The sequence below is a fragment of the Marmota flaviventris genome, chromosome 6 (genome assembly GCF_047511675.1).
Source record: "Marmota flaviventris isolate mMarFla1 chromosome 6, mMarFla1.hap1, whole genome shotgun sequence".
NCBI classification, from domain to species: Eukaryota; Metazoa; Chordata; class Mammalia; order Rodentia; family Sciuridae; genus Marmota; species Marmota flaviventris.
Window position 1 is genome coordinate 97,490,111 of NC_092503.1, and position 59,231 is coordinate 97,549,341.

At 35.3% G+C, this 59,231-nt stretch overlaps 1 protein-coding gene across 1 annotated transcript; it reads right to left on the minus strand.

Moving 5' to 3' along the window:
- Positions 1–4,189: 4,189 nt before the first annotated feature.
- Positions 4,190–40,467, minus strand: Bend6 (BEN domain containing 6). The gene is made up of 6 exons (XM_027938192.2): positions 40,348–40,467; positions 28,670–28,847; positions 13,012–13,232; positions 11,440–11,632; positions 10,138–10,274; positions 4,190–4,289 (listed from the first exon to the last, which is right to left on the minus strand). The coding sequence occupies exons 1-5, from the start codon at positions 40,465–40,467 to the stop codon at positions 10,147–10,149; spliced, it is 840 nt and encodes a 279-aa protein (XP_027793993.1). The 3' UTR covers positions 4,190–4,289; positions 10,138–10,146.
- Between the last annotated feature and the right edge of the window lie 18,764 nt (positions 40,468–59,231).

Sequence of the window (59,231 nt, forward strand, 5' to 3'; positions counted from 1 at the left end):
TTTGGGGTTTTGTTTGTTTGTTTTTACAATGCTGGCAATTAAACCAAGGGCCTTGAACATTCTAGGTAAGCCTCTACCACTGAGCTATGTACCATGAGCCCCGAATTTTTACTTCAACCATCAAAACTTTCATTTCTAAGAATTATTTATTATTATCTGCTTTTTTTCCATAAAAATACATCCAGACCATAGCAATAGTACCTGCATATACAAGCATGTAGAGAAATATATTATAAATAAAATAACAAAAGTTAAAATGACATTAGGCTTAATAACACAGCCAGATTTGGTAAATAAAGATATAGGACATGTATTAGCTTTCTGTTGCTATGACAAAATAACTGAGAAAATCAACTTAAAGAAGGAACTATTTGTTTTGGCTCACAGTTTCAGTGTTTTAAATTCCTGGTCACCTCGATCCATTGTTTCTGAGCTTGTGATGAAGCAGAACATCATGGTGGGGAGTGTGTGGTGGAGCAAAGTTGCTCACCTAATGGCAGCTGAGAAGCAAAGAAGCAGGACAGAGAGAGGCCAGGAAAAAAAAATATCCTTCAAGGACAAACCCCAGTGACCTATTTCCTGTAACTAAGCCCTACCCTTAAAGTCTCCACTACCACCTTCCAATGCCCATTAAGATCTGATGCAGTCATCTCCCAAAAGGCCCCACCTCTGAACACAGGCACTGGGGACCAAGTCTTCCACATATGAGCTTGTAGGGGACATTTCAGATCCAAATTATTTGGATAAAAATTATATAAAAATATATAATTATAGTTGTCTTGAGTCATGCTATGCAAGAGATATAGATAATGTCCAAAATTTAATATTTTCATTGAAAAAAAGATGATCTTACTAAACATATAGTATTTCTTTAAAAAAAAAAAAGCCTACTTGATAATATATTGCCTACTAAAGGTAAAAATTACATTAAAAATCCAATTGAATTTGAATTTCAGGTGCCTGAATAATTGTTTAGTATATGTATATCCCAAATTTATGGTATTTATAGTTCATCTGATTCAAATCACATCAGGTGTTCCATATTTATTCAGCAATTCTACAGTAGTGACATTGAAAATAACTCTCCAGTAGGAATATGCTAGGAGGGCTGGGGTTGTGGCTCAATGGTAAAGCGTTCACCTAGAACATGCAAGGCCCCAGGTTCGATCCTCAGCACCACATATAAATAAATAAATAGATAGATAAAAGGTATTGTGTCCAACTACAACTAAAAAGTAAATATTAAAAAAAATTTTAAAAAGGAATATGCTAGTAGATTACTTACCTTTTCCATCCTCTAAGAGATGTTAATTTAATTTTATTTATTTACTTATTTTTAATATATTTTTAGTTGTAGATGGACACACAATGTCTTTATTTATGGTGCTGAGGATCGAACCCAGTGCCTCACACATTCGAGGCAAGCCCTTTGCCACTGAGCTACAGTCCCTGCCCAGAAATGTTAATTTTAAAAAGCACCTCAGAGAAATAAAAACAGAAGAATAACAAAACACATGTACTCTATTTTTAGCAATGTAAGTGACAGAAAATCTCAAAATCCATACTGAACTAAATTACATTGAACTAAAAAGACTGAACTAAATTACATTGGGCAGCAAATGCAAGGAGAATATCAAGTTGTCTCCTAAGTAGTGGATCTCAGAAAGCATAAGCAAAAAATATATTCTGAAAAGAAAGCACTCAGAAATGGAAAATTTATAACCTATAAATCTAATAACTGAGTGCAAGCCTGCTGTAAGCCAGACTTCAACTGCTGATTTTTCTTTGGTCTTTTCATGGCACTAGCCTTGGAATGAGAATGTGCTTCCCATTCAGAGAACACAAATATGGAAAATGGAATATGAAATACATATGGAATCATAGAAGATGGTTTGAAGTACGAATATGACATTTTTTTTCATTTATTGAGTAAACCTTTCTTTCCCTACTTATTAAAGTTCTACTGTGTTCTAAATTCTTATAAATGTGAAAACACATATATACACATACATATGTATACATGACTTTCTGAGATTCTGCTTTGGTTTTATGATTTTCAAATTCTTTAAGGACCAATGTACAAAGCTGAATTTAAAAAATACATTTATTCTCTTATCTCTAAAGACATCAATATATATCAAAATAAAGACCATACAAATTATGTTTGAATAATATGGTTATGTTTTGCAAAGGCAATTTTATTTACCTTTAGTAGACAATACTTCTATTATTGTGGGAGACCAACCTCCCATGTGACTAAATTAATTCTCCTGCTGGGTGATGTGGAGTCAGGCACCCATGCTGCTAGACTGCCCCATTCTTCTAGGGTTCCATGATGTGTGTCTTCCTACAGCCCCATATGGGTGAAACTACGCTCACCTGTTCCTTTGTAATATAACCTCTTGCCCTGTTTAGGGTAGAATCTTCCATGGAAGTGCCTTGTGTGTGTCCCCTTCTCTTACTGTGCCCTTGGGTGTGATCTACCCAGATGTCAGTCAGCCTGCTGACAGTGGACATCATGAAGATAGACTCAGCCTCCTGAAACCTGACCCCTTGCCTCATGTGAATAGCTTCTCAATAAAAGGGGTCAGCACGTGCGGTGCTCTCTCTCTCTCTTCCTGTGGACCCTTAAGGTCAGAGGAGCCGTCACAGCGACGCCAAAGAAAAAGGTATTTGTGTCTCTTGTGTGATTATTTTGTGCAGCCCAATTAGCCCAGTTCAACTGGAGTGACCCCTGAGCCTTTTAGTCGCGAGAACAGAAACCCGGCATATTATCAAGTAGGCTTTTTAAAAGAAGAAATAGTATAAGATTAGTAAGATTACCATTTTTTCAATGAAAATATTAAATATATTTACCCTCTTGGACATTATCTATATCTCCTGTGTAGTGTGACTCAAGACAAACAAACCATAACCAGAGAGTCAAATTATAAAGGTAATACCTCAGTGAAGAGGCCATATGCCTAGAAAAAGAAATTTCTCTGAATTTTATACATTAGTAAAGAAATAAGAAAATGTCATTTCTCTTTTCAATAGGATTTATTTATGTTTAATTAAAAGTAGCAAATGTTATGTAAGTCATTTTCTTAAGAACTTTATTTTGTACAACCATATGGTTATCAAGCAACATTTATGGAATGTTCCCTGGGTCCATGATACAGAACTTTGTAACTACTGTAGCATCCTCTTTTCCAAGTTTAAACATGACTATGTACACTGAAGAAGCACAGCTGTACCTTGCAGAGTGGTCATCTGTGACAACCTGACATCAAGTGAGAAGCCTCATGAAGAATGTTGTCTTTTGTTGATTTTTTTACAGAATGGCACTTGTCTTTTTTGTGTGATTATCAAACCCATATTGATTTTTTTCAATTCATTTTTCCTTTGCTACCATGAAAACAAACCAGTTAAAACTAAGCAGTGTAGCAATATAACGAATCAAACACATATGATGTTATATCTTATATAGGATGTTTTAGGTGGTATGGATGTTTTATATTAGACATCTGTACTTAGCTTATTTTGGACAATAAAAAGAAGCATATCAGCTAAGCAAACTCAAAGATTATATTGGAGATTGATACACTGTTTTCACACACACACACACACACACACACACACACAAATCTTGGGCTCATTTGTTTTTCAGGAGTTTGGTAGAATAGTTTACTGTTAAAAAGGTTTTGCTGTTTGCTGTTTTCCCCAGATTCCTTTTTTATGCATTTTTAGATAACAGAATAATATTGTTTCTGAAACATTATTACTTGGTTTGACGGGCTACAAGAGTGCAGGCTCACTTTGCCATTCTCCTCTTTGTGAACATTGATTATTTCTGTTTACTTTTCCAAACATGTGCTTATGCTAAAGATCCAAAACCTATGATGGGGAGTCACTGGTAATTATAAATATACAATGTTTTGTTAGGACAACGACTGATCTGAGGGATTGAAGTTTTGTTGCTAATGTAAGAGCTCTGACTATCCTGCTCAGCTGTACAGAGAAGTATTTGGGAATAGGGAAATGCATATTTCCAAAGAAACCATACTGCATGCTTATTTGACTGGTAGAATTTCTCTGGTTTGATGCATCACTGGTATTCAGGGTGGAATCAACATGCAGCTTCTTCAGCAAGCTTCTTACTCCATCAGGAGAGTCCAGCGATGTTACAGATGACTTATAGCCTGTCACTGCACATATCTCTCTATGCTCACTGCCAGGGAGGTTGCAAATTCTCTAGTCCAATGTTAGTCTTAAAACTGAAGGTGCTTTGCTTCAGATACCTGTCATACCTATAAAAAAGAAAATTTCAAAAAAAGAAAAAGAGGGAAAATTTGTATTACAGGTTTTATAATACTTTAAGAATTGTGTGAATTATTTATTTTTATATCTATTACAAATTTGTGTTTAAAATACAAATTGTTGGACTGGGGCTGGGGCTCAGTGGTAGAGAGCTTGCCTAGCACATGTGAGTCACTGGATTCATTCCCTAGCAGCACACAAAAACACTAAATAACAAAGGTATTGTGTTATCTACAACTAAAAATATTTTTAAAAATACAAATTGTTGATAAGAACCATTACTAGTAAAGTGTATCAGTGATTATTTTATTTTGTGCAATGAAATTTCAGCACAGAAAATGGTTAAAGTATTTCACATTAATTTTTATCTGAAGTGACTTTTTTTAAAGACTTTTTTTTTTTTTTTTGGTGGTGGTGGTGCTGAGGATTGAACCCTGGGCCTTGTGCATGCGAAGCAAGCACTCTAACCAACTAAGCCATATCCCCAGCCCTGAAGTGACTTTTAAAAAACTTTTTATTAAGTAAATTTTAAAAGACCCCAAAATAGGTAAATTTCAAAAATTACCCCCTATATGCAAAGTGATCAACCATCTTAAAGTATTATTCACAATTCTGTTATTGTTCAATAATGCTTATTTACTGCTTATTAAGTGTCTGGTAGTTTTCCAGACCTGCTTTACCTCATTCAAAACACAGAAGAATCAAATGAGCAAGGTTAGAGGCAGAATTACTATGATGCTTAGAAAGCTTACTTGCCTGGGTACCTTCAAAAAAAGAGGCCCTATCAGTATCTTTATGTGTTTATATACAGTCACACTGTCACTTAAGAACTGGACGTGTTCTGAGAAATGCATAGTTAGACATTTTTGTCATACTCACACAAACCTAGATGGTGGAGCCTATGCACATAGGCTGTATAGTGTAAAAGTGGTATAGCCTATTGCCCCAAGGGCCAGGATGAACAAAGCAACACTAGACTACATCTAGCACAAGAGAAATCAATCCAATCAAGGGAGTGAATGAGACTACTGCTGTCATAACATTGTATACTGTTTTATGATAAACTTTTTTTTTTATAAGTAGAAAGAGTGCCATCTAATTATAAAAACTATAATATTGTAAAGAAATCGATAACAGTTACTTATTACCAAGCATTATACACTGTGCATAATTATATGTATCTTGCTTTTATATAACTGGCAACCAAATAGGTTTGTTTAAACTGACATCACCACAAAGACATTGGTAATGTGTTATGATAGCCAAAACATCACTATGAAATTTTCAGCTCCATTATAATCTTAAGGGACCACTGTTGTATATTCAGTCCATCGTTGACCAGAAACAACATTACCTGACGCATGACTGTATTTTGTTAAGTTTGCAAAAATAAGATATTTCAACCACAACCAGTTTAGACAGCTGGCTCTTTCCATTTCAACTGTCTCTTAGTGATAATTTGTCCTCTTATTGTAACTATGGAGCAGCAGTAACCATTTCTATGATCTTAATAAAATAAATGACCATTAATAAAGGGTTGACCAGTATGTATTTTATGTGTTTTGCAATGTCATCCACGTATAGTTACATTTTTCTTGGTCATCTCAGTTTGGTATGTCTTCTAGGAATATTCTGAATATGGTTAATTCAGAGAACATTTAAGAGCAGGCATTCAGAGAAGACCCGAAAAGACCTGACATCTTCTGATTTAGATATGAAAGAGATTCAATAGAGGTTCCCCCATTTTTTTTAACCCAGGGGCACTTAACCACTGAGCCACATCTCCCCATTTATTTGGAGACAGGGTCTCACTAAGTTACTTAGGGCCTCATTAAGTTGCTGGGGCTGGCTTTGAACTTGCAGTCCTCCTGGCTCAGCCTCTTAAGTCACTGGGGTAAGAGATGTGTGCCACCATGCCTGGAAAAGTTTCTCCAAATTTTACAACAATCCTAAAAATTACATATTACTAACAAAGAATTGACAATGTAAAAGAAACCTCAGTAAAAGAAAATTGTCAAAGAGAAAAATAGAAAGCAAATTTCCATAAAATATTTAGAGAATAGTCTAAATAATTTTTTCTATTCCTCCTACAGAAAATGCCATTACAAGATTCTCATCAAATGCAGAGACAATAAAAGAATAGGCAGGGCTTATTATCAGTGGCAGAGTGCTTGCCTAGCTCGTGGAGGCAGCACCACATAAAAATAAACATAAAATAAAGGCATGCTATCTAATTACAACTATAAAAAAATTTTAAAAAAGAAGAGGCAATCAGTGTGTACACAACTAAATAAAGTAGAATATTGTACAGCTGTTAATATGATGTCATTTTCTCTACATTATATATATATATGTGATATCTGAGAAATTTGTTAACACCTAACAATGTAGTTTTCATGATTTATTTTTCTTCTAAATTAATATATGGAGCTGGAACCAATTATATATTCATACTTTGCATTCCTTCCCTTAAAGAGGACTCTGCAAATTCAATTCAGATTCAGGTTCCAGAAGTCCTGGATCTGAGATATATGGTACTGTTATCCCTGTTTTAATTGAAGTTCAGAGAAGTCATGTGATTTTACAAAGTTCACCATTATTAAAAGGTGCAGCAGCCTTTCAAACCTGACTTTCCTTCCCAACACATTAGTAATGATGGTTAATTTCATGTGTCAACCATGGTGTAAATTGTCTGGTCAAATGGCAGCCTAGATGTTGCTTTGAAGATATTTTTAGATGAGATTAACATATCAGTCATTTGAACAAAACAGATTGCCTTCCCTACTCTTAAGAGGGGCTTAAGAGAAACCACCAAAGTCCCATGAGGAAGAAAGAATTTTGCCTCCAAACTGCCTTTGGACCCAAGATGGCAAAATCGACTTTTCCTGACTTCTGTTCACCAGATGCCAGTAGTACCACCCAGTTGTGACAACCAGAATTAATCTTCAAGACACTTCCAAATATCCCCTGATGAGAGAAAGGAAAGGGGCAAAATAGCCTGCCTACCTGCTATGTGAGCGCCACTATGTTAGATTAGCTCTAAGCAATTATATATGCATATGTGATAGTATGTTGAGATGATCAACATTGAGGTAGCTTTGGACATTTCAGGAGAAGGCTGTTGATCACTTCGTAGGTTGAGTTAAGAGATAGTAGCCTAGGGTTGGGGTTGTGCCTCAGTGGCAGAACGCTTGCCTCGCACATGTGAGGCACTGAGTTCCATCCTCAGCATCACATAAAAATAAATAAACAAATATATTGTGACCATGTATAACTAAAAAAATATTTTTTAAAAACAGGTGGTAGGGCTGGGGTTGTGGATCAGTGGTAGAGTGCTCACCTAGCATGGGCAGGACCCAGGTTCGATCCTCAGCACCACATAAAAATAAAATGCATTGTGTTGTGTCCATCTACACCAAAAAATAAATATTAAAAAAAGTCATTGTTTATTAAAAAAAACAGGTGGTAGCCTAATATTCTGTAATTCTTATAAATAATTTTTTTCAGTTCTTATAAGAAAGAAGTAAAAAAATAGAGAAAGGTCAGAAAGATTGATAACTTCAAGCTCTTGGCAAGTGAGAGCTGAGGCAAATTGAGGGCAATCACAGGAATAGGAGAATAGACTTTTTTAAATTAAGAGGGACAGAACTTAGCTCTTACTCCAACTGAAATGAACCTTATCTAGAAAATGACTTTCAATTCATAAATCACCAACAACCAGGCTGGGATTGTGGCTCAACGGTAGAGTGCTCCCCTAGCACGGGTGGGACCCGGGTTCGATTCTCAGCACCACATAAAAATAAAGGTATTGTGTTGTGTCCATCTACAACAAAAAAGATTCTTTCTCTCTCTCTAAAAATAAATAAATAAATAAGTCACCAACAAGGACCTGAGCTTAGTCCTGGGACATGGACACAGTCTACCATAGGAACCATGGTGGGGACCCTAGGCTTCTTGATGCACAGGAATTTGTAGACATTTGCATGATTTTTCAGTACCTCTTGCCTTGCTAATACCAATACTAGGAAAATAATTTTCCCAGGGAATATTTTTTTGGTGGCAGGACAGAGTGGGAGTACGTTTATCTGAATGAATGTAGTCATGTTTATGTTCCTGTGGGTTCAATGACCCAAGGAAAAAAAAATACAGCAGTAGTCCAGTAGATGGTGCTGTATCTGCCTAATTCATCAAGCACTTACAAATTAAGGTTGTATGTGACCATGTCTTTCCCAGTAGAATATTTTCTTCAGTCCTTTGGATATAAGTTGAATTTAGCTATACTTTAAGTTAAAGATATCTGCCAAATTAAACAGAATTTGCATTTATGTTAATTTTCACTTCTGATTCAAAACATGCATTCCTAATCAAGGTAACCTGGCAGTCAGTACAAAGCAAGGCTTAGGCCCAGAGGCACAAGAACATATTGTGTTCAAAACAAAAGGTTTTTCCTTTGTTTCAATTTTCATTAATGCCATAGTCAGGAGGCTTAATAACACTACTACTGGCACGCATAAGCAAAACTGATATACAAATCTTTTAATGTTCATTTCTTCAATATCCTGCTGGCTGATAAAGTCAGATGTGTGTTTTGTTACTATCCTTGGTAGTCTAAGATATTAAAAAAGACAGAGCTTAGGATATTAAAATGACTTATGGAATTCAGAAATATAATAATGTGCTCCAAAAGATAGCTTCATGAGTTGGAGTTCTAGTTTCATAGCATTCAGAAAGGTCAAATTTCTGAATATTACCCTGAATATATTCAGGATATCTGGCTTGTCTCATGTCAAAATGAGAAGTTCTAGGGCACATTTACACAATTATAATTGGAAAGTTATGAGATTCATAATCTACTGAAATTTATAATCCCATGGGGAGAAAAAGGATCCAAATATCCTTATCTTTTATAACTCGTGAAGTCAGTCTCCAATATGTGTGAGCCAAGAGGAAGGATCTCACTGCAATTATTGTAAGTAGTATTTTTTTTTTTTAAGAAAGAGAGACTCTTGTTGGCTCTCATTGGAGCTGGACTTACTTGTATAACAAAACAGATGAAGGACCCTTGAGGAGGATGGTAGTGACAGCAATGGGTAGAGGGTGGAGGAAGTTGCTACTCTACATATATAACTCCATGTTCCACTTAAAACATGGTCAGAAAAAATGAAGACAAATAAAATAGTGTTGATGGTGACTCCAGTTAGGCAGAAAACAGACAAAACAGAAGTCAAAGAGAAGTAAAGAAAGTAGGGAGAGGGCTGGGGCTGTGGCTCAGTGGTAGCATGCGTGAGGCACTGGGTCGGATCCCCAGCACCACATTAAAAAACAAACAAACAAACAAACAAAAAAACCCTGAATAAACAAAATAAAGGTGTTGTGTCCATCTATAACTGAAAATATTTTCAAAAATGGGGGTGGGGGGGCAGGGAGAAGGGATATCTTCCAAACGTGTGAACCTTACTCTTGTGTGTTACCTACATGTACCTCAATGAAGCTATTAATAACATGATCATACATATTTCCCATCAAAATAATGGAGAGCATGTTAGTTAGTTTTCTATTATTACAACAAATATCCAAGATAATCAGTTTATGAAAAGAATAGCTTTATTTTGGCTCCCATTTTTGGGGGTCTCAGTCCATGATGTTTTGGTCTGGTTGCCTTTGGGCTTGTGGTGAGGGTGCATGGCGGAGCAAGCTCTTACCTCATGGTGTGAAAGCAAAAAAGAGAAGGAGGAAAAGAGTACTCTGCAGTGGAGTATTTGGAAAATGCTGTTTCAGAGATAAAAATAGCACATTTTGCTGTCACATTGAAAGGATTGTGAAGATGTAAAAACTTACCAAAAGGATCTACTTAATATCCTGAGAGTTAAGATTTTTGCTTAAACTTGGCTTCTTGGTACAGTTGTTTAGTTTTTGCCCTATCATTCTCCTAATTGAAACATCATCCGTATTGGGAAATAACTGTTTTGTTACTCCTGTAAAAGACAACAATAACACCCCAAAACACTTCATGAGACTTTTGAATCTTAAAGCACAAACTGAGGCAAAACATTAAACATCCTACATTGTAATTTTGTCTCCATTTTACAAAAGTACCCCAAATTCCCAAGAGGTATTTAAATGATTTTGTTTTCAAAATAAAACAAGAGATAACAGAGGGTCCATATTGTCTGTTTTTTTTTAATTATACATGGATACAAATATCTTTATTTATATTTTTATGTGGTGCTGAGGATAGAACCCAGTGCCTCACATGTGCGAGGCAAGCACTCTGCCACTGAGCCACAACCCCAGCCCCAGAAGGTCCATATTGTAAAAGCAGAATATACTTTTGTCTTCCTATGGCACCATTCAACTATAACCCTGCTCCTTACTTCCAACCTGAAATCTTTTTGCTCCATAATGTTAGGTATTTATTTTTATCCATTCCTAACATCAGTTGAAACTACTAGATTCCAAATTATCTTTTTCCAGGTAAGAAATGACATACATAGAACCCGGATTCAGAGACTCTCTAAATTTGTTGGATGATTGCAAAAAAAAAAAAATCTTTTTTTTAAATAATCTAGATGATTATATGTAAGAAGGTTTATTAATTTAAAAACTACAAATAGTATAGTCAAGTTAACCTTCATCTTTCTAGAATAAAAGACGAAGGATATAACCAAGAAAGAGAAAAATGGAAATTGTTATTGAAATTTTATTTTAAATTTTTTTATTTTTGAAAACCACAAATGTTATTAATTCAAACTTGTTGGTCATATGACCTTCAGTTTTATTTTATTTTATTTTTTTTTTTAATATTTATTTTTTAGTTTTCATGGACACAACATCTTTATTTTATTTTTATGTGGTGCTGAGGATCGAACCCAGTGCCTTGTGCATGCCAGGCGAGCACGCTACCACTTGAGCCACATCCCCAGCCCATGACCTTCAGTTTTATTTTAAAAACCATTTTAATGAAAAGTTTTCAATAAATTTTCCCATGTTTAATGGAAGCATTATACTATTCTAAAATTTTTCTTTCATAGAACAATAAATTTGAAAAAAAAATAAAAAGGACCATGAAAGAATAACTTGACCTTGAATGGTAACACAATTTCAAATTTGTGTGACAATATAATGAAATGATATTATCACCTATGATTTCTTGAACTTCATTCTGATTCATAGCTGGTTTTACGGCTTTGTCCCTTGAAGTAGAGGATTTTGCCCCTGTCAGGCTATGTGTGGCCATGTATTCGTTTGTGTAAAGTACTTGCATTAAATCATTAATAAACTTCTGAGGCTTGCTCTTATTACAACGGGCAATCTGCCATTTTTCAATCTTGAACTAAAAAAGTAAGAAATAATAGTCGAAGTTAGAAAAAGAAAAATGGTATCTGGAGAAATATATTACTAATTAAGATGTGCCAGCAAACAATATCAACATTATTTAAGGTGACATATTATACTTTAGTATATGCTTTACACTTCAAGGGTTAGAGTTTAATGTTATCTTTGAGATAATTCTCAGTATTTATGAGATATTTGTTCCAGGGTTCATGTAAATTCTTGTCATGTAATCTGGATTTGGTGCTTCAAGGATCAATCCTATCCTCAGCACTGCATACCAAGTGTGGTAAGCAGAATAATGGTCTCTGAAGATCACAGCCTAATCCCTGTACTGTGACTATATTACCTCACAGTACAAAAGCAATTTTGTAAGATGTGATTAAAGGTAAGTACTTTGAGATGGGAAATTATCCTGGATTGCTCGTGTGAGCTTAATCTACTCATACAAGTACTTAAAAACAGAAGAGGGAGGCAGAAGAGTGGGTCAGAAAAGAGAGACACAAAAAAGAGGAAAGATTCAGAAAGAGAGACTTATGTGTCATGGCTGGCTCTGTAGGTAGGAGAAGTGGGCCATGACCCCAAGGGGTGTGATTGCCTCTAGCTGTGGGAATGGCCTTTAGTTTAGAGCCAGCAAGAAAATGGGAAATTCAGTTCTACATACAAGAAACTAAGTCCTGCAACACAAATGAACAGGAAACAGATTCTCCTTTACAGTCTTCAGGAATGTTCCTGCTGACCTCTGATTTTAGTTCAGTGAAGCCTGTTCCAGATTTTGGACCTACAAAAATATGAGATACTAAATTTATGTTATTTGAAGTCACTAAATTGTGGTAATCTGTTAATAGCAATAGGAAATTGGTATACTATGACTCAAATATTCTGAATGTTAGATTGTTAATATTTCATTATCCCCTTTGAAGGCATAATTTCCAAGGCTGATCTGTGATTTTAACAAAACCTTATCTTTTTGGGTTTCTGATTTTTGATTAAGAGAAACTGCAAAAAAAAAAAAAATAAATAAAAAAGGAATTGTGATCCTCCAGTGCACAGAGACTGAAATTTATCTTCTCTCAATTATATAAAATTTTATAACTGTTGATGCCTAAGTATCCTCCTGTTATTGGTTTTAGAATGTAATAGCTTAAAAACTTGATCATTTTTCTACAATTTGACTTTAGTTTTTTATACTGGGTATTTGCTCTCAGAAATTAATTTTCATTGCATAGATAAAATAGTTCAATATAATAAGAATATTAAGGTTATGTCCTAAACTTACCTAAAAACTTATCTGATACAACAATGATCATTTCTGCCTTTATTTTAATTTTTGCATTTAACTATTTTCCAGAGAACGACAGGGCAAGTATTCCAACTGACCTGCTTCTCTTCAGGATGATGCTCCTCCTCAGCCTTCAAGGAAACTGGTGAACTAGAATTAGAATTGGAATTACTGCCTGTTGAGGCAAATGAATCTGGTGAGGAATTATTTGTTGCTCTCCAGAGAGTGGACGCAGATGTGGACATGGTCCCTCCACCCTTAAGCAAGGTTTCCGCCATGCTAACCAATTCTTCAAACTGGGTGACTGCTTGTGGTAACACTGGAATGGCAAGAGAAAGTAGCATTTTACAAACATGTTCATAAGGGTGCATATTTACATATTTTTATTCTGTATATGTGCACAGAACTATGAGGAATAAATTGTTAATATTTTCTACCTTTGGTAAATAAACATAGTGGAGAGGGTGAAACATTGATTTTTTTATTATTAAATAACTTAATAATTGTTTAATAATAATAAATCAATTTTAAAACAATTTGGTCATTGTATTTAAGTGTATATGTATTACTTTGAAGCTAAAAAGTTGATACTTAAAATGTTGATTCTTTTTTTCTATATTTGAAGGTGTTGAATCTGTCATTTGGAGACGTTTCTGATTCTATTATCAATCACCTTCTGGAAGTTCACACTAGGCCAGTTTAAATGCCAAGATAAAATCAACAAATTCTTACAGATTCAAATAAATTTTCCACAACCTTTGTGTATGGTCCACCACCACAGTCAAATTCTATCAAATTAATAAAAATACACTGCTGCAATTCAAATCTATGTTGTCATGTATTAAAGATGAATTTTGCTAATCAACTGAATATTCACTTTGTCCCTTTTTGTTTGTATTGGAAACTTACACATTCAAAGTTTTCATGCTTCCATGTAAAATGGTCTTCTCTGTTGTTATATCTAGTTTGTTTCCTAAGGACAAATAACATGTTGTTGGAGTTGGAAGAGATCTTGAACCCTGTCTAATTATATTCCTCAATCAAATGTCAAGGGCACTGCTTGCTGGAGAAGTGAAAGAGACTCTGAAACAAACTGAAATAATCTTTCTCTCTTCTCTCTTCTCTCTCTCTCTCTCTCTCTCTCCTTTCTTAGGTATTTTTCTTAAGCATATTATTGAGCTATACTCTTTAGAATAATTTATGACAAATCAAAATTAATACATCTTGTACTATATTAATAGGCAACTCTACTAAAGAAGAATTTATAGTTTCTTATTCTTTCAATAAATATTCACTAAGCATCTCTTATGGTGCCAGACACTTATTCAATCAGTGATTATTTATTGAGCATTTAATAATATTAAATATTTATCTAACTTTTTCTCTGTGCCACAAACTATTCTGAGAATTCCTGTGATGTTCACTCAATCAATCCTCATTGCAGAAGAGGTCAATTAAAGGATAAGTAACTTGTCCAGAAGAGCCAGATTCAGACTGTCAGTACCCACATCCATGTTTTACAGACTCTCAATATTTGCCAACCACTATGTGAAGTGCTAGGGGAAAAAACTGGGAGCAAAACCAGATGTGACCCTTGCCCTTTTGGAGCTCAGAGTATGGTAGATAATCTTTCTCTCTTCTCTCTTTCTCTCTCTCTTTCTCATGTATTTTTTCTTAAGCATATTATTGAGCTATACTCTTTAGAATAATTTATGACAAATCAAAATTAATACATCTTGTACTATATTAATAGGCAACTCTACTAAATATGGTGGAGTGGGGTGAAGGGGAGGACATTATTCACATAGCCATGCAGTACAGTAAGAATTTTGTCTTGCTCAAAGAGGGTCTGGCCTTTGTGCCAACTCCTAGATGGTAACTTCTAAACCCTTTGGGGTTTCCCGAAGGATAGATTTATCTTTGTTAATCATGGTGAGCACCTGGGACCACACCTGGTAGTTTATGCTAATAAGGTAATTCAGAGTAAAGTCTTTTGTACCCAATATCCAGAGGGTAGAAGCTGACCACAACTAGAAATCTAGAAAGATCTACCATATAATTTAGAGACTGAATTCAAGCATGTGGACAATCAACCAGTCATGCCCATATGAAGCCTCATTCAAAACTTTGGATATCAGAATTCCAATGAGCTTCCTGAAGGAGCATTACTGTCTGCATATGGTCACACATAGATCCAGGAGGGTAAGACTTCCTGAGGACAACAGAACTCCATATTTAAAAAACCTCCTAGATTCTACCCTCCTCATATTCTAATTTGTGTCCTTTACTTTGTAATACAATCATGACTTTAAATAGGCTTCAGTGAGCTCTATGAATTTTTCTATCAAATTATTAAATGTGAGGGTGGTATTAGGAAATCCCCAAGTTTGTACTTGGTGACAGAAGTCTTGGGCAGATTTGGCAGTCTGGAGGACAGTGCCCTTGACCTTGCAATTGGACTAACTTGTACATGCAAAGAAATAAAAATTATAATTCTGAAGTTACACAAAGAGGCATTGATCTGAGAGCTAAAGACCCAATAGGAATTAAAGAGCTGAAGAGAATGAGGGGAGGTCATTATAGGCACAGAAAATGCATGATCTGTATTTGAAGAACTGAAAGAAGGCTAAAGCTATAATGTCAAGACAAAAAGGGAATTTGGTTTAATATTTGAAGATTTATTTTGGTTGTTGTATGAATAAGCAATTAATTCCTTTTTGTCAATGACTATATTCCATTACTTCACAATTAATACTCTGCAACAAATGCATCTAATCATCTATTGATTAATTATTTACCATTGATACATAATTTTAATTGTTCCCTAATAGTCTAAGATATTGATGTTATATAATTTACTTAAATGCTCCATTTTTGCTTCTTGGAGATTAGGTTACTTCCAATTTTTCTTTATTACAAATAAAACTCTGACCAGCCTTCTAGCACATACATCTTCATGTGCATCTCTGATCATGTCAATTCTAGACATTTCTCAAAGCATTATATTAGGGTCAAGAGGTATAAATAAATGTTTTCAAGATTCATTTAGTTACCAAATTCTCTTCAGAAAGACTTTTTCTGATTTACATTTCCATTAAAAATGTAAGACATTGGCCATTTCACTGTACCACTAACAACAGGCTTTAGTCATTAACAATAATCTTCACTTTTTGAGAGGTTAAAGTCTTAGTACAATTTAAGTTGTAATTATTTAATTATTGTTAAGTTAAATATGTATTTATTTGGTTTTTTTTGAGTGTTTGAATTTCTTTTAAGAATTACCTATGATACTATTGGCACCAGTACGTTTTTGTATTTTTTGAAAACTTACTTGGCCTATGTAAAATGCTTACAAGACTGCCTGCTGTACAATGTATAAGTTATTGCTGTTAACTCCTTTGTATATTAGCAATTTAATTATTTGTATGTTAGCATTATTTGTATATTAGCATTCTAATCTTTTATTTGTACGAAATTGTGATTACCTTTCTCAGAATGTTTCTTCTTAATGTTATCACATTTTAAAAGCATACACAAAAGCCTAGTGTGACAGTGTGCACCTCTGTAGTCCAAATCACTTGGAGTCTGAGGCAGGAGGATCCCTTAGGCCCAAGACTGTGAAGCCAGGCTAGACAACATAGGGAGATCCTGCCTTTAAAATTAAATAAATAAATGTGTGTGCACACGCCCAGTTTGAGTCTTTATTCTAGTTAAAAGTAGTGATATTTTCTTAGTATATTGTCATTTTATGCTTGAAAATTATTCAAATATTCATTCATATATTGAATAATTGTAACATATTTTTAGAAATGTTTTCTCCCCACATATATATTTTAAACTTTTAATGGAAAAATTTAAACACAGACAAAAAATGGTAAAATACCCTAGTTTCTGCTCAAGTGAAGCCAATCTTGTTCTATCTTCCCAACTACTTTCTTCCCAAGATTACTTGATTCGAGTCACACGTATCATCTCATTTTATTTGTAAATATTAGTATCTATAGATATTCATTCCATTTATGAGTATGTATTTCTAAAAGGTGAAAAATTAAAAAAATATAACTGTAACACCACTGCCACAGTAAGAAATAATTAAAAGTAATTCTTTAAAAAAACCTGGTCAATGTTTAAATTTCTCTGCCAAGTTGGTTTTGTTTTTGTTTTTTAACAGTTTGAATCAGGACCCAATCAAGACTGTGCATTACAATTATTTGCTGTTTCATAGGAACTATAGTTTCCTCTCCCTCTCCTAGTTTTCTCCCTTGCAATTTATTAGTTTAAAAAACTGAGTCATTTGCTTGGAGGATTTCACTTGGTCTGGATTTTGCTGATTTTACAGCTAAGTAGGCATTTAACATATTCTTCTGTTCTTTGTATTTGATATAGATTAGTAGTTAGATCTGAAGTCTTATTAGATTCAAGTAGTGCTTTTAATGCGTGGTTAGCTCTTTTATGATATTATAAGCCACGATGATCACTGCTTAGGTTCATTATGTCATAAGAGGTCCCCGAATGGTGATATTCTAATTATTTTATTTTTTGCTAACTAGCTGAAATTCTTTTAAAAAGGGAAGCTCCCTCTTACCAACTATTTGGTCACTCAGAGGTTCATTTCATATAGTAATGACAGGATAAATGCTTCATTTTGGGGGGTCTGTATTTGCCAGTTTTCAAAGTAATTAGTTGCTTTTTTCAGATGACTATTAGATTATGAACTCATACGCTTAAACATGTACAATATGTTTCTACCTATTGTGATTATCATTCTTTTTTATTTTATTTTAATTTTTACATTTGTTCTAATTAGTGTGGTTATCATTCTTTTTGATGCTCAATCTGCACTTCTTTGGTTAGTAGGAAGCTCTTGTAGTTAACACAATCACAGTCTTTGTTATACTTCCTCACTGGTATGGCAAGATGTTCCTATTTCCTGTTCAAAGCCCCTGACAAGGCTCATGTGGTGTATTCCATGTGCAGATATCAAATCAGCCTTTTCTTCAAGGATCTTGAGTTTCTTTTAGTGGGAAATAATGCTATAAGACTACATCCAGGTGCTAGAAATCTCCTTTGCTATTGAGTTCTTGTTTCTAGTCCTATTTAGTGAATAGTATTAGGAAATATATGATGTTACATTTTTAAAGACAAAGTTCATCAACTCTTCAAACAAGTACTTCCCATTCAAATTCAGAATGTGTAGTTTTTATTTAAACTGCATAGGCATGTTTTCATGTGCTACTTGGTGCAAAATGAGAACCTAACTTGGAATATCAGTTTTTCCAACACCATTTGCTGAATAATCAATGATTTTCCTCATTGACTTGCAGGGCTCACTATATAGCTACATTTGCAGGATCCAGTGCAACATGAATATGCAGAGACCCTTGCTCAAAACTTCTTAAGAACTTTTTAAAAAATTTTTATTAGTTATTGATGAATCTTTATTAATTTATTTGTTTATATATGGTGCTGAGAATTGAACCCAGTGCCTCACACATGATAGGCACCACTTAGCCACAACCCAGCCCAAAAACTTCTTAAGAATTTTAAGAGGATGACAATAAAACCTTAGACCAGTAAAAGCAGGGCCCTGTGTGACTACATGATTCACATACCCAGGAAGGTGGCCTTGCTGACTTGTGATAGCAAACATAATAATAGTAAATTTTTATAAAGTACTCTCTATGTCCTTAACTCTATTCTGAATGATTAACCTGTCACCAGGTGACACATTTCAGAGATGAGAACACTCTCTTCTCTAAAATGGCACAGAGCTGTTGAACAACTTACACAATACCGGTCAGTATGTGGTAGGGCTAGGGCTTGAACCTACATGCTGCCTCCCAAATCCATAGTATTTATCTCTGTGTCATGTTGCCTCTAGGACTTTTATCATATATTGGGTTCTGTTGGAGGGGATATGCATTGTTCTCCATAGATCTGCTAACTCTTGGACTTTTAATCATTGGATAATAGGCTCCGCCCACTACTAGCTCTGTAACCTTGGCAAGCTAACTCCTCTATTTCTCAATTTCTTAATCTCTAAAATAGAAGTTCTAAAACTACTCACAAGGATGAGAGATAAGACTCAGAACAGTATGATACCTAGCAAGTACTGTATAAGATTCACTTATTATACAATTTAATATGGACACATTTTGTACTCGTACTTTTTTCTTAGAATGTTCATAATTGATCTTGCCTATTTATTCCTTCAGATTAACTTTATTTATTTATTTATTTATTTATTTATTCATTCATTCATTCATTCATTCATTCATTCCAGTACTGAAGATTGAATCCATGGGCACCTTACCATTGAGCAACATCCCCAGCCCTTTATATTTTGAGACAAGATCTCGTTAAATTGGCAGGCTGGCCTTGAGCTTGCCATATTCCCGTCTTAGCCTCCCAGTGCCTGGAATTACAGGTGTGTGTCACTGTGCCCAGCTCAGTTTAACTTTAGAATAAAATTTGTCAATTATTAAAAGACAGAAGGGGCTGGCGCTGTAGCTCAGCCGTAGAGCATGCACCTAGCATATGTGAGGCTCTGGGTTTGATCCCAACACCACATAAAAATAAATAAATAAATAAATAAATAAATTAAATAAAGATGTTGTGTCCAACTACAACTAAACAAATATTTAAAAAAAAAAGAATGGATTTGATTTAAAAAAAAAAAAAAAGACAGAACCAAAACAGCCACTGGTATTTTGATTGTGACTGCATTCAAACTACTAGTTATTTTGGGATGAGCTGGCAACTTTTCTTCCCACCTATAAATGTGACATGTCTCTCCATTTATTTAGGTTTCTTCATTTCTCAGTTTTTACATTTTTCTTCACAAATTCCCACACATTTCTTGCTAGGGTAATTAGTCAATATTTTATAGTTGTTTGTAATTAATGTGAACATATTTTCTTTTCCTTCTTTTAGGAAAATAGCTGATAATTTCTGATATATAAGGAAATTACTGATTTTTTTAAAACGGTAGATACTAGATATTTGGCATCTTTTATGTATCAAGGATTTGTTACTTTTAAAATAAAAATAGGCTTATAAGAGCAATGGTCCTCTGCCTTATCACTCGCCATTCATGATTTTCACTCCTAGACACTTTCACTTCCCATTCATTTACCCTTTTTTCTGGTATTTGCCCCTTCATTGTCTTAAATAATAATATGCATGTACAACTATTTCTCATTTTTTTCAGATTCAGAAAATTATTTGCTGACTTTCAGCTATGTAATATGACAAGGTAGCTCTTATTTGATTTCTCTATTATCTACAAAACAAAAACAAACAAACAAAAACCCCACAAAACCCTCCAACAAACATAAGCAAAAACAAAAACACCCAAAACCCCACAGGCACAGTACTCACATGCAAACATACCCACACTTTTCTCCTTTTCCATCATCCTTGAATATTATAACAGGATTGCTAGTTCAACCAATATTGCACTTATGTTATTATAGTAATGTAAATATTATTCACAATTCCTTTTCTTTATAAATGTTTTGCCCTGAAGTCAATAATTGTCTTATGTTAATAGTTTGTTTAATATTTTTATTGCTTCTTTCACTAACACATCTCATAAGTCCCCACCAATATCCTTGTGATGTGTTTGGATTCATCATGTCATCCATTTTTTCTTGGAAATCTTGCTCCTGGAACCCTATATACCTGGGTTAGCTGTATGCTTGTCATCCTGGGCCTTCCCTGTGTCTCTCCTGAAATGGATCACCTGTTTTCTGGTTACTGTCTTTCTCTTTATAGGTTTGTTATCTCATTTTGGAGAAGCACAATCTGTATTTTTAGATTCTATAAAAGAAATCATGGGAAGCACATTTTTGAGGTTTTGTTAAGTGTGAAAATATTATTGCCCTTCTTTGACATTCAGTCAGTAATTACACTGGGTTAGAATTCTAGGTTTAAATCATCTCCTTTCAGAATTTTGAAGGCATTGCTTAATTATCTTGGAGCTTCCAGTTTTGCTATTAAAAAGTCCAGTGCCATTCAGATTCCCAGTGCTTGGTTTGTGACATGCTTGTTCTCTTCTTTGCTTTTGCTGTTCTGAAATTTCACAATGTTATGCTTTAGAGCGAGTCCATTTTCCTCTGTTAGATTGGGATTTTAGTGGAATCTTGATTATTTTATTTTATGAAAGTTTTACTTAAATCTATAAATAAAGTCAATTCAGCATAGTTAAAATCATTAACAGTTTTATTCTCTAATCATTATTTCCAACCAAAAGTATAATTTACTATGAGAAAATAATGAAACATTTATCTGAAACTAAGGTGATTATATCGTCTTCCAGTCTCAAATTATTGTTTTCAGGCTAAGCTCTTGCCACATTTTTGTACCTATGTGAGATGATGGATATGTTAATTAGCTGGACTATTTTAATCATTTCACTATGTATCTTCAAAATGTCATATTGTATACCTTAAGTGTATATATGCACTATAAAATTTTAGAAAAATGTTTTAAACACTTAGCAAATAAACTTATCTGCATTTCTAGTGGCATCTTTTTTATTGGTTCTATTTTAGTTATATATAACATTAAGATTTGTTTTGATATAATTATAAAAGCATGGAACATATTTTGCTCTAATCCAGTCCCCAGTATTTCCCCCTTTCCTTCCCTCCTCTCTTTCTCTGTCCCTTCCTTTGGTGCTATCTTTTGACCTAGAAGTTTGTGCTCTTTAGTTTATTGTATTGTGGGTTTTTTGGTTTTGGTGTTGGGTTTTTGGTACTACATGCTGAGCAAGTGCTCCTTCACTGAGTTACACCCCACCCCTATTTTTGTTTTATTTTGAGACAGGGTCTTGCTAAATTGCCCAGGCTGGCCTAGAACTTGAGATTCTCTTGAGTAGCTGAGATTACAGGCATGAAACACTACACCTGGCTTGGTTTCTTAAAAGTATCTTCTTCCTCTGTTCTCTTTTAGGAACTTTTCTCTTTGGATGTTAGGACTCTTGGACTATTTTTCTAATCTTTTATATTTTCCTTTGTCTTCTTGCTCTAATGTCTACAACATGTTTTTTAATATTTGTTTATTTATTTATTTTTTAGTTTTTGGTGGACACAACATCTTTGTTTGTATGTGGTGCTGAGGATCGAACCCGGGCCATTTTTAACTTTAACTTCCAGACATTCTATTGAATTTCTAGGTTTCCCCACCACCACCTTGTTTTCTGAATATTCTTTTTTAGAAGTACCCTCCTCTTGTTTCATGGATGCACTCTTTTTTTTTTTTTTTCTTAGTGGAGTTTTATTCTGCTACCTGCCTTCTTAAAACATGGATTTTCTCAAATAATCACATCCCCTTTTCCAATTCTCCATTGTCCCTCAGTTCACAGCTTTGGTTCAACATCTCCTGAGAGAAAATCTTTGTTTTTTGATACAGTGAAGAAGTGATAGTTGAAGGCTACAGTGGAAGGATGTGCTTGTGGATTTATGGTCTGAAAGGGTGTTTATGTAGGTTTTTCAATGTTTCCCCTCATTTTCACACTACCATAAGCCTTTTCACAGATATAATTTCTGCAGCTTTTTGCAGTTCTGTGATATGCTTTGGATTATTTCTTTGTAATTTCTCTACCTTTCCCCTGTCCCCACACCACAGACCTAAAAGTTCAGTTTTTTTCCCACATAAAGTCAGTCACCATTTATCCATCTACTTTTCAGCTTCTAAAATTTTATTGGCATTTTAAAAAATGTGTTATGATCTTCTCTTGAGTTCTCTTGGTTCTTGTGCTTTTGCACATTTGCAATATATTTTTTGTTAGGGTTTCAAGACAGGAGGGAAATTCAATCATACTTAAATGAAGCTGAACAAAACTTCCTGCTTTCTGTTTTTGTTTTGTTTCAGTGCTAGGGATTGAACATGGGACCTCATGCACACTAGGCTAGTGCTTTACCACTGAGCTACATCCCCAGCCCAAAACATACTGATTTTTGATTCTTAACTGAAATCTCATTAGTTGTAACTAATGAGTTGTGTTTTTGACTGATTCTTTGTGTTTCCTAGGTGTACATTTATTTTTTATAAATAACAACTTAATACCCTCTTATGTGATAGATAATATCACTCACTTCCTTTCACATATTGTGCTGATCAGTTCTCATCCACAAGATTATGTTTCAACTGTTTAGCACACACACATTTCCCATTTAGACTGTATAGAACAGCACAATAACATTTATATGCTGACATTTTTCTTATTAGGCTTCATAAACAAAGAAGTAGCCCTGATTTTAGTCCAAAGTTATTGGGAACATTATTGCAAACAAGATAACTAGTGTACAGTCTTCTCTCAGAGACTGAACATATTATATAATTATACGAAATGAACTTATTATATAATTTACTTCATTATTATTTTTTTATGTTTTTTTTTACTATCTCCCCCTTATACACACACACACACACACACACACACAAGCATAAGGTCAATGAAAGCAGGAATCTTAGCTGGGCATAGTGGTCCATGCCTGTAATCCGAGCTACTCAGGAGGCTGAGGCAGCAGGATCATGAGTTCAAGGCCAGTGTTGGGAACTTAGTGAGACCCTGTCTTAAAATAAAATGAAAAAATCTGGGATGTATCAGTTATAAAGAGTCCCCATGTAAAAAGAAAGAAAGAAAACAGAAATATTTGTTTCTTCATTCATTTTCCCAGTAGTGCACAGGACCTAAACATAGTAAGGATTTTATAATATTTATTGATGAATAAATACATGAATGAACACTGGAGCATCTGTAGGCCCTCTGACTTTTCCAGTTGCCTGAAGTCCAGCCAAGAACAACTTTACTACTTTGTTTATAAGTTTACATTACAGGCAGTAGAGGGGGCTAGAGAGACAGTATTAAATATGTAATAGGTTATATAGACTTAAAAGTGCCCTGGGAAACAAAGCAGGAGAGGAGGATTAAAAAACACTGGAAGGGGCTAGGGTTGTAGCTCAATGGTAGAGTGCTTGCCTAGTTTGTGTGAGGCACTGGGTTCAATCCTCAGCACCACATAAAAATAAATTAAAAAATAAAGATATGTGTCCATCTACAACTAAAGAATTAAAAAGAAAAGAAAAACATTGGGAAAAGAGAGGTTGAAATTTTAGATGGTGGGAGTCATGAAAATATGAATTTGGAGTGAAGGCCTAAAGTGAGTGAGGGTTCAAGCCATGTTGATACATGGAAAGAATCTTGTAGGCAATAGGAAAGAGCAAGTATAAAGACACTTGAAGTTAAGATCATGTCTGATGTCTTTAAAGGGAAAGCAAGTGGGCCAGTGTGTCCTGAGGACAGCAACAGAGAAGAGCAGCAGAACACAAAGCCAGAGAGGGAAGGGAAGGGAGATAACCAGATCATGGTTATGATTCCAAGATCATAAAAAGGACTCTAGTTCTTACCATGAGTAAGGAGGTAATTCACTGGAGGATTTTAAGCAAAGGAGTGACACAAAAACAGATTTATAATTTCCATTTTTATTCTTACTGCTGGGTTGAGGATACAGTGCCCAGGAGCAAGAGCAGAAGTAGGGACACCAAAATAATCTGAATGAGAGATAATGGTGCTTCAGACCAGACTGCCAACAGCAGTGGTGGTAAAAGGATTGAGCTCCAGATATATATTAAAGGTAAAAACAGTAAAATTTGCTGATGAACTGAATTGAGATGTAAAAGACATAGAAATAGAGGATTACATCATGGTTTTTGGCTTGAGGAACTGAAACAGTGGAGTTAGCATTGACTAAGAGGAAGAAGAAAGAGAAAGAGGCTGAAGGTCAGGAATGTGCTATGAGATGCATTAGTCTGAGATGGTTATCAGTCACGGCAAGTAGGCAGTTAGACAACGAGTTGGAGAGGTCCAGGCAGGAGACAGAAATCTGAGAATCCTAGCCTGTAGATGAATTTTAATACCACATGATTGGATAGGATCACATAGGGAGTGAACACAGATGAAAAGGAAAGAAATCTAAGGGCGGAGACCGGAATGTCATCAAATATTTAGTGGGTAGGATGATGAACCAGTCAACAGTCTAAGGTGGAAATACAAGGAATGCAGAAGGAAAACCGTGGCATCTTGGAAGCCAAATGAAGAAATCTTTTCAAGGAAAGAGAATTGCCCAATTGTGTCAAAGTGCTGGTAACAGAGCACTGAAGATGGCAGTTGAGAAATGACCACTGGGTTGGCAATGTAGAATGTTATGGATTGAACTGTGTCTCCCTTGAAAAGGTATGTTGGAGTCCTAACCCCCATATCTCAGAATATGACTTTATTTGAAATAGAGTTTATACAGATGGAATCAATATGAATGGTGACCTTAGAGGGAATCAATATGAATGGTGACCTTAGAGGGAATCAATATGAATGGTGACCTTAGAGGGAATCAATATGAATGGTACCTTCAAGAGGAGCATGGTCCTGCTGGAAACTTGATTTTGGAATTCTAGCTTTCAAAACTGTAGGAAAACACATTTCTTTTGTTTTAGCCATCTGGTCTGAGGTACTTTGTCACTGCAGCCCTAACAAATGAATACATGAAGGACATGGTAGATCAGAGAAGAGAAATATAATGGAATTGAAAGAGTCTGATTTAAATGGGATTCCAAAATAACAAAAGAGGGGAAGAAGACAGCATGGATAGTCAAACTTCTTAAGAAGTTTTTCTATAAAGGAAAAGAGAGAAATAACTCAGAAGGTAGAGAAACAAATGGCCTAAAATAGGGTTTTATCTTTTAATGAATTAATTTTTTTGAAGAGCCAAGGATTGAACCCAGGAACTAGCTAGCACCTGCTGGACAAGCGCTTTACCATTCAGCTACATCCCAGACCTTTTTATTTTTTTATTTTGAGACAGTGTCTTGCTAAATTGTCCAGAAGGCTGGCTTGAACTTATGATTCTCCTGCCTCAGCTGGTATTACAGGTGTGTGCAACTGTGCCCAGCAAGGTGCTTTGTTTTTTGCTTTAAATGGGAGAAATATTAGTATTTCAAATAATAGTAGAAATGATCCATTAGAGAATGAAGACTTGATTTTGCAGGACAGAGGGACAGAAGCTCAGGGAAATGCACTCATACACTGGTGGAGAAACTGTCTTTAGTTGCCTCCAAGGATGGCTCATTCATGAATAACAAGAAAGGATGGAGCATAAAAGGATGGGTGCTGGGAGATGATGGTCTCCTCATATTCTCCTATTTCTCAATGAAGTAGGAAGCAAAGTCATCAAATGAAAGTGAGAATAAGGGAGGAGGTGTGGAGAGTTGGCAGTGAGGAGAAAAAGAAATAGCAATCTGGGAGTGTGGGAGAGAGAGAACTGGTTATAGTAAACGATTCTTTTCATCTGTTATTGAGCCTGATTTGGTACTCATGAATTAAAATTTTCTCACAAATATTTATAACAAGAATTGGTCTTAATTTTCTTTTTCAGGTTCTGTTGTTAATAAAAACCTCGATAATAAAAATAATAACTGCGATTACCGAGTCTTGTGCCAAGCACTGAGTAAAGCAGTTCTCCAAATCATCTCATTTAATCCTCCTAGCAACAAGGAAATCATATATTGTCCCCTTTTTGTAGAAGAGGAACTGAAGCTGGGGCTGAGGTCACAGTAAAGTGACATGGCTAAAGTCATAAAGCTAGTAAAGCAGAGTTGAGATTCAAACCAAAGTGTGTACTCCAAAATCGATGCTCTTAAGCAGTTCTTCTAACTTTATAAACTAGCTTTTATCTCATTCTATATTCTGTGACAGAATTTAGGGGATTATCTCTACATTGAAAAGCACAAAAACTTCAACAGGAGAAAGTTGCAAAAATGCAATATTCAAAGTGAAGAAATTACAAGAGGGGCTGGAATTGTAGCTCAGTGGCAGAGTGCTTGCCTAGCACATGTGAGGCGCTGGGTTCCATCCTCAGCACCACATAATAAATAAATAAATAAATAAATAGGGGCTGAGGTTGTGGCTCAGTGGTAGAGCACTTGCCTGGCATGTGTGAAGTACTGGCTTCAATTCTCAGCACCACATATAAATAAATAAAAAATCCACTGACAACTAAAAAAAATGTTTAATGAATAAATAAAAGGAATGCTGTCTATCTACAACTACAAAATTTTTTAAATATCTTTTTTTTAGCTGTAGATGGACACAATACCTTTATTTTGTTTATTTATTTTTATGTGGTGCTGAGGATGGAACCCAGTACCTTGCATGTGCAAGGCAAGCGCTCCACCACTGAGTCATAACCCCAGTACCCCCCCCCCAATTTTTTTAAATTACAATAAAATGGCTTGTTAATGGAATAAACATATTTCCATTCACATGTAGCTATTTCTACTAAAATCTAAGCCTTAAATTTAACAAACATTCTTAGGAAAATCTGTAACCTAATACTTTCTTCTCTCAATCTCCAATCTCATTCATCACCATATTCTGTCATTTTTGTCTCCAAACATATCATGAAACTGTCCTCTTTTTTTCCCACACCATTGCCCTAGGGTAGGCTGCTACTAGGTTAGTCTGGATGACTATAATTGCTTTCTGGTGACTCTTCTTAACTTTCTTTCTTATACCACTTGTACCCATTCTATACACAGCAGCTGGAGGTATCTATTTTCAAAATGTTTGGAGCGTTTACTGGTTTATAACACAATGCTGCCCAGCATTGGATTAATTGTTAAATATTCAGAAGTGCATAGTGCTTACACAGGGAAACAATCTCTCTCTGTTTTTTTTTTTGTCCTGGGGATTGAACCCAAGGGCATTTTACCTCTGAGCTACATCCCTAGCACTATTTTTTTTTCCTTTTCTTTTTTTGAGACAAGTTGTATTAAGCAACACTAAACTTTGAACTTGCCATCTTCCTTCCTCACCTCCTGAGTTGCTGGGGATTAAAGGTATGGGCCACCATGCCCCATGGAAACTACACTTTTTGAAAAACAGACTCTCAGATACAACATAGGATCCTACAAAAAGCCAAGTGGTTTTTAATTTGCCTAGGCTCCTCTTTTTCCTTTATGTGTCTCCAATGAAATGAAATTATTTTCCCAAACCAAGGTTCTCAATAGAAAAACTAATATGAAATCATTAATTCCAGTGGTTTCCATAATAGATCACACCAAGCCTCATTTTCTAGGGCATTCTCTAGCAAATACATCTGAGATATGTGCATCATGAGCACCCCAACATATTTACTCTCTCTGACTAATGTTTTCTCTCTAGGGCCTAGGATGTGAGTGGCTGACATTAAATGCTCAATAAATACTTGTTGAACATTAAATGTGTTGAACATTGTTAAATGAATATAATATTTGGTATTCTGTAGGAAAAATCTAAATTTTTTGAACAATAAACTAGATGCTTCAAAAGAGTGCTGCCATATTTAAATTTCGTAATGGTGATTTTCTTAAAGTGCGATTTTTAAGCTCTCTAAGGTACCGGTTTTCTTTTTCATTCTTTTTTTTTTTTTTAATTCTTGCATGAGAATTGAACCAGGGGGCACTTAACCACTGAGTCACATCCCCAGCCCTTTTTATTTTTTATTTAGAGATGGGGTCTCTAATAAGGTTGAGTTGCTTAGCGCCTCACTAAATTGCAGGAGCTGGCTTTGAACTTGTCATCCTCCTGCCTCAGCTTCCCAAGCTACTGGGATTACAGGCATAAACCACTGGGCCCGGCACTTTTTCATTTCCAGTTCTTTTCACTGATTATACATTTTCCCTTTCATCTAAAATGCCAATTTTCTCAAAGTTTACCTTGTAGCATGACCAAAGACTGTCGAAGCCGGCTGTTTTCTTTCCGGGTGTTTGTTAGTTTTTCTTTCAGGTTTTTTATCTTGGCACATAATTCCTCCTTTGATAATTCTGCTAAGGGTGCTTCATCCTCACTGGAGCTCTCCCCAGGCAGAAAGGCATTTCCCGAATATGGATCTCTCTAAAATGCAAGGCAGGCACAAGAAGAGAAGTTTCACAGCTCCTTTAACGGTTTATCCTATGTTCTGTATTCTGAAGGGGTTCATTCAAGACTACACACTCCTGTTCCCACAGGCACTTCCTGCAACCATGCAGCCCAGCAGCTTTAAACCCCACCATTCAGAGGAACTCAGGATGAGGGGAAAACAGTGCCTCCGACAGCGTGGAAATCAGGATTCTAACTTTCTGTGTCATTTTAGTGAAAAATAAAAAGAGAATAGTCGTATAACAGACTATAACCAATAAGAGCACCAGGTCTCCTCTGAGATGTGGCCTGTTTTGAGGCAAATACTTCACAATCTGGACCTCACTTCCTTCATCTGTGAATACATAGATAAAAATCATGCAATAACATGGGAAAATCTAGCAAGATGGCAGGATATACAATAGTTACTGCTTCTACATACCAGCTACAATTAGCACTGTAGTGCTATAAGAACACTATTTATTAAGTCAGGACAGTAGTTACTGTGGGGACCAGTGAGGAAAAGTAGCAGAGAGGAGCATGAGGAGAACTCTGAGATGCAGGTGATGTTCTAATTTCTGGCATGGATGTGTTCAGTTTGTGATAATTCATTAAGCTGTACATTTCTGACATGTGCAACCTTCTATATGTATATTGTACTTCCATAAAATGTTTTAAAAAATATCTCCAAGAAGGGGCTGGGTTATGGCTCAGTGGTAGAGTGCTTGCCTTGCATGTGTGAGGTCCTGGGCTTTATCCTCAGTACCACATAAATAGTACCTTTTGACAGTTTCCAATCCATATAGCCTAAATATTTCATATTTATGCTTAATTCTTGTTTTGAGAACAAATGTCATTAATGCATAGCAAAAAAGTGAAAGATCTCTATGAAGAAAGTAAACAAGCTGTACTAAAAGATGATGTCAATGTACACAGTTATCATGTTCAGAGATGAAATATTTCATTTAAAAAGTAGTAATTATCCCTAAATTGAACTTTAAAGTTAATGCAATTTCAATAAAAATTTAAAAAACCTGGAACTTAATAAATTGATTCTGAAATTCATCTAAAAGAACAAAAGCCTAAGAATATCCAGAGAAATCCTGAAGAAATATATGAAATGAAACAGGATCTTTCTTTACAAATGCAAGGGTTTACTAAAAATATAGAGCAATTAAAACAGCATGGCATTGGTATGGAAACAGATAGCATGACCAAAAATAGAGAGGCCCAAAATAGATGCATGCACATGAGGAACTTCTTATAGGACAGAGTGGCATAGCAACTCACCCGTTGTTAAGGTTTGGATAAGAGGTGTCCCGCAAAAGCTCATATGTGAGACAATGCAAGAAGATTCAGAGAAGAATGATTGGGTTACCAGAGCATTGACCCAATCAGTGGATTAATCCTTTGATGTGATTAACTGGGTGGGTAACTGAAGGTGGATAGAGTGTGGCCAGATGAGGTGCCATTAGGGGTGTGGCTTTAGGGTATATATCTTGTATCTGGTGAGTGGAGACCCCTTTCTGTTTTCTGATCATCATGTGAGCCGCTTCTCTCTGCCACACTCTTCCACCATGATGTTCAGCCTCACCTTGAGCCAGAGGAATGGAGTCTGCTGTCTATGATTGTGACCTTTGATACTGTGAGCCCCCAAACAAACTCTTTTCCCTCTACAGTTGTGCTGGTTGGGTCTTTAAATAACAGCGATGAAAAAAGCTGACTAAAACACCCAAGAAAATAGGACTTGCTCAATACACGATGCTGGAAATACTGGCTGACCTTTAAGAGAAAAAGTAAAGAAAATGCATTCCTACCTTGGTGTACACACACACACACACACACACACACACCACTTCAGATGGATTAAGAATTTAAACATTAAAAGTGAAAATTTAAGTTGTACAAGAAAATATACTCTTTAAGATTTCATCTCACTTCAGTCAGAATGGCAGCTATTAAGAATACAAACAACAATAAGTGCTGGTGAGAATGTGGGGAAAAAGGAACACTCATACATTGCTGGTCGGACTGCAAATTGATGCAGCCAACATGGAAAGCAGTATGGAGATTCCTTGGAAAACTACCATTTACCCAGCTATCCCACTCCTCGGTCTATACCCAAAGGACTTAAAAATAGCATACTACAGGGACACAGCCACATCAATGTTTATAGCAGCACAATTCACAATAGCTAAATTATGGAACCAACCTAGATAACTTTCAGTAGATGAATGGATTAAAAAATGTGGTATTATACACAATGGAATATTACTGAGCAATAAAAGAGAATAAAATCATGGCATTTACAGGTAAACGGATGGAGTTGGAGAATAGAATACTAAATGAAGTTAGCCAATCCCCCCCCCCAAAAAAAAAACAAATGCTGAATGTTTTCTCTGATAGAAGGAGGCTGATTAATAGTTGGGTTGGGAAGGGCAGCCTGGGAGGATTAGATGAACTCTAGAAAGGACAAAGATATGGATGGACATCATTACCCTAAGTACACGTATGAAGACACGAATGGTGTGAATATACTTGTATACAACCAGAGATATGAAAAATTGTGCTCTACATGTGTAATATGAATTGTAATGCATTCTACTGTCATATATAACAAAGTAGAATAAAAATAAATTAAAAAGAAAATATAACTTGGGGCAGGAAAGAATCTTCAATATAATCATAATCATAATAAAAGATTAATGCATTCAATTACATTAAAATTAAAAACTTTTATTCATTAGGCAACATTAAAAGGAAAAGACTGATCACAATCAATAGAAGATATTTGATTTGTTAACTGACAAAGTTGTGTGTTATGTATAAATATTTATATATATATGTAAACATGTGTGTGTATGTATGTGTATATATATATATATATATAATATATATATAATTCCCCACAAATCAATAAGGAAAATAAAGCAGCAACTTAATAGAAAAATAAGTGATTGAGGGGGATAGTAGAGGATAGGAAAGGCAGCAGAATACAATAGACACTAGTATGGCAATATGTAAATCAGTGGATGTGTAACCGATGTGATTCTGCAATCTGTATACGGGGTAAAAATGGGAGTTCATAACCCACTTGAATCAAAGTGTGAAATATGATATGTCAAGAACTAAGTAATGTTTTGAACAACCAACAATAAAAATTAAAAAAAAAATAAGTGATTGACATGAGTAAGCATTTTATAGACGAGATAACACATATGGCCACCGAGTATAAAAAAGATGTTCAATCTCATTAGCAATCAGGAAAAAGAAGATCAAGATCACAATCAAATATATTTTGGGCAAAAATTAAGGAGTTTGACACAACTAAGCATGGAATGTGGACATGGATCACTGGAATTGCCCATATTTGCTTATGGAAATAAATTTGGTATACTACTTTGGAAAACAATCTGACATTATCCCATAAAGTTTAACATTCGTCTGCCCTCTGATCTTGCAATTGATTCCTGGGTCTACATATGAAAGAGACTTAAGTATATGTATAATAAGAAATATGTCCAAAGCTTTCAGTAGCAACATGGTTCATAATGATGAAAATATTAAAACACAATTGCCTATTGACAGGACAATGGATAGGTGAGTAGTGCTGAAGTCACACAGTGGGATTTACCCAGAATTGAAAGGGAATAAATAATTGCCTTTATGAATTAATCTCAGTAAAATGTTGAGGGAAAAGAACATGTTCCAAATGTAAATGTATAATATAATAAACTTTTTGTAAAGTTAAAGAAGAAATAAGCTAGTAGCATATGCCTGTCTTCCTATCTTCTGAGAGGCTGAGGCAAGAGGACTGCTTGAGCCCAGGAGATGAAGGCCACTGGGAAACAGTGAGATCCCATCTCAAAATAAATAAATAAATAAATAAATAAACCTAATTATATATTTTAACACATATATACATATTATTGAATAGATATTTGTGTGTAATGAGACAATATGTATGCATGATTTCAGTTTTATAAATTTTTTAAAAGTGGGCTAGATGTAAAAAAGAATGACTTTATGACTTTTTCTGGTAAATGGATGGAGCTAGGGATTATCATGCTAAGTGCAATAAGCCAATCAAAAAAACCAGAAGGCCAAATGTTCTCTCTGATATGTGGATACTAACATACAGTAAGTAGGAGTAGGGGAGAATAGAAGTTCATTGAATTAGACAAAGGGGAATGAAGGGAAGGGAGCAGGGATGGGAATAGGAAAGACAGTAGAATGAATCAGACATAACTTTCCTATGTTCATATAGGAATATATCACCTGTGAAATTCCACATCATATACGACCACAAGAATGGGGTCCTAATTAGAATAAGTTATATTCCACATATGTATAATGTATCAAAATACACTCTACTGTCATGTTATCTAAAAAGAATAAATAAAAATAAAAAAAAAATTCAAAAAAGTGGGCTAGGGACACAACTTAGTGATAGAGCACTTGTCATCATGAATGAGGCCCAATCCCCAGCAGTGCAAAAAATAAGTCTTACAAGAAAGTAAATTATACATGAGATTGACTATGATTATATCTGGATTGATACAGGCAGGTAGGAGAGGAGTATATAAGTAGTCATAAGTTATGATAAGGTAAAATTTTAGGTATTAAGATGGGCATTGGAGTTCATTATTCTTATTCTTATTCTTTTTCTTATTCATATTCTTATTCTTTTTCTTTTGTTGTTATTGTTGCATGTTCTAGGAATGGAGCCCAGAGCCTGTACATGCTAGGCAAGTGCACTATCACTGATACATCCCCAGTTCTCATTAATTTCAAAATTAAAAAATAAAATAACCTAGGACAATATTTAGAGTAAAACCTAGCATATTGCATTGCACATAATAGACATCCAATAATCTTATTGTGCTGGAAGACAATATATTTTCCTTCTTTTTAGTTCACCCCCATTCTGCATTTCTTTCCCTAATCTCCATTCTTGGCCTCGCTGTCAAGACTATGGCATGAAACCAATTTGGGGCTTATTGCACCAGAGAAAAGAGACAGCAGATTGTTAGAAGGAAACATTCACATTTACCTTTTTATTTTAAAAATAGTTTTTAATGTCAATAATAAGACAATAATTTGAAGACACTGGAGTTGTAAAATCCAAGCTGTGTTGATACTTAACCTTTTTTTTTCTCTACCAAGCTGGAGAATTGAAGTACTAACTGGAATTTGTAAATATCAAAACCCAGAAGCCTAAAGCTTAAAAAAAAAAACCTGAGAGTAATAGAAATAAAGGTTATACCATAAAGAAAGTTCCTGCTGCAGAGAAGAAAAAGACATTATGATGCTGGAAGAGGCTGGGAAATAAAGAATTGAAATGGCAGGGAATTATGTTCAAATGTCTGTACTCTACTGTCCCTGCCCTTTAGGGGATTTAAGAAGTTGGGGCACATCATATAAACATTCAGATAACGGGGGCAATCCCAAAGCACCAGGGATAGCTCCTTGCTTCTTTGTGCAGTCTAAGCTCCTTGAAGAGGCCCCATGTCCAGTGTAACTTCAGGGTATCATGGTGATTTTCTGGGCCCATAGATCAGAAATAGTCAATTTGGTTTTCAGAAAAATGGAGCAGAGATAGCTCCCCAGACTCCCTGGTATGAATGCAAAGCAGCTACAGAATCCAAAGGATCCTTGTGTCCTGGTCAGGAGATAGGAAAGTGCTAGGGAAACTAATGAAACAAATAGCTTAGAGTGTAGATCAGAGGCCACATGGTGCCAGAATCTTGTGGAAGGTGGTAGTGGGTACCAGGATGGCAAACTTCAGCAGCAGGTACCAATAAGATCCCCAGTGGACCTGGAAGAACTAGCTCATCAGCAACATTTAATGACACCTAGGAACAACACAGGAAAGTAAGAATCTTAGTAGAAGACTGGAGACTCCTGAAAACTTGAATCATGTCTTTAGGAAAAAAAAGTAGAAAGCAGAAGAAGACAAAAATATAGGACTGATTGAAGCTTAAATCCTAAAGTGACTGAGATAATGACTAAAAGGGACTTTTAAAGACTAGAACACAAATTGTAGGGTGATGATGATGATGATGATTCAGGAATGGATAATTAAAAGCCAGATGAGATCAGTTAGAGAAAAATTCATTTGCACTTTTGTATGATTTATGATATGTATATTCAACCTTTATTTTATAAACAAATATCAGTATATGCATATATATTTTATTATTATACAAATGCTTGCATGTGTATATGTACATATAATATATATAACAGTAGTGGATATATATGTAATAGTAATAATGTAAATTACTATTCTTTGTGGGCAAATAGCTAATGTACTCACATAAGATGTATAAATCCTAAGAGAAAAAGTGATGTATTTAATTAAATATAAATGAAAGATTTTTCAAAAATTGAAGGATACCTATTGAGACCCTAATTCTATGCATGATAATTGGAAAAAAATAGAATGTATGGTCTTGTTCTCGCCAGCAAGTACTAGAAAGAAAAGGAATCAGGTCAAAGTAAATCCATTTGTAAGTACCAATGGAAGGAAGAAGATAACTGTTAATACACAAATAGAAACTGGGAGAAGATATTTGTAATATCTCAAACCTAAATCACAGTAGGCTAATTTCTACAATAGATAAAATATTTATATTAAGAGTGGGATAAAAAACCTACCAGAATAGACCAAGAAACCCAAAAGAAAAGACAAAAACCCAACAGAAAAATGGACAGTGGTAGAAACTACTAGCTATATGTATCTTTTGTCCCATTTTTCCTCTGGTAACAGGGTTCTACCTGACTGTCTATGCTCCTGCCAACAGAATAGGAGCAGAAGCTATGTGCGCCACTTCTGGTCCATAACCCTAAGAAAATGAGCATGTCTTCCCCTGCTGATTCTCTTTCTTCTGAGAGAAAAAGAGGATCTGAAAGTGAGAGTAGTCATATTAGATGCAGAGGCTGCAAGCTGAGGAAGGTAGATAAACAAGGTAAGAGGGATTTTCATTATTGTGGAGCTGCCGTTTCAGCCCCAGACTGCTCTCACTATTGTATAATAATAAACTTCTATTTTATATATTGTTATTGGGGTCTTTGTTACAGTCTTTGTAACACATATCACAACTAATTCATAATGGGTACACAGAAGTAGGAATACCTAAAACTTGAAATATGTTTAAAATAATTAAAGTTCAAGTGCTGGGCAAAAAGGGTGAGGGTATGGCATGCTGGAAAGCCACTGATTTTGTTAGACCTTGGTGACATTTTTGGTAAAATGGTCACCTGGAATACTTTTGAAGTCAAACCACATGCCTAGAGAGCCTGGAAAAAGAGCTGTGGTGTGTTTCAGATACTTCATGTCAGAGCTAGCTAGCTTGCAAGCACATAAAAAATGTGCAGCAGATAGTTTAAATTAACTGAGTTTGGCAATGTTAAATCTTCAAGGGTTTGGGGAAAATTTTTACTTCCATATCTAAATAGCAGGAGATAAGACTGTAACCTCAAGGCTTTCTCAGGAGCTTGTCTTTATATGTTCTCTGGCAGACAGTGGTATCCAGCCCAGTAAAAAGCTTTAAATTCAAGGTGTTACCTTCAAGATTTTTTGTTTGTTTGTTTCAGATGGCTGTGAGGTAACTGTCATAAATCGGAAAGAAAAGACGAGAAAAGATGCCTTAAAAGAAGAGTGTTTTCAGGCCTAAAATCTATGACCAAATAAGAGCTCTGGCTATAGTGAACTGCAATGAAATCAAATAGAAATATGTAGTTTGGAAAACTATGGTTTTTGAGGAAAAAAATTGCTGACGAAACCACATAACTGGCTTATAAGAGCATGTGACTATTTTACCCCTCCAGCAACCCTGAGTTCCCCCAAATCTGCACTAGTAAATTATAACAATATTTTCACTGATTCATTTGTTAAAAATTAGAAAAATGGATATTAATGCTAAATGTTAGTAGGGAAATATAAATATAGGAACCCATTATGCATTACTGCTGGGCATGTAGACTGATGTGAACATTCTAAAAACCAATTTTATAATATTTAGTCAAACGAACTAGAAATACATATGTAAACCATAATCATCCTCCTATGTATTTACCCCATAGAAATTTTCACAATCTCTTTTAAAAACAATTTTTTTTAACTTGGTGATGGACCTTTATTTCATTTATTTACTTATATATGGTGATAAGAATCTAACCCTGTGCCTCACACATACTAGGCAAAATGCCCTACCACTGAGCTGCAACCCCAGCCCCACACTGTCTCTCTTTTTTTTTTTTAATTTTTTATTGTTGGCTGTTCAAAACATTACATAGTTCTTGATATATCATATTTCACAATTTGATTCAAGTGGGTTATGAGCTCCCATTTTTACCCCATATACAGATTGCAGAATCACATCAGTTACACATCCATTGATTTACATATTGCCATACTCGTGTCTGTTGTGTTCTGCTGCCTTTCCTATCCTCTACTATCACCCCTCCCCTCCCCTCCCCTCCCCTCTTCTCTCTCTGCCCCCTCTACTGACATTCATTTGTCCCCCTTGTATTATTTTTCCCCTTCCCCTCACTTCCTCTTGTATGTACTTTTGTATAACTCTGAGGGTCTCCTTCCATTTCCATGCAATTTCCCTTCTCTCTCCCTTTCCCTCCCACCTCTCATCCCTGTTTAATGTTAATCTTCTTCTCATGCTCTTCGACCCTACTCTGTTCTTAGTTACTCTCCTTATATCAAAGAAGACATTTGGCATTTGTTTTTTAGGGATTGGCTAGCTTCACTTAGCATAATCTGCTCTAATGCCATCCATTTCCCTGTAAATTCTATGATTTTGTCATTTTTTAATGCAGAGTAATACTCCATTGCCCACACTGTCTCTTAAAGGGACATGTATGGGGATTATTTTATTGATGCTAGGGAAAATTTAAGTGGTCATCATTGGAGAAAAGGATAAATAAAAAATGGTACCATGCAGCTGTTAGATGCAATGGATGAGATGTACATGTAGCAATATAGATAGATGCTAAAAATATTGCTATGAAAAGAACCTAAGTGTCCATCAATGGATGAATGGATTAAATATATATTATATATGGCACATACATATATACACATGTGTATTTGTATATATAAGTGTACCATAGTTTATTTACATACATGTACCATACTTATAAGTATGTGCCATAATTTATATACATAATGCAGACATACATATATGTATATATGCATGTATATATGTATAATGCATGTATATATGTATGTACACAGTATATATGTATATGTATGCAATTCAGCCTTTAAAAATAAGGAGATTGGGGGGTTGCTGGGGTTGTGGCTCAGTGGTAGAGTGCATGCCTAGCATGTGTGAGGCATTGGGTTCAATTTTCAGTACCACATATAAATAACTGAATGAAATAAAGGTCTATCAACATCTAAAAAATTTTTTTAAATGAGATCTTGCTATTTGCCACAACATATATGAGCCCGAAGGACATTATGTTAAGTGAAATAAGCCAGACACAGAAATAAAAAATACTACATAGTATTGCTTACATCTGCAGTCTAAAACAAAACAAACAAGCAAACAAAACCAGTGACAGAGAACAAACAGTAATCCCTTCAGTGGCAGGAAGAATAGAGATTAGGAAATTAGGAGATTAGACCAGAGGATACAGATCTGAACAAGACTAGAGATCTGATGTATAACATGAGGACTATAGGTAATAAAACTACTATATTTGAGATTCATGCTAAATGAGCAGATTTTAGCTGCTTTTGTCCTAAAAACAAACTAAAATGAATAATTCTATGAAATGATGGTAGTGTTAATTCGTTTTACTCAGTAACCTTTTTATTTTTTAGATGTATCCCATAACAACATGTTGTATACCTGAAATTTTATAAATAAAAATTATTTTTATAAAGCAATACTGATGGAAAAATCAGAAACAAATTAAGAGTTATAATATGATATCAATGTACTACTAAATGATGTATATATAAGTTTATATAGTGCATTGTAGATCACATTAAGAAAAAGATTAAAAAGAACCCCATTCATCACAGGGGACTAATAAAGATTGGTGCACACAGACGGTGGAATAGAGCTATCTATTAATGGAAAGAGCTTCAAAATATATTAAGTAATAAAGCAAAGTACAAAGCAGTATATATGGTATGTTCCTTTTTTGACCCAAAGAGAGATAAGAATATCTATTTATATTTGCTTTATTTGAACAAAGAAATGCAAGAAGGATAAACAAGAAAGCAATACACGTGGTTACTGTAGTGTGGATGGGGTTCGGGCATGAACAGAGTGAATAGGAGACAGGAATATAAGGATTTTTCATTGTCTTTAAAAATATTTTAAACCATAATAATGGAGTATTTATTTAACAAATTAAGTAAAAATATATGAATATAAAACACTGCATGTTAGGGTCTGTAAACAAGTCAAGATGGCGCCTGGCATTTTGCAGAGGGAGTGGTTTGTGAACTAACGCCAGCGAGCCATTAAGTGTGGAGATTCCTTATTGGTTGACTGCTGTATCTAGTTTATGTTAATTAAGATAAGCTGTGTGTAATGTATATATATCCCTCCTGTCCTACAATAAATGGCTCCCACTCCTGCTGTATCAATGTACACAAGTTCCTCATCCCTCCCCACCCCCACCCCGTTAGTTTGCTGCAGCCGGACTGCAGCAACTGCATGTATTACAAAGTCATACACAAATACATGTATTACAGTGACAAATAAAAAAAATACAGAATAAGCACATTGATTGACTGTCCAAACTTTATAGGAGGGGAATGGGATGATGAGGATGGGCCACGAATTGAAATCTAAAAAGAAAAGCAAATAGTGTGTCTTAAAGAAGAGGTATTCCAGCTAGGTACATTGGCGCAGGAGCCTGAGGCAGGAGAGTCACAAGTTTGAGGACAGCCTCAGCAATTTAGTGAGACTCTGTCCTAAAATAGGAGGAAGAGGAGGAGAAGGAAAAGGGGAAGGGGGAGGGAGAAAGGGAGGAGGAGAAGAGGAATAGGGAAGAGGAAGAAGGAGGAGAAGGAAAGGAAGGGGAAGAAGAAAAAAAGTTCTAGGGATATATCTCAGTGGTAGAGCATCCCTGGGTTCAATCTCTAGTATCAGGCGGGGGTGGGGGGGCGGTGGCGTTGGGATTCGGGGAGAAAGAGGTATTCCAATTTCTCCAATATATTTGTGAAAGGAAAAAATGTTTTCTGACAGTTTGCTGACTTTTAATTTCCCAGAATTTTAAGCAAAGTTTTAACAATGGCATATTTGGCCATAATTAAACAGAGGCAGGCTTATTGATTATCAAATGTTTCTAACTCTTCCTATCTAAGATTGAGAGGTGAACATGACACTACATTCCCTTGACTGAATACAGAATTTAAAGGAAGAATAAATTAGTAGAACAGAAGAAAGAACTGATAAATTAAGGAATTATGGTTGAGCTACTTAATAAAATTGAATCAAGGTAAGAGAGAACCAACCTGTCCTTTTTCCATGTCACTATTTGGATTTTCTGAGTCCATTGTCTCTGTCCTTTTCCTCTTTCCTTTTCTAAAAGCTTGGATATTGGTAATTTCATCTGTCTGCAAGATCTTCTGCATTTTCTCAATTAGTTATCAAAGGTTTTCTGAAACAGTAGGAGGAAGGAATGCCCATGTAGACGATGCTACTCTGGATGAGGCCCCAAAGTTAATGATTTTCCTTAAAAACAAAAACAAAAAAAGGAACACAATATGTTTACAACTCTGCTTCACGATGGCACTACTCTCTCAGGCAAACTATTACTAAATGCTTCCTAGAGTTCTTTCTTTCACTGACAATTAGTACACTTTTTCATTTGATTCAGAAATTCAATTTCATTATCATCACAAGGGTGTTCACGATATGATTTGCAGAAAGCTGTCACAAAATCAAATAGTGTAAACATTTTTTCATTTTTGTATTTTTTTGTCTGACAAAAAGTCTAAAAATGAGAAGTCTGAAAAATTATAAACATTATAAATTTATATAAATAGTATCACCGAGACAGCTGAAGTTATATATTTTAACAGCAGAACTCACCAGGACCAAAGACCTAAATATTCCAGGGAGAACAATAAAAATTACTTAGAAGTTTTTGTTGTTTTTAACAGAAAATCATGAAGTCTTGAGAGGGAACTAAAGAATTATAACATTAGGGTTGAAATTATTTGAATTTTGATATGTAGAAATGATGCAGTACCTTGGGTCTGAAATCCTTTGTACTTGAATGTATTGGTGTGTTTTCATGAGCTAAACATTTAAGTATAAATGATAAAAATTTACCTATAGGGCTGGGGTTGGGGCTCAGTGGTACAGAGCTTGCCTCACATGTATGAGGCACTGTGTTCGATTCTCAGCAACACATATAAATAAATGAATTTTTTAAAAGACTTTACATTCAAAAAAAATTTAACTATGAAAGGGACTGAGCTTAGACATCTTCAAGAAATATGTGGACTGTTGCGCAAAAGATAACATTTTGCTTCTTACCAAACTATACTGAGTAGCCAGGCATAGTGGCACAAACCTGTAATCCCAGCAGCTAGGAGGTTGAGAGGCAGGAGGATCATGAGTTCAAAGCCAGCCTCAGCAACTTAGTGAGGCACTAAGCAATTCAGTGAGAACCTGTCTCTAATAGAATATAAAAAAGGCCTCAGGTGTGGCTTAGTGGTTAAGTGCCAGTACAAGAAACAACAATAACAGCAACAACAAATAAATTATACTGAGTAATTATATTAGAAAATATGCTTCTTTTAAATGAAAATCACCACACTCTATCCCAAGAGTAAAAATAATGTTTGGATGTCTTGCCAAAATTGCTGTGATTCTTTTTTGGAAACTTTTCTTAGGCTTTCAAATACATTAATAGTATGTGAGCTTACACATAGGAACTGCCAAATCTGACTCACAAACATTAGAGATCTTACCCAATATTGAGCTTTACTAATAATTTCAAAGTTATAAGCAATAAACACATACAGGTAAAGTAGGGAGAGGTCTAGTACATCCTGCTGTAGAGGTCTAGTACATCTAGTTCTTCCTTCTCATATCATGCATGAACTCTGTGGTCCAGACTACTTAGTGAGACTTCAATGAGGGTCACCTCATACAATGGGGAGTGCTGAAGTCATAGCATATATTCATTTTATATTTCAGAGTTGAATAGCTTGCATGACATTCTAGAGGGAGGGATAAATCCAAATTCCATACTGATTCTATACTATTAATGTATTTGAAAGCCTAATTGCCACCAGCAATCCTAAACCAAGGATATACTGTTAAAAGCATTCCATAGATGCAAACTTTCTTCCCAGTAAATATAATTAGTTGACAAACTATATCTGTAAAGGACTTACATAATAAATATTGTGGGCATTGCAAGCCAAGGGACAAATATGAATATAACATATCAGTTTATACAAGAGAGGAAATAAATTTTCACAAAATTCAAAATGTAATAATTGAATAGGACTTTTTTATAAGACAAATTTACTAATGTAAAGAGCAGAGTTTTAGGGGCTGGGGATGTGGCTCAAGTAGTAGTGCGCTCGCCTGGCATGCCGGGCACTGGGTTCGATCCTCAGCACCACACAAAAATAAATAAGTGAAATAAAGATATTGTGTTCAACTACAACTAAAAAATAAATATATAAAAAAGCGGAATTTTAAAAAATAACATTTTGCTTAATTTGGGTTCCAAATTGTTTTGCTATCATCAAAATCAATTGTAAATGCTCATCTTTTAAGGCTGACCTGTAATGAGCTTTTGCATATTTCATTTTTGAAGATGTTATCCACACTGATAGGTTCTGGAATATGTTGATATTAATCTATGAGCTTACAATTTTGTTAATTGAGATAAAATTTACATAAATAAAATTCACCCTCTTAACCATTTAAAAGTGTGTATTCAATGATTTTTTAAAAATGTATTTGCAATATTTTAAAACCATTACCAGGAGATCGTTACTTCTCGATATGAGTTTAAAATTTTAAGTGAACATATTTATCTCTTAGAAGACCATTATAAAACTCTTTTAAATTCTTCTCTTGATATATGCCTTTCAGTATCATTATCTTACAGATTAATACTTCTAATTAAAAGTTAGAGGGAAGCTCCTTAATTACTTAGTAAAATGACTTGAAATATAGAAATTTTCTTTGCATTTGCTTTGAAGTTTGAAAGACAGTGCTGGAACTATAATTTGAACTTGAAAATATATCAATTGCAAATATAAGAGAGAATAAAGCTTTCTTCTTTTAACTTTGGCAATAGGAGAAGTGTATAAGGCAGTTTGACATTTTTTTAAAATATTTTTTTTTAGTTGTAGATGGACACAATACCTTTATTTATTTATATTTATGTGGTGCTGAGGATCGAACCCAAGGCCTCATACATGCTAGGCAAGTGCTGGTACCACTGAGCCACAACCCCAGCCCAGTTTGACATTTTTGAGACACAAATTGTTACTGAAATGAATTAACCTCAGTATACACTTTGCATATAAGTGTTTTGTCATGCAATTTTGATTATAATTTCTTAATAAATTCATTTAAGAAACATTATCAAGTCTATAACAAAAGTTAATTTTCAAAGTAATTTAGTGTTCCATGAGTGACCAAGGGCAGTTCTCATTCTCAAAAATTTTAGTCTTTGCCCTGAACTCAAATACATGCAATAAAGACTCTGTCACTATTAAGCCATTGAAATGATATGTAGTAGGGAAAGTGAGAGTATTTTTCTATGTCTATTCAAATTGAGGGGGAGGGACTGGGGGACTGAACCCAGGACCTCATACATGTTAAGTGCATGCTCTATCACTGAGCTACACTCCCGCACTTTCCAACTTTTGTTTATGAAAATATTCAAGGAGCTAATAATGGTTGAGTTCAGAAGCATGATGTTCACTATTAAATCTAATGGATCAAAAATACATGATATTTTCAGAAAATACCAAAGTGATCTTAAATGTTCTTTCTTTTTTGTGGTGCTAGAGATTGAATCTAGGACTTCACATGTGCTAGGTAAGTACTCTACCACTGAACTATATGCTTATCCTTTAAACTTTATATGGAAATGCAAGAGACTCAGAGACTTAGAGTGGCCAAAACAATCTTGAAAAAGAATAGTCAAATTTGTAGAGACAGAAAGTAGATTAGTGGTTTCTTAGGGTTCGGGAATAGGTAGGGAGGGGTAATGCATATAAAGTTTCTTTTAGAAGGGAAAAGTGTTGAAATAATTGGATTGTAGTGATACTTGAAAATTCTATGAATATGCAAAAATTTAAAAATTATAAAGCACACTGAATTGTGTACTTTAAATGGGTGAATTGCAGGGTATGTAAATTATATTTCAATAAAGATTTTTTAAAAACACATAAAATAGGTTCTAATATTTTCTTCAAAGTGTCTGCTGATGAATAAAAAATTAATAACCATATATTTTCATAAACTTTGTAAATTTGTCTTTCTGATTCATATATATTTTTACCACCGTTATATCACATCTTAGTATGTTTCACTTAAGGTTGTATTACATTAGTGTTTTCTTAATATCTTTGAAAATATTCTTGCCCATAGTTGTTTTAAAAGACTATTTACTGGGGCTAATTTTTTAGTTACTTTAAATTCAGAATTTGTTCCTCAAATAAAACACAACTGAGCAGTAACTTCTGTTGACTCATCTCTAACCAAGAAAATCTCATAGTCACCTGCCTTATTTTATAATTATTGTACTGATCCTATGTCCTCAACTCTTTGAGCAACCATTTTTGTTTAAAGACTAATAGTCTTAAGTCAGTTTATTTTTTTTCCTGGATAAAAGCATGATTTAATTAACTTACTATCAGTGAATGGCTTTCCTTGCTTTACAAATAAATGAGCTACTAAGAAATTTATTTTGGTTGCAGAATCACTTCCATTTTTTATTTTGTGAAGAAATTTTGTTGTGATATAATTTGAGATATTCCTTTAAATTTTCCCAAATTTTCTGGCTGCTGTTTTCTTAGAAATAATGTAATGAGTATTTAGTCTGGTAAATTTGACATGTTTTGTTGCACAGTTATAGTATCATTGTATAATAAAAACAGTGCTTTGCCATCAAATTTGATAACAAAATAATCCACACTCCACTCTGCTTTAAAAGCACTAAGTCCAGATTTATCTTTTTTTTTTTTCCCTTTCTTGTTTTGACATGATTGGCATGCACTGGTTATGAAAGAATAAAATGTCATGGTATGACAATATGCATATCACTCAAAATGTTGTCAAATTATTGTAAGTGCATCATTGCAATTTGTGGTACATTGAGAAGCACAATAAAGCAATGAGATTGCCCCATATGATTTCTGTCACAATTACTTAACTATTTTCTCAGAGCATAAAAGCAGCCACTGGCAATACATAAACATAGAGTGAGGCTGTGTACCAATTCAAGTTTGTTTATGGACACTGAAACTTCACTTTTATATAATATCCATATATCATAAAATGTTATTTTGTTATTCATTTAAAAATTTTAAAACTGTAAAAGACATTCTTACCTTATAGGCTGTACAAAAAAAGGTGGCTGGCAGATAAGCCATAATTTACTAAACTCTGATTTAGAGGTCCAGTTATCATTTTTAAAAGGAGTTTATATAATATCATTTGGCTTCTTTTATTTCATTTTCATTTCTTTTTCCAGGGAGCAGGCCAGCTGCTTTAACTCCTTCCTCTCCAGTACCTTACATTACTGCACATTATCACTAACAAATTAAAAACAGTGCTTCAGAAACAACCATGTATAGCCTATAAAACTCTAACCAAAATTATTATTTGATAAAACTGGATTTTATCAGATATAACTGTAGAGACTGTTAACCTATTTAGTGATAATGACAGATGCTAGAATCCTGGTTCACTTGGATTTTTAACAACTCAGGGTTATGTGGAGATTCATTTTCTCCACAATTGAAAAGACAAGATTATTTGCCTCTAGGCAGGTTCTCTCAACATATGTCTCACTCCCTCCTTTTGTTGTTATGTTTTTTCCAACTAATCACGACACTTTCAGTAAACCCAAGGTAGTGAAGTAGAGCCCTTATGACTGCAATTTATTTTTTACTTATTCATAAAATAGATCAATACTCCACTTGAAATTTCACTTATACTATAAAACTACTTGGTAACTCCCTGTCTTTTCTATGATTTCTCCTCTTCTCAACTGTACAAGCTTGTCTGTTAAGAAGGAATAAAATCTTGCTATGCACTGAATTGTGTCCCCTACCCATTTGTATGTTGAGACTTATCCCCCAATGTGACTCTGATTGAGGATAGGGACTGTAGGAGGTAATTAAGTTTAAATAACATTGTAAGTATAGGGCCCTAGTGCAATAGGCTTAGTAGCCTTATAAGAAGAGGAAAAGAGAGAGAGATCACTCTCTTTCTTTGCCATAAAGGATGCAATGAGGAAGGAAACTGTCTGATGAGCCTTAATCTTGCACTTCCCAATTTACAGAACTGTGAGAAATAAACTTCTGGTATTAAAGTTACATAGTCTATGGTATTTGTTATGACAACCAGAACTTTACTAATACATTTCTACTGCAAAATGGAATGTCAGTTTTCTGCTGAGGATTTCAGAGTTTACGGTCCTATAGAAGGTGATAATTGAGAAGTCTATTTCTCTTCTTTTTATTTTGAAAGCAACAATGTTCATTATAAAATTGAAAAATCACACATAGTACATGAAATAAAGTATAAAAACCTTTTTTATAATTCTTCAGATTACATAGATAGGTCTTCAATACTCACGATTTGTTACATTAAAATTTTATTCTTGTTAAATATTCCTTTTGGCTTGCAAATCATTAAAACCAAATTAATTATAAAACTCTCAAAACAAAACAAGGCAAATATTTATGCTATTGGATTTGATGATGATTTCTTGGCTATCACACCAAAAACATAGATAACAAAAAATATAGAAAAATTGAACTTCATAAAAAATGTTTAGATTTTGTGCATCAAATCATTATAAAAGGAGTAAAGAGGCAATCTGAATAATATGAGGAAATATTTCAAATTATGCATCTGATAAGGGATTAATAACCAGAATGTATAGAACTACTAAAATGTAACAAAAACCCAAACAACTAGACTCAAAAATGGGATTTGAATAGGCATTTATGCATAAAAGATATACAAATGGCCAATATTACATGAAAAGATGTTCATTATCTTTAATCATTAGAAAAATGCAAATGAAAATCACAATGAGATACTACCTTACATCCATTAGGATAGCTACTGATAAAAAGCCAAAATCAAAAGTGTTGGTGAGATATGGAGAAATGGGAACCACTGTGCACTGTTGGAAATGTAAAATGATATGGCTGCTATGGAAAATTAAAAAGCGAGGTCTTGAAGAGATACTTGTGAACCCATGTTCACAGTACCATTATTCACAATGGCTAAAAGGTAGAAGCAACCCAGTGTCCATCAACAGACGAATGAATAAGCAAAAGGTGGTGTATATATATATATATATATATATATATATATATATATATATATATATATATATATAATTCAGCCTTAAAAAGAAAAAACCTGACGCATGCTACAACATATATGAACCTTGATGACATTACACTAAATTGAATAAGCCAGTCCAAAAATACAAATACGATATAATTTCACTTATGTGAGGTACCTAGAACAGTTAAACTCATACAGAAAGAAAGTAGAAAGGTACTGCTAGAAGTTGGAGAAAAGGGGAAAATGAGCTATTGGTCAATGGGTACAGAATTTAGGTTATTATTATTTTTTAATATCTTTCTTTTTTTTACATGGTGCTGAGGATCAAACCCAGTGCCTCACGCATGCCAGGCGAGCGTGCTACCACTTAAGCCACATCCCGAGCCCCCAGAATTTAAGTTTTGCAAGTTGAAAAGCAGACTGGTGACTGATGGTGGTGATGGTTGCACAATGATATGAATGTAACTGTACATTTACATATAGTTGAGATGGTAAATTTTGTTACATACATTTTATCACAACAAAAAAATTGGGGAAAAGTTAGTTTACAAAAAACAACATTTGTATTATTCCTAGTTGTGTCAAATTTTTCTCCTGGTTAAAAAGCAATTCTTTAAGTTTATTTATAAGCATAATATTTACTCAAAACCAGTCATAAATGTATACATCAGACCTCTTTTAGAATTCAGGTCAATATTCTGTTATAACATCCAAAAACAGGTGATTCAATATTTATATTACCTGCCAATTAGCAAAGTCAAAAGAAATGTTATGACTATGGTTGTGTCTTAAATATTGTCGTTTCCTAGTAAAAAAAAATTATCATATTGCTTTCTGCCCTTTGATAAATTTCCTAGGTAGATGCAGGGGATAAGATTTGTGAAAATTGTCAAAATCTAAATGGAGTCACTTTTGTTAAGTCCTAACCAAAAACTAAATAAAAAAAAATCCAGGAGATTATAAAGAAGGGGATCCCCTCCATGTATGCCTGATAATAAGAACTAGTCACAAAAATCTCTACCAGAACCACAACTTTAAACAAAGGCCCCAGCAACTGTTAGTCAGCTTTTTGTTGCTGTGACTAAAAGACCTAACACAGACAACTTAGAGGAAAAAAAAGATTTATTTTGCTCCATTACTTTGGGCAGAATAATATGGTGGAAGGGTGTGGCAGAGGAAAGTTGTTCACCAAATGGCAGCTAGGAAGCAGAGACAGAGAAAGGGGTCATGGACAAGATACAGTTCCCAAGGGCCTGCCCACAAGAATCCACTCTTTCAACCAGGTTCCCCCTCCCAAAGCCTCCACAGCTTCCTGGTAAACCATTCTATTATTCCTGGATTTATTTATGATCCAATCACCTCCTCAAAATCTCAGCTCTGAAAAATGCTGCATTGCCACCAAACCCTCAACACATGCGTCTTAGGGGGACACTTCATATCCCAACCAAAATAGCAAGTTTGCACACACACAAAATTACTTTTCCAAGGACATCTGCTCAATCTTGCACTAATGCAACCTTTGTTACTGATCCTTATAGCCAAAGATATTGATTCAAAACTTCTTATGTAATTGCCATTTTGCCTTTTCAAGACTTCCCTTGGTCTCAACCTTCTTGCATGTATTCATAGTTTAATATTCTCATGGCAGTGCTATTCTATTTTCAAACTGAATTCATCTTCAGAGAATACCTGATTGTTATTTACATTGACAAATTAAATATAACCACAGGCATGATAATATACAAGATATGTGTGTGGTTGGATTAATAATATAAGCCAGTCACTTTCAATTATTTATTTATTTTTTTTAGTACTAGGGATTGAACTCAGGGACACTCAACACTGAGCCACATCCCCAGCCCTATTTTGTATTTTATTTAGAGACAGGGTCTCACTGAGTTGCTGAGCACCTTAGTGGTGCTGAGGCTGGCTTTGAATTCATGATCCTCCTGCCTCTGCCTCCTCAGCCTCCTGAGCTCTTGAGATTACAGATATATGCCACCATGCCTGCCTTCAATTTTTTTTTTGTTTTTCTTCAACTCACAGAAAAATTGCATTTTTGGGGATAGAAAAAGGGAGGAAGGGCCAAAAATTACATATTGGTTGGGAGAATGCATGCCTGCATGTGTTTTCACACACATGAAAAAAAAAGTAATTAAACATATTTACCCTCATACATGCAAGGTATTTTCTCAGTTTCTGTTTTATCTACTCTATTTTAGTTAGCTTTAACAGGAGTTGAATTAGGGTGGGAGTATAACTCATTTGGTAGAGTGCTTGCCTCTCGTGTACAAGGCCCTGGGTTCAATCCCAACACCACACACACACACACACACACACAAAAGGTGTTGCATTGTATGTATAGAATTGTCACAATGAAACCCTTAACTTGTACAATTAATTTGTGCAAATTAACTATAATTTAAAAATAAAAAGTACTGGTCATAGCACATTAAATTGTCTTCACAACTCACTAATGGGTTATAACACCTAGTTGAAAAACAATGTTCTAAGCATCAGCCAAATTATGAAAAACACAATATGTAACGAAACAAAGAGCAGCTTTGTGACAAATGAAAGCAAATGTAGTTGAAAATATGAATTTTAATGCATTTATATTTGCTTTTAAGAAATCAATGATATAACTAGGTGTGGTAGCACACTCTTGTAATCTTAGTGGCTTGGGAGGCTGAGGCAGGAGGATCATGGGTTCAAACCACCCTCAGAAAGGGTGAGCACTAAGCAACTCAGTGAGACCTTGTTTCTAAATGAAATACAAAATAGGGTTGTGGGGGGGGCATTGGGTGTGGGGGTGCTGGGATTGTGGCTCGGTGGTAGAACTCTTGCTTGATTCTCAGCATCACGTACAAATAAATAAATAAAATAAAATTTCATCAATAACTAATAAATATATTTTTAAAAAATAGGGTTGGGGGCTGGGATTGTGACTCAGTGTTAGAGTACTCACCTAGCATGCTTGAGGCACTGAGTTCGAACCTCAGCACCACATAAATGTAAAATATTGTGTCCACTTAAAAAAAAACCTAAAAAATAAATATTAAAAAAATAGGTTGAGGATGTGGCTCAGTGATTGAGTGCCCCTGAATTCAATCCTCAGAACCCCCCCCCCCAAATTGAGGCCCTAAATAACTTAGACACTTTCTCAAAATGAAAAATAAAAAAGGGCTGGTGATGTGGCCTAGTATTTAAGGATCTCTGGATTCAATCCCTGGTACAAAACAATTCAGTAATGCAATTAATACAAGAATCCAAAAGCCAATACTGAAATTCTAAGGAAAAAAAGTTACTAAAACTTAAGGAAACTATGTGAATATCCAATATAATTCTGGTGTTGAAGTGGCACTCCCTTTATCCACAGAAAAGTCTTAACTGGGCTTCTCCAGAAATCTTCACCATGGCTGATTTTAGGACTGTCAGCAAAAGAGTCTCTGCAAAAGAGTTCAATGTAGATAAACTTCCTATTTTTGTGTCGCCCTGTTTTACTTGGCCACAGGCCAGGAAGATACCAGAACTCCAGGTGCTAGACACCCCCTTACTAGTTTTTCACAAACGAATCCAATATAGTACTTTGTAGAAATGTGCAAACAATACCTTATATACAAACAGAGATATGATAAATTGTGGTATAAAGGTGTATTAAAAATTGTAATGCAAAAAAAAAAAAAGAGAGAGAGAGCGCTTACGTATAATGGCATAATTTGGCGTGAACATACTTTATATACAGTTACAAGAAATTGTGCTGTGAATGGATAATTATGATTGTAATGCATTCCACTATTGTCATGTATGTAAGAAATAAAAAAAAATATTTAAAATGGAAAAAAAAGAAATAATTTAACATAGGACAGACTCCCCCCCCCCCAAAAAAAATGTTAAATAATGGACAAATAAGCCCAAGCCATGAAAATAAAGGAGTTATCAAAATCAGCAGAATTTATAAACAAAACACATGAAGTTCCTCATCTCTCATCACACCCACAATTAACTGTGATGAATCAAAGAGCTTCATGTATATTACATGTAAAGGAAAACATTAAAAGAGCTAGAAAATGTAAAAAAAAAAAGAAAGAAAGAAAGAAAAAGAAAAAAGAAAAGAAAAGAAAAAGAAATGTGCAAACAAGGCCTCTGGCCTTGAGCTTGGATTCGCAGAGATGTCTACATTTTTAAGATAAGTTATAATTGGGCTCCATGGTAACAGCTGGCAGGGGGAGGAAAGAGAAGGGAGAAGAAGCCCCTCCCTTCTCAGGTGTTGTCCTTGAAGGGTTAACTTGCCCAGAACAGTGAAAGAAAAAGCTGCTTTAATGTGAACTTCTGCAGACTGTGAACTTCTGAGCTCCTCCCCTTACATGCTGGGTATAAATCTCTGAAACTACCTGAATTCTTGGTTCAGGAGATTGACTGATTATAGCAAAAGCTGTGCCCTCTGAACCTGGCACAGGTTTATTTTAATAAATGCCTTCCCTCTTCCCTACAACAGTGTCTCATGTGCCTTTGTATTTAAATATGAATCCCCTATTACGAATTAAATAAAGATTGTGAAAGGTAAACAACACAGCACTACAATAAACTCAAATACCCTTTCATAGGTTTCCAAAGTTTTGGATTGCTTTCCATACATATCAGTTTTGGCATGTTAGGCATAAAAGATCCCTTGCAGTACTTAGAAAAGAATATGAACTGAAGACTCCCCTCTAAATGTATCTCAAAATTCAGGAAAATAATGCCAATGTAATTCTAAATATCCCATGGCTGGTGTAGTGATCTCTATGAAATGGATTATTAGTTTCAACCCAAACTCTTAGCAAAGTAGGACATGGGAAAGGAGATGTCCATAGTACTTTTTAAAAATTATATATGTACTACAAGAACAGAAATCAGGATTGGCATGGCTCCAATTGATTGGGTCCACTCTGAGTACTTCAACATGAATAGCACTTCACTGAGCAAAACAAATGCAGGAGTGAGATTCTCACCATAGTGTTCTTAACTTCTGGAGGGAAATTACTAGGTTTTACTAATGTCTATTAGTGAATATTTTAACTTTCTCCATTTTCTTTTTTTGAGAGAGAGAGAGAGAGAGAATATATAGAGAGATTTTTTAAATATTTATTTTTCAGTTTTCAGTAGACACAGCATCTTTATTTTATTTTTATGTGATGCTGAAGATCGAATCCAGCGCCCCGCCCATGCCAGGAGAGCACGTTACCACTTGAGCCACATCCCCAGCCCTTAACTTTTTCCATTTTCAAATTCTCAAGTAATTCCTGCAATATCCTGATTAAAAAGATGGTCAATATACTTTAGGATAATTCAACAATGCTGCCCAAATCTCACAGCATTACTTAGACTGGATTGGTAAGTATTCATGAGCCTAACTAAAAAACATTAAGTATATTGAGAGACTACAGACCTGAATCACTTTCAACTTTCATAATGGAAAAGGGAAGAAAATATTCTTATTTGGTCAAAGCAGATGGATGTGCTTGCTTTTCGGGGGTGGGGGTGGGGGTGGGGAAGACTGGAGATTGAATACAGGAGTGCTTTACCTCAGTTCTTTTTTATTTTTTATTTGGAGATAGGGTCTCATTAAGTTTCTGAGGGTCTCACTATGTTGTTGAGGCTGGCCTCCAACTTGCAATCTTTCTGCCTCAGTCTTTCCAGTTGCTGGAAATATGGATGAGTTTTATTCAAGTTAATTTAATGACTACATAGTGATATCATGCAGTGTCATGCAAATTAACCATTTTGCTTTCTAGATGCCCTATATGACTTCTTCAAACTTTTCCAATCCTCTGTCCTTCACTTAATAAGAATAAAACCAGCTTACATTTCATTTACTGAATCCTCCATCTATGTCTATTCTAAACATTCTATTAATCTATTACTATCTAAGCATCTAACCTGTACAAACTTGTTTAATCCTCACAGAAACTCTGTGAGATACATACAAGTTATATTTACATTTTAAAGATGAGGGAACTGAGGTCCCCGGTGTACCCTTGCAATGAGCCCTCGTTGCTAAACTGCAAGCAAACTAAAGGACTTTCATTATGTAGGCTTTGCAATAGATTATCAATTCCAACTGTGTTGTTGCTTTTCACTTGACTTAATCCCTTACAGGGCTCCCCTTGCCTAAGTTTCTGCCCTTGTGGTTCTGTTCTTCCAGAGAATGGTGACTTGGCTGGTTCATCATGGCCTATAGACCTGCTCATACATCCATGTTGGACATCCTTTCTTTGTCCCTAGGAATCTCTTCTTTAGCCATCTCTACTCTTCAGTCTGGAGGTTGACCTGTTTGGGCTCCCTTTCTCTCTTTCTGGCTGAGTTCAGCCAATGGAGTGTCCAGGTGGCAATTCAGAGGGAAAGAGAACAGGGAGTTAGGAGCATTTATCCTCCTGGCTCCCTTCTTGTGGGTTTGCTTCAGATTTTAGTGTCCCTGTCTATATGACCCACTCCTTTCAGGTTGCAATAATCACTGCCTTCCCTCTGCCTTTTGTCTAGGGCTGATAACATTCCCATTATGATAGCCCCGTAGAACAGCTCTATCCCTCATGGGCTTCTCTGTATTCAGCCCACACCTTCTTAAAGAGTTCCTTGGTTAAAACTTTATGGAAATCCTAGTTTAGTGGGTCATCTGTTTCTTGCCAGAACTCTGACTGATAATAACATGATGGGGCTCCTCCTGACTGCCTGGGTATCTATTGCCAACCAGTAGATTCCTTTTGCTACTAGCACTCTCATCTGTTATCTTCCTGGGGATATGCGATACTGACAATGTGCCTTGACCTACATTATTTGTTTACTGGAGTATTATCATTGTATTAGGAAAGGCTAGTATTTCTGATTCCGTGTTCTGACATGACCTATCCTACCACCGATCAAGTTCTATCTCCATTGGTGAAGATTTAGTTCAAAGAAAATGGGGGTATTATTTGCTGTTTTCTTCAAGCATAAGCACTCAGATCTCTACCACTGGATCAACACCCCTGGTATTGCTAGTACCCTTGACTCCACACGTGGTGGCCTCATGACCTGGCAAGAGAACCAAGTGCTAAGTGACCCATCTTTGTTTTATCTTATTTAGACAGTGTGCCTGGCTGACTTTCATCTTGATGTGTTCAAGAAGATTTCTACAGCAGAGAGGTAACAGCACAGACATCAGAGGCTGGGAACAGTGGAAGACAATCTTAACTACTCCACAATGTCACCTGTCTCCATCAGTTGTCAACAAAAAGCCAGAATCCATGGGTAAAACCATCTGAAAATCTGCACAGGAACTCAGAGGGGCTCTAAATAAGTTTTCTTATGATTCTAGGGCCTCCAAAATAGTTTCTAAGAAATACCATTTTTTTTGAGCATCTTCTCCGTCCCTATTCTTCTTTTAATACCTGTCCTCCCAACATTTATATGCCTTTCTCCTTCATTCATCAAAAGCAGAGTTAAGCCTAAAACAAGAGTAAAATCAATTAAAAATTCTATTTTAGGATAACTGTAAGTCATGCAAAACATCCTCCATTTCACATATTTTAAAGGAATGTAGAACATTTTATTCATCTCAAAAGCTGAGAGCAAGATGAGATCATTATGCTTTTTACTTTGAGTATATTTTACAACTTTAATAGCTTATAGATCAATTTTTTAAATTGGCAAAATATAATAATTTTGATCCTAGAATTAATGTCTATGCATAAAAATCAGGAGGGATTCAACTTTCAACTATTAATTTATCTAATCAATTTTGAAATGAAAGGACAAGCCGATTTTTATTTGAAATGTCTATCCTATTATACTCTATATTGACAGCATATATTAATGAAATAAACTGGTTACCATTTACCAATGTACCATTTCTACTGAGCCACATCCCCAGCCCTTTTATGTATTCTATTTAGAGACAGGGTCTCACTGAGTTGCTTAGGGCCTCGATTTTGCTGAGGCTGGCTTTGAACTTGTGATCCTCCTGCCTCAGCTTCCCGAGCTGCTGGGATTACAGGCATGTACCACCATGCCCGGCTTAATAGTTCTTCATACCACCTTGAAGCAAAATTAAAATAAAAAAGATCAACTATATTATACGTTTTTATCCTATCTATTTCCTATGTATAGGTCACTTTGAAAACATATTTATGAGCAATAGTATTTTGCTATCAATAAATTCGTAGAGTAACGTACATGAAAGGGAATGCCAGGGACTGTCTGCTTCTCTGTTGCAGAAGCAAGCCTGGGTGTGGGCAGCTGCAGGGCAAGTCAGAACCAAGAAACTGACTCCATATGGAGAAAGCAAGTACAGTTGGCTCTTTGTATCCATGGGTTCTACATCTGTGATTCAACTGTCCCCAGATAAAGTATGTTTGGAAAAAAAAACTGCTTCTGTACTGAACATGAACAGATTTTTTCTTATCAGTATTCTCTAAACAATACAGTCTGATATATATTCACATAATATTCATATTGTACTATATAAGTGATCCAGTATTGGGATGATGTTTGTTTATATGTAAGTACTATGCTATTTTGTTTAAGGCACTTGAGCATCCATGGGTTTTGGTATCCTTAAGGATCCTGGAACCAATCCCACTCAGATGCTAAGGGATGGCTTTTGATCAAAGAAAGAAGCCCTAGGAGATGAAGTGGATTTTTTTAAGCCAGCAGAGGCCCAAGAAGTCATATAAAAACAAGGAGGACAGGTGGGTACAGTGAGTTCAAAATATGCAACCTAACCTCAAGGTCCAGGAGTGTTGCAGACTGAGGCAACAGGAGACTCAGCAGCTGTAGCATTGTGGAACAATGCTGTGAGCTCTTGGCTCTATTAGTGGGAAAGTTGTTTGAATAGCCAGGGGCAGACTGAACCTTGGGCAAACATACATAGTGTTCTCAGAAAAAAGGGACGAATAAATTTGTTTTTCTATAAAAGCACAGAAAGTTTAGTGAGATATTTTTTTTTTGGTAGAGGTAAAATTTTGCCATGTAGGTAGTTTGTCCAGTCTGAATTTCTTCCAAGTATATTAGAAAATGAAGGAGGGTCACAAATTGTTTTAAACTCAGCTTTAGAACCAAGCTTTATGGATCCATAGCCCTGGCTCCAATACTTACTACCTATGTAACTTTTCTGTGCCTCTGTTTCCCTGCCTGTGAACTGGGAATAATAATAGTATGAATTGATATCTTAGTTATATTAATGGCATATGAATTTATTAACAGTAATACTTTTATTATTAACTGAAGGGAATAGGACCAGGTTCCTCTCATACATGGTTAGCTCAATCACATAGGAATACAAAGGGCATTTACAACAGTAGGGACAAAGAGGGCTTCAAGAAGCAGAGATAATTGACTTCAATATCTATGATGTTATTAGACAAACCTCAATATTACATAAAAATGTAAAGAAAAGTGATTAGAGCCAGGGCATCTCCAATAGAGGCCCTTTTCCAAAGTGGGAGTCTGCCCAGACCCCCACTCCTGCCTTTGTTAGCTTCCTGGGAGTGCTAGGTGGAACTTACTCACGTGACAGTGATGGGTAAGTGGCAATGACATTGTAATAATGAAAACTATAATTATTTTGTAGTTGTAGATGGACAGCATGCCTTTATTTTGTTTCATTTTTATGTTATGCTAAGGATCGAACCTAGTGCCTCACACATACTAGGCAAGTGCTCTGCCACTAAACTATAAATTTTTAATAAGAAGAATTTTGTTAGGTTGAAGGATTAGGAGAGGTAGTCTAGGTCCTCACAGGTTAAAGGAGAGGATCTTGATTTCACAGCCAATAAACATCTGACACTACTTGAGTGGCAGGTTGGTCCTCATTAATCTGAGTGAAGGTTGACTAAGGATGGTCAGAAGAGAGGAAGGACAGCTGCCCAGCAATCCCTGACTAAGAGGAATTCCTTCAGAAGTGGGATTGTGGCAGGTGGTAATTTCAATCTTGTTTGTTTGACTGATTTGTAAGCTGAAATACTAACAGAATACTAAACAGAATTACAGTTGGCCTCAGAATTTTCAATAGCCAGCATTTCTCATTAGCTGAGATAAAACTATATTAGAAATTTTCAGTTGATACTATATTCTAGAGATATATTTAAATGAGAAGTTTAAAGAAACTAAAAGGTAAAGAGTATATGTACATCTACTTCTACATCTATTTATGTACATCTATATCACATGCTGTTTAGTTATATACAAGATTTCCTTTTTTTTGTACTGGGATCGAAACCAGGGCCTTGTGCATGCAACGCAAGCACTCTACCAACTGAGCTATATCCCTAGCCATAGGTTATATACAGGGTATCTAACAAGGATTTAAAAATGGACAAGCAATGTAGGATTGAAGTGTTATTTTATTTGGTTAAAATAAAATGTATGTCACCATTTTTTTAAAAAAACTAAAATGCTAAGTAGTATAAGTTGATGACCTTAAAAAGTGAGTTTAGCTGGGCACAGTGGCACATGCCTGTAATCCCAGAGGCTCAGGAAGCTGAGACAGGAGGACTGCAAGTTCAAAGCCAGCCTCAGCAGAAGCAAGGCACAAAGCAACTCAGTGAGACCCTGTCTCTAAATAAAATACAAAAAAGGGCTGGGGATGTGGCTCAGTAGTGGAGTGCCCTTGAGTTCAATCCCAGTATCAAAACAAACAAACAAACAAACAACCCCTGCATTTATGCACAATTACCTGTTTATATGGTGTTCATTTGTTATTCTAAAAAATAATGGACAACAATGATATATAGAAAATAGATTTTACCAACCACAGTTTCACTACTTTTTAGTCAAAATTAAATTTGTTCTTAATGCTCAGGCATGGGAATCATAAAGCATTTTAAAGACAGGGTTTCTGAAATGCTGGAGACTCCTTATGCCATTTTCTAGTTGTATGATTTTGGGGGGATTTCTTATATCTTTAAGCCTCAGGGTTCTCATCTATAAAATAGGATAAGTTGTACCTACTCATGGCTGCTGTGAGGATTGAATGAGTTAATGCATACAACACACTTAGTAGAGGTCAAGCAGAGGTAGATACTAACAGTCAGCTTTGACTACAGATAACTAGATTGTCCACACTAAGGTGGACATTCAGTAATGAGGAAGAGTAGTGCATGCTGACTCATGCTTTTTCAGTGAGGGGGACAGGTGAACAATGACACCAACCAACCCCCAGGGTCCACTGGTGCCCTTTAATTCAGGCACTAACTTTTAACAGTTTACCAGATTGTCAGTCTTTGGGGCGTTTGCATTTACTACAGACCCTGCAATGCTTTCTCATGGTGGATTCCTATCACATTACAAATGGTCATGAAATTAAATTGTGCAAAAACAGTGTTCACTGGCCCCAGAGGGCTCTGAGGCACTCAGGGAATGGTGTTGATTCAAAGTCTGTTTATGTGTAGAATGCATGAATGTTGTGTCAACTCTTCATAGCCTAGAGGGTCAGAAGGGACATGGGAGGGAATAAAACTGACCAGTCGGAGAGATCAGGATTCCTCAGGAAACTAGACCTGCTCACTGGAATGAGACAGTTGCCTAAATGACAGCATAGCTTCATGCTGTGATAGAATGTGGTCACTGAGACAGTCTCCTGGGAAAATAATGTTGAGGAGAAGCAGAGGTCCACAAAAATACCAAGGGCAGAGTCTTGGTCCATTCTCTGATGCTATAACAGAAAACCACTGAGTGGGCAATTTATAATGATTGGAATTTATTGGCTCACAAATCTGGAGGTGCAAAGTCCACTATCAAGGTGTCAGCCTCTGGTGAGGGGCTTCTTGTTGGGTCATCCCATAAGCAGCAGGGAAAAAGTGGGGGA

Coding starts and splice junctions, on each gene's coding strand:
- Bend6 (XM_027938192.2), bottom strand. CDS start 40,467: ATGCAGAAGATCTTGCAGACAGATGAAATTACCAATATCCAAGCTTTT. Junction 13,233..28,669: donor GTCTTTGGTCATGCTACAAG/GTAAACTTTGAG, acceptor TTGCCATTCCAG/TGTTACCACAAGCAGTCACC. Junction 11,633..13,011: donor ATCATCCTGAAGAGAAGCAG/GTCAGTTGGAAT, acceptor TTACTTTTTTAG/TTCAAGATTGAAAAATGGCA.